General features: G+C 42.1%; 1 protein-coding gene across 1 annotated transcript; it reads left to right on the top strand.

The window, feature by feature from the left end:
- The first annotated feature begins 50,985 nt into the window (after positions 1-50,985).
- Positions 50,986-60,464, top strand: LOC109894521 (thrombospondin-1-like). Its single transcript, XM_020488077.2, has 22 exons — positions 50,986-51,180; positions 51,320-51,409; positions 51,565-52,124; positions 52,392-52,467; positions 52,698-52,790; positions 52,895-53,004; positions 53,336-53,461; positions 54,093-54,189; positions 54,478-54,651; positions 54,757-54,933; positions 55,025-55,198; positions 55,302-55,582; positions 55,704-55,922; positions 56,022-56,129; positions 56,287-56,446; positions 56,541-56,659; positions 57,149-57,383; positions 57,569-57,796; positions 57,917-58,188; positions 58,300-58,397; positions 58,512-58,651; positions 58,764-60,464. Exons 2-22 carry the CDS (start codon positions 51,346-51,348, stop codon positions 58,769-58,771), a joined length of 3,519 nt encoding a protein of 1,172 aa, XP_020343666.1. The 5' UTR covers positions 50,986-51,180; positions 51,320-51,345; the 3' UTR covers positions 58,772-60,464.
- Positions 60,465-72,089: the final 11,625 nt, after the last annotated feature.

Here is a 72,089-nt window from a genome sequence, read left to right as displayed (position 1 = left end):
TATGTTTATATTTTTTGTTTGGTCAGGGTGTGATGTGGGTGGGTATTCTATGTTGTCTGTCTAGGTGTTGTGTTTCTATGTTTAGGCATGGTATGGTTCCCAATCAGAGGCAGCGGGTTATCGTTGTCTCTGATTGAGAACCATACTTAGGCAGCCTGTTTTCTCACTATGGGTGTGGGTAGTTGTTTTCTGTCTTTGTGTGTCTGCACCAGACAGAACTGTTTTGTTTGTGCTTCGTTGTTGATGTTTGTCTTCTAGTACGCCGTTTCTTTATTAAATTTACCATGAACACATACCATGCTGCACCTTGGTCCTCTTCACCTTCTTCAACCCACGACAGCTGTTACAAAACTGCCTTAATTTTGCTGGACCCCAGGAAGAGAAGCTGCTGCTTTGGTAGCAGCTAATGGGGATCCATAACAAATACAAATTCAAATATCTCCATGCCATAAGACTCCTGAACATCTAATCAAATGGCTACCCAGGCTATTTGCATTGCCCCCCCCCCCCCCCCCCCCCCCCTTGACACTGCTGCTAGTCTCTGTTATTATCTATGCATAGTCACTTTAATAACTCCACCTACATGTACATATTCCCTCAATTATCCCGACTAACCGGTGCCCCCGCACATTGACTCTGTTTTGGTACCCCCTGTATATAGCCTCGATATTGTTGTTTTGCTGCTGCTCTTTAATTATTTGTTACTTTTATATCTTTTTATTTTGGGGGGGTATTTTTTAAATTAAATTGTTTAAACTGCATTGTTGGTTAGGGCTTGTAAGTAAGCATTTCACTGTAAGGTCCACACCTGTTGTATTCGGCACATGTATCAAATGATCAGGAATCAAGGTAAGACCCAGATGCAGACACGTCGAATTGACAATGATTTAATATTCCAACAGGGGCAGGCAATAGCCAGGTAAAGGCGGGCAGGGGTCAGTAAACCAGAGGTGGGGCAACAGTAACGGACAGTAGGCTGGCTCAGGGTCAGGGTAGGCAGAGGTCAAACCAGAGGTGGGGTAAAGGTACAGATCGGCTGGCAGGCTCAGCGTCAGGCAGAGTGGTCAGGCAGGCGGGCTCAGAGTCAGAACAGGTAAGGGTCAAAACCAGGAGGGCAAGAAAAAGGGAGACTGGGAAAAGCAGGAGCTGAGAATAAAAATGCTGGTTGACCTGACACAAGATGAACAGGCAACGGGCAAACAGAGTACACAGGTATAAATACACAGGGGATAATGGACAAAACTTGGAGGGGGGTGGAGACAATCATAAGGACAGGTGAAACAGATCAGGGTGTGACACAAATACAATTTGATTTGATTTTTGAAATGCATTTTATGCTCGCTTAGAGGCAAGCAACACTGAAGCGTGCATGAGAGCACCATCTGTTCTGGACGACTGTGTGATAGGGCTCTAAAATCAAATCAAATCCAATTGTATTAGTCACATGTACCGAATACAACAGAATACAACAGACCTTACAGTGAAATGCTTACTTACGAACCCTAACCAACAACGCAATTTGAAAAAAATATGAATAAGAATAAGAAATAAAAGTAACAAGTAATTAAAGAGCTGCAGTAAAAGCAAGACTATATACAGGGGGGTACCGGTACAGAGTAGGCAGAGTTATTAAAGTGACTATGCATAGATGACAACAACAGAGACTAGCAGCAGTGTAAAAGAGTGGGGGAGGGGGTGCAAATAGTCTGGGTAGCCATTTGATTAGATTTGCAGGAGTCTTATGGCTTGGAGGTAGAAGCTTACTCTAAGCCTCTTGGACCTAGACTTGGCGCTCTCTGCCATGCGGAAGCAGAGAGAACAGTCTATGACTAGGGTGGCCTTCCTCTGAAGGCCAACATTCACAAAGCCAATGGGCCAATCGGATTACCAGGACATGTACTCAAAGAATACGCGGACCAACTGGCAAGTGGCTTCACTCACATTTTCAACCTCTCCCTGACCGAATCTGTAATACCACATGTTTCAAGCAGACCACCATAGTCCCTGTGCACAAAGAAGTGAAGGTAACCTCCCTAAATGATTACCACCCATGGCACTCACGTCGGTAGCCATGAAGTGCTTTGAAAGGCTGGTCGTGGCTCACATCAACAGCGTCATCACGGTACCCTATACCCCCTCCAATTCGTATACTGCCCCAACAGATCCACAGATGACGTAATCCCAATTGTACTCCACACTGACCTTTCCCACCTGGACAAAAGGAACATCTACAGCATGTGAGAATGCTGTTCATTGACTACAGTTCAGCGTTCAACACCATAGTGCCCACAAAGCTCATCACTAAGCTAAGGACCCTGGGACTAAACCCCTCCCTCTGCAACTGGATCCTGGACTTCCCGACGGGCCGCCCCCAGGTGGTAAGAGTAGGCAACAACACGTCTGCCATGCTGATCCTCAAAACTGGGTCCCCTCAGGGGTACATGCTTATTCCACTCATGTACTCCCTGTTCACCAATGACTGCATGGCCAAGCACAACTCCAACACCATCACTAAGTTTTCTAACGACACAACAGTAGTAGGTCTGATAACTGACAATGATGAGACAGCCTGTAGGGAGAAGGTCAGAGACCTGGCAGAGTGGTGCCAGGACAACAGCCTCTCCCTCAGTGTGAGCAAGACAAAGGAGCTGATCGTGGACTACAGGAAAAGGCGGGACAAACAGGCCCCCATTAACATCGAAAAAGACTGTAGTGGAAAGGGTTGAGCGTTTCAAGTTCCTTGGTGTCCACATCACCAACAAACGATCATTGTCAAAACACACAAAGACAGTCATGAAGAGGGCACGACAACACATTTTCCCCCTCGGGACACTGAAAAGATTTGGTATTGGTCCCCAGATCCTCAAAAAGTTGTACAGCTTCACCATCGAGAGCATTGCATCACCACTGGTTGCATCACCACCTGGTATGGCAACTGCTCGGCATCTGACCGTGCGGCTACAGAGGGTAGAGGGTACTGGGGCCAAGCTTCCATCCATCCAGGACCTACATACTAGGCGGTGTCAGAGGAAAGCCCAAAAAATTGTCAAAGACTCCAGTCACCCTAGCCATAGACGGTTCTGTCTGCTTACCGCATGGCAAGCGGTACCTAAGTACCAAGTCTAGGACCAAAAGGCTACTTAACAGCTTCTACCCCCAAGCCATAAGTTGCTGAACAATTAATCAAATGGCCACCCGGACTATTTACGTTGACACCCCCCCTCCTTTTGTTTTTATACTGCTGCCACTGGCTGTTTACTATCTATGCATACTCACTTTACCTCTACCTACATGTACAAATCACCTTGACTAACCTGTAGCCCTGCACATTGACTTGGTACTGGTACCACCTGTACAGCATATAGACTCGTTATTGTTTTTTTATTGTGTTACTTTTTAATAATTTTTTACTTTAGTTTATTTGATCAATATTGTCTTAACAGTTTCCTGAACTGCAGTATCAGCGCATGTGACAAATAAAGTTGGATTTGATTTGACAATACAAACATTTAAGTAAACACCAACTGATATGCAATAATACAACAATTTTAAGAAGATAATTCTAGAGTATTATCAATTAATTTGTCATTATTTAAAGGTGTTTTAAAGTGTGCCACAACATTCATTTTTGGAACATACAGTAGGCTTGTCTTTGTGATATGCCAAGTTTATAATAATATTCTACAGTGCCTTCCGAAAGTATTCACACCCCTTGACCTTTTCCACATTTTGTTGTGTTACAGCCTGAACGTAAAATTGAAATGTTGTGTCACTGGCCTACACACAATACCTCCTAATGGCAAAGTGGAAGTAGGTTTTTAGACATTTTTACAAATTAATTCAAAATGAAAAGATGAATTGTCTTGAGTCAATCAGTGTTCAATCCCTTTTTTATGGCAAGCCTAAAGATGTTCACAAATAACATTTGCTTAACAAGTTACATAATGGACTCATACTGTGTGCAATAATAGTGTTTCGCATAATTTTTTTGAACTACTACCTCATCTCTGTACCCCACACATACAATTATCTGCAAGGTCCCTCAGTCAGGCAGTGAATTTCAAACACAGATTCAACCACAAAGACCAGGGAGATTTTCCAATGCCTCGCAAAGAAGGGCACCTATTGGTAGATGGGTAAAAACAGACATTGAATATATCTTTGAGCATGATGAAGTTATTAATTACACTTTGGATAGTGTATCAATACACCCAGTCACTACAAAGATACAGGTGTCCTTTCTAACTTAGATGCCGGAGAGGTAGGAGACCGCTCAGGGATTTCACCATGAGGCCAATGGTGACTTTAAAAGAGTTACTGAGTTGGATGGCTTTCACACAGTGAAAAGAAGGAAGCCTGTGCAGAATACAAGACATTAAAGTAATACTGCAAACAATTTGGCAAAGCAATTCACTTTTTGTCCTGAATACAAAGTGTTATGTTTGGGGCAAATCCAATACAACACATTATTGAGTACCACTCTCCATATTTTCAATCATAGTGGTGGCTGCATCATGTTATGGGGAGTGTTTCAGGTGAAAAAAATAACACATCAGACACTGAATTCACCTTTCAGCAGAACAATAACCTAAAACACAAGGCCAAATCTAAACTGGAGTTGCTTACCAAGAAGACAGTAAATGTTCCTAAGTGGCCGAATTAGAGTTAGGACTTACAGTGCCTTGCAAAAGTATTCATCCCCGGTGGCGTTTTTCCTATTTTGTTGCATAACAACCTGTAATTTAAATATATTTTTATTTGGATTTCATGTAATGGACATGCACAAAATAGTCCAAATTGGTGAAGTGAAATGAATTAAATAACTTCGAAAAAGTGGTGCGTGCATATGTATTCACCATCTTTGCTATGACACCCCTAAATAAGATCTGTTGCAACCAATTACCTTCAGAAGTCACATAATTAGTTAAATAAAGTACACCTGTGTGCAATCTAAGTGTCACATGATGTCAGTATATATACACCTGTTCTGAAAGGCCCCAGAGTCTGCAACACCACTAAGCAACGGGCACCACCAAGCAAGCGGAACCATGAAGACCAAGGAGCTCTCCAAACAGGTCAGGGACAAAGTTGTGGAGAAGTACAGATCAGGGTTGGGTTATAAAAAAATATCAGAAACTTTGAACATCCCACAGAGCACCATTAAATTCATTATTAAAAAATGGAAATAATATGGCACTACAACAAACCTGCCAAGAGAGGGCCGCCCACCAAAACTCATGGACCAGGCAAGGACGACATTGATCAGAGAGGCAACAAAGAGACCAAAGATAACACTGAATGAGCTGCAAAGCTCCACAGCGGAGATTGGAGTATCTGTCCATAAGACCCCTTTAAGCCGCACACTCCACAGAGCTGGGCTTTATGGAAGACTGGCCAGAAAAAGCCATTGTTTAAAGAAAAAGATAAGCAAACATGTTTGGTGTTCGCCAAAAGGCATGTGGGAGACTCCCCAAACGTGTGAAAGAAGGTATTCTGGTTAGATTAGACTAAAATTTTGCTTTTTGGCCATCAAGGAAAACACTAACACGATGCGCAAACCTAACACCTCTCATCACCCCGAGAATACCATCCCCATAGTGAAGCATGGTGGTGGCAGCATCATGCTGTGAGGATGTTTTTCATCGGCAGGGACTGGGAAACTGGTCAGAATTGAAGGAATGATGGATGGCGCTAAATACAGGGAAATTCATGAGGGAAACCTGTTTCAGTCTTCAAGAGATTTGAGACTGGGACAGAGATTCACCTTCCAGCAGGACAATGACCCTAAGCATACTGGTAAAGCAACACTTGAGTGGTTTAAGGGGAAACATTTACATGTCTTGGAATGGCCTAGTCAACGCCCAGACCTAAATCCAATTGAGAATCTGTGGTATGATTTAAAGATTATTGTACACCAGTGGAACCCATCCAATTTGAAAGAGCTGGAGCAGTTTTGCCTTGAAGAATGGGTAAAAGTCCCAGTGGCTAGATGTGCCAAGCTTATAGAGACATACCCCAAGAGACGTGCAGCTGTAATTGCTGCAAAAGGTGGCTCTACAAAGTATTGACTTTTTGGGGGGGGGGGGGGGGGGGGGTGAATGGTTACGCACCCCCAAGTTTACTTTTTTTCTGTTATTTCTTGTTTGTTTCACAATAAAAAAAGTGGTAGGCATGTTGTGTAAATCAAATGATACAAACATCCCAAAAATCTGTTTTAATTCCAGGTTGTAAGGCAACAAAATAGGAGAAATGCCAAGGGGGGTGAATACTTTCGTTAGCCACTGTAAATCTACTTGAAAATCTATGGCAAGCCTGAAAATGGTTGTCTAGCAATGATCAACAACCAATTTCACAGAGCTAAATCCTATTGAAAATAATAATGGGCAAATGTTGCGCAATCCAGGTGTGGAAAACTCTTAGAGACTTACCCTAAAAGATTCACGTCTGTAATCGCTGCCAAATGTGCTTCTTCAAAGTTTTGGCTCAGGGTGGTGAAAAATATGTAAATTAAATATTTCTGTATTTCATTTTCAATACATTTGGAAACATTTCTAAAAACATGTTTTCACTTTTGTCATTATGGGGTATTGTGGGTAGATGGGTAAGAGAGAAAATATATTTACCTCGCCACCATGGCCTTTATTTTTTATTTTTATTTTTAGCCTTTACCTCCCTTATCTCACCTCATTTGCTCACATTGTATATAGACTTATTTTTCTACTGTATTATTGACTGTATGTTTGTTTTTACTCCATGTGTAACTCTGTGTTGTTGTATGTGCCGAACTGCTTAGCTTTATCTTGGCCAGGTCGCAATTGTAAATGAGAATTTGTTCTCAACTTGCCTACCTGGTTAAATAAAGGTGAAATAAAAAAGAAATACAAAATTAACAATGTCTATGTTATTTTAATGAACAAAAAAATGTGCTTTTCTTTCAAAAAGAAGGACATTTCTAAGTGACCTCAAACTTTTGAATGGTAGTGTATATTTAATACATTTTGAATTCAGGCTGTAACACAACAAAATGTGGAATAAGTTAAGGGGTATGAATACATTCTGAAGGCACTGTAAGTCTGCCATTTCCTAAACTGCGACCCACCCATATATTTTCTATTATTTTTAAGAAACCACAAGCAATCAAGGCTTAAAGCATAATCTGAACATGATTACAGAATGTCATAGAGACTTAGAAAAGTTATCATCAAAACAAACCACATTAATTAGTCAATAAACATCTGCTTTTTTCCAGCCTAACCTGAATTTCCATTGCCATTCCATAGTTGGCCCATGTCTTATAATTAAAACATCTCAGCTAAAACAACTTCTGATGTCTCTTATTCACAGAGGTTATGAATAAAGAAAGATGTACTATATTAAGGTAATGGTCTTTGACATTGTAGGATCGTATATCTTCCTAATATTTGTGATTATTTACAACAACGTAAAAAAATCTCTTCAAATTCATCAAAGCCTTCAACATGTTTTAACCTTTTAATGCAGTGGGCTAAATTAGGGTTACACAGAAGGATTACTGGTAGTCTTAAACAAATCAAAAGTTTATATCTCACACACATGGTTATGGGCTTAAAAAAACAAGACATCTGTACCATGTCATACTGTATATACTGTTTTAAGTTTGCATCCCAATAATATACTTTATATACATCACAGAAGATTGAAATATAGATAAAACTTTGACATAGAAACACTGGATTTTCGCAACAAACAAAAACAACTTTATTAATTAGGAAATGAGAAAAAATATTAATAGCATTCCACCCATGAGGCCAAAGAGTGCGCTTTTGGTCACTGACTGCAGGAAAAGGCTACAGATAATCACTTAACCACCTTTAATATTTCCATATCCATTGTGTATTTGATATTCCCCTATTAATTGCCTAGTTGAAGGCATATCAAACAATAAACCATTTCAAATATGGTTAACTTTATCCAGGGTGGGTTTATATAGAAACCACAAGATGGAAAATTGAGAAGCCAGACAGACCTGGCCTGAGCAGGGCTGATTTCCAGAAATAGGATCACCGCCTCAGACGTGACGTGTTGTATAGAGAGCCTTGCAATAGAGAAGACTTCCAATCTCTTTAACGAGCTGCCGTGGCTGACTACAGGGAATTTGATGGAGGATCATGAAGAAATGACATAATGTTATATGGTAATGTCTGTCAGGTCACAGGCTAGGAGCTCACTTTTGTGAGATCAAACCAACTACTGTAGAGTTTGGATAACTTGTGGGGTTGATAGTGGAGCAGTTGTCACACTCACTAAGAGTTTGCTTTTGATACTTATGGCTGAATTGAGTTATTATCGACTCAGTGGCCTTGTGGTTAGGGTGTCCGTCCTGAGATTGGAAGTTTGATCCCCTGCCAAGTCATACCTAAGACTGTCAAAAATTGGACCCGATGGATCTCTGCTTGGCACTCATGGATTGGGGTAATGCCCTGCGGTAGACTAAATCAAATAAAATGTTATTTGTCACATGCACCAAATACAACAGGTGTAGCCCTTACAGTAAAATGCTTACAGTGAAACGTGTCCTGTCCAGTAGGTGTACTTGTACATCAAGCTGCCTCACGCTATAGAAACAGGAGAAAGGCTCCTGCTCCTTTGAGCTTCCGGCTTGCACAAGCCAAGGCTCATGCAAGGCTACTTACTTTTACTTAACATATGGCTGAGGAACTTGTCCAAAGTGTTTGAAATACAAACTGAGTGATCAGGCCAAGGACAAGTCACAGAAGTAGAATGCACAGGGCTTGTGGTTTGCCTCCCTCCTTGTCTTGCCTCTCCAGGGCTAGCTCAACACGAGGGCCCTGAGACTCTCTTTGTACTAAGTGATTTAGCAGAAGGAAGCTGGTTGTCTACAATGCTGGTCGGACAGAGAGGTATGCCACTAAGGTTTTCGATCACATGTTTCAATCAAAGTCTCCACCACTGTCCAACCACCAAGGCCAGAATAAGTAGAATGTATTTGCTGCATCGCCATATGTGATTGCCATTCTGTGGCTTTTCATTGGGGGAAGATGTTCAGATGGACCATGGTAGAGAAGTTGAAGAGTTCAATGGCTCCTATCATAACATCATCTAGAAAGCCCCATGTGTTCTTTTGAAGAGCATTGTTAAAGTTTGCATAACATAGCCTCCCGGGTGGCGCAGTGGTCTAAGGCACTGCATCGCAGTTTTATCTGTGCCACCAGAGACTCTGGGTTCGAGCCCAGGCTCTGTTGCAGCCGACCGTGACCGGGAGGTCCATGGGGCGACGCACATTTGGCCTAGCGTCGTCCAGGTTAGGGAGGGTTTGGCCGGCAGGGATATCCTTGTCTCATCTCGCACTAGCAACTCCTTTGGTGGGCCGGGCGCAGTGCACGCTGACCAGGTCACTAGGTGTACTGTGTTTCCTCCAACACATTGGTGCGGCTGGCTTCCGGGTTGGATGTGCGGCTTGGTTGGGTTGTGTTTTGGGCTCTCGACCCTCGACCTTCCTCTCGTACAGGAGTTGTAGTGATGAGACAAGACAGTAACTACCAACAATTCGATACCATGAAATTGGGGAGAAAAAGGGTGTTAAAAAAAAAAGTTTGCATAACAACACTCAAATCTAAAGTGTCCACTGTTCAGCCCCAGTTGCTTTCCCATGCAGCAATGTGTTTGGTGCTTCCCAAGGAGGACACATGCTCTCCAGTCCTGTCCACACAGTTAGGTTAAGGTATGAACCTGACTCACTGAAGCCAGGAAGACTCCTGGCTGATAGCAGAAAATGGGTGAAGTACAGTACACCTGTGTTGTATATACAGTATGTGTATTTCTAGTCACTTCTATGTTGTGGTTCTGATGATGAAAAACATGACATTCCTGCCAATAGAGAAAGAAGGGGTGTTGTATGTGTAAATCAATTGTGTAAATCAAGATGAATTCGTAGACAAAAAGTTTGTGAACTTTTGAGCAGGCCATGGAAACGAAATGACATGCCTTCATTGTGTTAAGAATGTCATGGAAATCATGTCGTGAAAATCAAAGCAACGGATACTGTGAGAAAACTATACAGCACCTGAGCATTAAGCAAACCTCAGATTACTTTCCAGAGGTGTTACCACCAGTGATGTTGTGTAGATGTGTTGGCCGAAGCAGTTGGATCAAGGTAGAGAGGCATGGGCACCGTCTGGTTTTCCATGTGGATAACATTCCAGGCCACATCTGTTTTTGATATCTCAAGCTGTTTAGACATTTACCACCACCCAATCAGTCTAGAGATACAGTAAATATGAATGGATTAGCCTTCAACATTGCTATATATAGACACGCACCACTGTCTGTGCAAGCAGAGACATTTCTCAAAACCAAACATGGAGTCAAGTGTCAAAATTGTTTCAGTATTATCCAAACCTGTTCAGTCAGCCAAATGTACACCACTTAATACAGTACAAAATACAAGTACATACTATTCAGCACTCTCAGAATATTTGTCCTGAATCAATCAGAATGTTGACATGATGTTGCCAGCATTGTGTATACTGCTCTGGCTTCTATAACCTATAATACTCAGTGATTGAACGAGCCACGATGAATTCCATCTTAACTTCCATCGTGCTGATGAACACCACCATTTTAGAGAAACCTAGATAAGCTCAATTCTACAACATGGTTTCTCTAATCGCTGAAGTGACTAATGTGTTGCATCTGTTCCGTAGTCCACTGTTCTGAGTCTTCTAGTTCCTGACAGAATAACAACCACCTCACTTGCTACTGAAAAAATGTTTGTAGAGAGCCAGAGAAAAAAACATTAATTTAATTGCCATTGTTTATGGCTTGCATGGGAGCGTGACCCTCTTTACAATCAGACTAGCATCAAGATTTGATAATTACTTGCAAAGGAGGCCCGTCCGTGTGTTTGCAGATGTTGGAGACATTTCACCCCACCGCATTCGTCAGTCAGAGAGGAGGGCTCATGAAAAAACAGATGCCATGGAGGTCTCGAGTAGAGAAATCAACACAGAGAAAAGCAATAACCATGTTTTCACTTTCGCTAGTCGTGCTCATATGACAGGCATCACATTTAGACAATGTGTTATTCTGCTTGTGTCTGGGCTGTGCCAAACGTGCTGTGGAGCGATGGGGCCTGGACCTTTCTGCAGGGGGAGATTTACCCCAGCGTGATACCCCCTCCCCACTGATTCCCACATGCAATCGGCATTAAACATTTCCAGCTACTGCCTGGATTCTGTCCCAGGTCAAACTTAATGGAGGTAAGGGAACAAATGGGTCGAATATTGATGTGAGATCTTTTAATCACTTCTCAAGGTAAACACGTGGAGGGATCAGATGACTTCATCCCCTCATCACTCTGCTATCTCCATTTGAGCTCACTCGTTTCACCACATTTCCTTGCTTTTTGGCTCTGTAACTTTGTAACATGCATTTTTACCTTTATCTTTTCAAAGTCTGTGGCTGAACTATTTCCCCCCGCCAACCCCAAATATTCCTTGGCAGTCACCTTAAGTGTTCATTTGGAGATAGGATCTGAACCTGTCTGCCTGCTCTCATCTGGACTATGGAACCGTGTCAAGCTGTCCAGGAGGATGGTAGGCTTGCCTGTCCAACCTCTGTCCTGAGGGGACATTTTCAAGGGTCTACATACAATCATTTCATTAGGTTCCCAATCCATGTTGGTGCGGGGAACTGATTATTTAGTATCCATATTACCATATGACACAGATATTTGTGATCAACTCGTGACTTTATTTTTGTCTGAATAAGATGTCATAGAGTGACATCATGTGGATTTGGCTTCACACCAATCACATCACATCAAAAAACAAACATCATTGACAGAAAAAAATTATCAAATGGCTACCTGACTATTTGATTATTTGAATTTATTCTGCCACTATGTCTTCTTATTGTCTTGGCTTTAGGCCTATATATCATGGTGGCAAGGCATATGAACTAACAGGTTATAGAGCTAACAACACAATTACCACAACGCATAGGTTGTAATATGGCTTCTTTTTTTCAGATTTTACCCACGCACCGCTACTGGTCATGTCATTTTAATCGTCTGTGAACAAACGTGAAGTGAAACGTGATTAAGTGAAACGTGATTAAGTGAAACGTGATTAAGTGAAACGTGATTAAGTGAAACGTGATTAAGTGAAACGTGATTAAGTGAAACGTGATTAATAAGTGAAACGTGATTAAGTGAAACGTGCTCTGCTGATCACGTATAAAACATTTCAACCTCACCACGGTATCCTGAGTGCTGATTTACAGTATCAGTCTCACTCCGCAGGTCAACAGTATATCCAACTGGCTTAAGTCAACAGTCCCTTGATCTGCTTCCAACACGGCTATTAAGCTTAAACTGTTTTACAGCTGGGCAGGAAAACACAGTTTATTTTCTCAGTAGATACTGTATATTTTTCCCCTTGGAGAAGTATCAGCATTTTTTCAATTTAAGTATCAGAATTTTTCAACTTATCCTCCGGTCAAGTTCTTTTGTGTGTTTCAATGTTCCCTTCCAGCCGAATGGGTCAAAGCCCCTATAACCCGTCAGGCCAACAGCGTGATGCAGCTGGATGACCAGTATGCAGATGGTTAGTAGTACAGCCATGGAATTCCCCTTGTCTCACTCAATTGTCTTACTTTACAACATACATAATGCAGGCACATGTAAAACTACTTAGAGCTTGATAATAAAACAACTCTATGGATAAAGCAGCACCGGTTAGGTCGGCATTGCACTAAGAACCAGACAATACGCTGTAAACCTGGCAGAATCCATTCCCAGCAAAACAAATCAGTTGTTAAAATGCCACCAAGTAAAACAACTGCACTGCCAACACTGGAACACTTTCACATTTAGCTGTCTCATCTCTATTTTTGTATTTAAGCCTCAGTTTTGGGTTTGTTCACATTTTTGACAGTGTGCGGGTCTCCATCTTTCTTAGTATTCATGAAGAAGTACAAAATGGATCTAACAATTATAGAGACAGCACAATAATTTAATTGTGGAAGATGGGAAGATTATATTCCCTGCCATGCCTTTATGTTGGGAAAATGTTCTCATCCTATCAAATTAAGACTGTTTGGATCCTGAAGTCCATTTTCAATATCTAACCTTTCAACAGTGAGACCGTTCTGTCTGCTTAGATTTAAAATGGCTTACTGGAATGATTTGTCTCTTGATCCTCGCTGGTCTGAGACTCCCCACTGTGTTCAGGTACTGCTTCACTGCATCTGTAGTCCAGCCAGGTATGTCACAGCCAGTGGTGGAAAAAGTACCCAACTGTCATACTTGAGTAAAAGATAAGTTAAGATACCTTAATGGAAAATGACTCAAGTAAAAGTACCCAGTCACCCAGTAAAAACTACTTGAGTAAAAGTCTAAATGTATTTGGTTTAAAATATACTTAACTATCAAAAGTAAAAGTATAAATAATTTCAAATGCTTTATATTAAGCAAACCAGATTGCACCATTTTCATGTTTTTTTTTAAATTTACGGAAAGCCAGGGCCACACTCCAACACTCAGACATCATTTACAAACAAAGCATGTCGGTTTAGTGAGTCCGCCAGATCAGAGGCAGTAAGGATGACCAGGAATGTTCGGTTGATGAGTGAATTTGACTATTTTCCATTCAAAATGTATGGAAAATACATTCAAAATGTAACGAGTACTTTTGGGTGTCAAGGAAAATGTATGGAGTAAAAAGTACAATATTTTCTTTAGGAATGTAGTGAAGTAAAAGTAGTCAAAAATATAAATAGTAAAATAAAGTACAGATACCCCAAAAAACTACTGAAGTAGTACTTTAAAGTACTTTTTACTTATTAAGTACTCTACACCACTGGTCACAGCCATGGATACCTGACCCAAACCACTCGTATGCAATGAAGCAGGAAGTAGAGAAATATGAAATATATATTTTTCCTGTGGGCAGGGCAATTAATTTCCCTCAGTGTTTAAAAAAATTCAGCAGACTTCTTCACCATGGTGTATTGCTTGACTATAGCCAGATGAAATGATGGAGTTTAGTTCAGTTTACTCTTTGAACCATGACCAAAATGTACACTAAATCACACATATTCAAACATCACATCATTTCAATGAATTTCCCCAAATTGCAATCCAGCGCAGTGACATGCAGAAACATACATATTTAGAGCAGTTAAATTGGCACCATTGGGACTCTCTTATCCCACAGAGATAATTCAATGCTGTTGCATAACCTCAATGTCATGAATATTATGATAAAACAACATTGAGAGAAACACAGGCAGGTAGTTATTTCATTTGGGTCCATAGCATACAGTATCAGGTTTCCCTTCTGCATATGTCAGATAAAAGACTTCTGGTAATGAGAGTTAATGTGATCTTTGACCCACAGCGCTCACACACCCCTGCAGCGTGAGAGGAATGGTGAGGACTGGAGATAGAGGTGGGCACCATGCCACATGGGGTTCATGTCACCTCTGAGACAATACAGACTGGTACACTGATCAATATAGATATCTGGTTACATCTTAGGCTGAATATACTGTAATTAAATCTAGACGTCTCCATGTCTGGATGTGTTTCCAAGAGAATGAATCCATTCTCTGACAACAGTTCTTGTCAGACCCTCGCGTGCAGTGTCGATGTTAGAAAGAGAGGTGGAGGCAAGGGGGTATATATGATCCTGAGTGATTTCACAGGGCAGATGATTTTGTTACAGGTCACTGTTTATTCTCTTCAGTACTTCTTTTGACTCTGTCCCAGTGATTGGCATTTCGACAAGAGCTGGTTGGGCTGTCTTAGCTGTCATCCCAAAGTCTGGAATGTCCAGCATGCAGGAAATTCCAGCTTTGGAAAATTCAGCCCTTATAAGTATCTAAAAGCCCAAACCACAAAAAAATGTGGTTCAACAATGACAGTGGTCAGTGAGAGGATAGCTCAAAATTTTTGAGTATGGCGTAAGTAGGTATTGTGTGAGGGATCATTCTAACAGCTGAGCAGAAGTTGAAGCCATTCAAATAACAGAAGGGCATGCATGATTCTGCTGTGGCTGGTCTGGATGCTACTCCACTACTGGCTATCTGTCTCCCCTGGATAGCTGAGATTCCTGTCTGTCCAACCTGGGATCAGGTCACTCTCAGTCTCTCTTAGGATCAAGTAACTGTCTTTCATCGCTTACTTCACATCTATTTTCTGGACAGCTACTGTAAACTGGTCAAATGAAGGATCTTCTTCCCAGCATGGCCTTACTGTACAAAATGCTCTTTGTGGATTGTCTTAGAGACTTGTATTTGGCAGGAGACTGTGGTTCTGATTTGGAAAACCCTAGAGAATAGAAATAAGCTACTGGAGTACAATCAGAGTGTCACTGTTCAATTCAGAGGGATATTTTTGTGTATGTTTAATAATAATTATAATTCATTATACAGAATCATCTCAAAGCGCATAAAATTACATAACTTTTTTTTACATTAAAATAATTGAGGAGAATGGGCAATTGACACAAAGAACACGGCTGATGCTACCAGGTGTTATCAAATGAAAGTGTATTTGTCACATGCTTCATAAACAGCAGGTGTAGACTAACAGTGAAATTCTTATGCCAAATCTTTTCAGCCTCCGGAGGGGGAAGATACTTTTTTGTGCCCTCTTCACAGCTGTGTCGGTGTGTGTGGACCTTGATAGATCCTTAGTTATGTGGATACTGAGGAACTTGAAGCTCTCGACCCACTCCACAACAGCACCGTCGATGGGAATGAGAGCATGCTCGGCCCTCCGTGTCCTGTAGTCCATCATCAGCTCCTTTATCTTGCTGACGTTGAGGGAGAGGTTGTGGTCCTGGCACCATACTGCCAGGTCTCTGACCTCCTACCTATAGGCTGTCTCATCGTTGTTGGTGGTCAGGCATACCACCGTTGTGTCGTCGGCAAACATAATGATCGTGTTGGAGTCGTGTGCAGCCTCACAGTCATGGGTGAACACGGAGTACAGGAGGGGACTAATCATCCACCCTTGAGGGGCCCCGTGTTGATGTTCAGCATGGTGGAAGTGTTGTTGCCTACCCTCACCACCTGGGGAAGGCCCGCCAGGAAGTCCAGGATCCAGTTGCAATGGGAGGTGTTCAGTCCCAGGGTCCTTAGCTTAGTGGTGAGTGTGGAGGGCACTTTGGTGTTGAATGCTAAGCAGTAGTCAATGAACAACATTCTCACATAGACGTTCCTCTTGTCCAGGTGGGAAAGAACATTGTGGAGTGCAATAGAAACTGTTCCATCATTCCAACCAGGTGTTTTAACCGACGTATGCATAATTCGATTTTGACCTTATGCCGATTAAGATAAGCAGTCTATTGCATAATCTGCCTACTGTCATAATCCGTTTAATATGGAATTATTAGTGTGCATATAAACTCAATGTCTCCGAGAGACAAGAGCCATGGTGTTTACTCATTCTGGTGTGAGCAGTATGAATGTTATGAATTGAAAGTCCCTAATCACACAGTATGATCATCATTTATCAGGGTCTGATGTGCTGGGGTCCAGCTTTTTGCTTCACAATCCTGCCATCACAGTTTCGTTCTAAACAGAGGCTGCTCTGTTAATGTGCTGCAGACAGTCCTACTGTATACCTCCCACCCCCAAAAAAAATATGCAACATGCATGCGTGTACACACACACAAGTTGAAGTGTACAGTAGCAGGAACATAGTGCTGCCAACAATGGTAGCGGCGTTGCCTCGAAATATGATAACCACTCCTCTCCTCCCTAGGGATTTCTCATAAAACCTTCAGCCAGAGAGAGAGGAGAATTAGAAAGGTCTCCTTTGTAGTTAGCAGAGCCGGGCTTTTTTTAATTATTGCACTTTCTACACCAAAAGTATATGGGTAATGAAATGGCCATCTAAAACAACTGCTTTTTATACTTTAAATTAATGCAAAGTTTTGGTTAAAGGTTTGGTTAAATTCCTTTGAATGTAATATCAGAAGGCTGAGGAGCCATGGCTACGCCTTTCCTTGATTACACTTGTTGATACTGGCGTAAAATAGCTGCCTGGAACCAAGGCTATTACACAACACACAAGTTAATACGCAATCATGTACGAACCCTGATAAGCCAAACACATGGGCATGAATTAGTTCATTTATTTTTTTTACATTTTTGGGGATTTGTGTGTATTTCTTGGTATTACTACACTGTTGGAGCTAGAAACATAAGCATTGGAGCTAGAAACATAAGCATTTAGCTGCACCTGCGATAACATCTGCAAAATATGTGTCTGTGACCAATACAATTTGACTTGATTTGGATTTGGTTTGATAGTGTCATTTAATGCGATGATTGGATGAATGGGAAAAGGCAAACCAGTGACATAGTAATCCAGTAAATTGACAATAGGGGAAAAGAGAAGACAAACAGCAACAATAGTGGTATGGAAACACAAAGTGAAGAAGGGCCATTGGAAAGAGGGAAATGGAAAATAACATCACTAGTTTGTGGATTAGACGGTCTGACAATGTAAACTGAGCTCTACTTCAAAATATTTAGCTGACATCTTAAGTGTTGGAAAAACCCAAAACAGAATCCCAAGCTCTCCATCCTGCTTTGGTTGTTCTCATCAACCCAGAGATAAAAAAGGCTGTTTATTTGAGATGTCAGAAGGATTACCAAAGGCTTTGTCTGTAGTCTTAATCAGCCTGGTTTGCATTGTTACTTTAATGATATAAACAAGGGTCTCAACTTAATGGTCCCGGTGTGGTTACTTTTCTGTCGTTGCTAAATGACAATGTCACAGCTCATTATTTTCTTTTCATAGTGACACACACTCACTCCTGTAGAGATGAGTTTATTCATTACAGGTATTATTAATAGATTTATTATTAGAGGCATATTTTAGATTAGTTTGCCTTGATTATAAATGTATGATGTTTTTATTTCATTTTGTATTTTATTATCATGATTTCTATTTTTGCCTTTGTTGAGCTTTGAGACAAGGCCATATCTGTCACAGGCGTCTTAAGAAGTGGACCAAAGTGCAGCGTGGTGAGCGTACATATTCCTTTTATTTATAGAAAATGTAGCCAAGAAAACAAGGAAACGACCATGAAGCTTATCTTCGGCTATAATGCCTCTAACAAAGTCAACTACCCACACTGAAAGGAGGGAAAAAGGGCTACCTAAGTATTATTCCCAATCAGAGACAACGATAGACAGCTGTCCCTGATTGAGAACCATACCCGGCCAAAACACAGAAATAAAGAAACATAGAAAACAAAACATAGAATGCCCACCCCACATCACACCCTGACTTAACCAAATAGAGAAATAAAACGTCTCTCTAAGGTCAGGGCGTGACAATATCTCATATTTAATTTCACTTGCAGAACAGGCACCGAAACAGAGATGAAAGAGTTCAATTGAATGGTAAGTCACGGCGCAAAAAGGTTTGGGAACCAACAAGTGAGCCCAAGCGTGTCATCCCAAAATTACCCAGGTGAATGGATTAAGATTCACCAAATAAGGGAGAATATGGTGTCTGTAATAGAATGTTAATATAGATAACACTTTACTTGACACCCAGTGTCATAACGTGTTATGACATGGTCATAACCATGTCATATGTCATAATAGCTGACATAACCTGTCATAACCTGTTATAATATGGTCATAACACTGTCATGACACATACATTTAAACCTGTTGTGACATATGTTGCGTTATTTAATGACACCTACATAAGAGTGTCAAAACCTACCACACAAGGCAAAACAGTTCATTACACCATAGCCTATGCGTCAACAGTACGTTTATGATACACAGTACCGGTCAAACGATTGGGCACACCTACTCATTCAAAGCTTTTTCTTTATTTGTATTATTTTCTACATTGTAGAATAATAGTGAAGACATCAAAACTATTAAATAACACATATGGGATCATGTAGTAACCAAAAAAGTGTTAAACAAATCAATCAAATCAATAATTTACCTTGATGACAGCTTTACACACTATTGGCATTCTTTCAACCAGCTTCATGGGGAATGCTTTTTCAACAGTCTTGAAGGAGTTCCCACATATGCTGAGCACTTGTTGGCTGCTTTTCCTACACTCTGAGGCCCATCTCATCCCAAACCATCTCAATTGGGTTGAGGTTGGGTGATTGTGGAGGCCAGGTCATCTGATGCAGCACTCCATCACTCTCCTTCTTGGTCAAATAGCCCTTACACAGCCTGGAGGTGTGTTGGGTCATTTTCCTGTTGAAAAACAAATGAGTGCAAACCAGATGGGATACCGTATTGCTGCAGAATGCTGTTGTAGCCATGCTGGTTAAGTGTGCCTTGAATTCAAAATAAATCACAGACAGTGTCACCAGGAAAGAACCCCCCACACCATCACACATCCTCCTCTATGCTTCACGGTGGGAACCACACATGCGGAGATCATCCGTTCACCTACTCTGCGACACGGTGGTTGGAACAAAACATCTCTAATTTCGACTCACCAGACCAAAGGACATATTTCCACTGGTCTAATGTCCATTGCTAGTTTTTCTTTGCCCAAGCAAGTCTCTTCTTCTTTTTGGTGTCATTTAGTAATAGTTTCTTTGCAGCAATTTGACCATGAAGGCCTGATTCACGCAGTCTCCTCTGAACAGTTGATGTTGAAAAGTGTCTGTTACTTGAACTCTTGAAGTCTTTATTTGGGCTGCAATTTCTGAGCTTGGTAACTCTAATGACTTTCTCTCAGCACACATCAAAGCTGCAGGCTAAAGTTAAATCTTGACTTGATTTCCTCTATCGTAACCGTTCTTCTTTCACCTCAGCTGCCAAACTAACCCTGATTCAGATGATCATCCTAATCCTGCTAGATATTTGGAGACGCAATTTATAGAACGGCAGGTAAGGGTGCTCTCAGGCGGCTAGATGTTCTTTACCATTCGGCCATCAGATTTGCCACCAATGCTCCTTATAGGACACATCACTGCACTCTATACTCTTCTGTAAACTGGTCATTTCTATATACCCATCGCAAGACCCACTGGTTGATGCTTATTTATTAAACCCTCTTAGGCCTCGTCTTTTCAGTTTGCTAGCGACTGGAACGAGCTGCAACAAACACTCAAATTGGACAGTTTTATCTCAATCTCTTCATTCAAAGACTCAATGATGGACATTCTCAATGACAGTTGTGGCTGCTTTGCGTTATTTATTGTTGTCTCTACCTTCTTGCCCTTTGTTCTGTTGTCTGTGCCCAACAATGTTTGTACCCTGTTTTGTGATGCTACCATGTTGTGCTGCTGGCATGTTGTGTTGCTACCATGTTGTTGTCATGTTGTGTTGTTACCATGCTGTGTTGTCATGTGTTGCCACCATGCTATGTTGTCATCTTAGGTCTCTCTTTATGTAGTGTTGTCTTTCTTGTCGGGATGTGTGTTTTGTCCTATATTTTTATTTTATTTATTTGTATTTTTAATTTCAGGCCCCATCCTCGCAGGAGGCCTTTTGCCTTTTGGTAGGCCGTCATAGTAAATAAGAATTTGTTCTTAACTGACTTGCCTAGTTAAATAAAGGTTAAATAAATTTAAAAAATCCTCTGCAGCAGAGGTAACTCTGGGTCTTCCTTTCCTGTAGCAGTCCTCATGAGAGCCAGAGGTGGATGGTTTTTGCGACTGCACACACATTTTCCGTATTGACTAACCTTCATGTCTTACAGTAAGGATGGACTGCCATTTCTCTAGGCTTATTTCAGCTGTTCTTGCCATAATATGGACTTGGTATTTTACCAAATAGGGCTATCTTCTGTATACCACCCCTCCCTTGTCACAACACAACTGATTGGCTTAAATGCATAAATTAACTTTTAACAAGACCCAATTGAAATGCATTCCAGGTTACTACCTCATGAAGCTGGTTGAGAGAATGCACCTACCCCAGTGCTCAGTTGCTGATGACTGGGTTGAATGCAGGAGCAGATTTCAGGAGCAGATGACTGATATAAGGTCATGTACGTGATATGCCTATCTGCCTTATATGATTATGATGGTCATAATGCTTCTTGCCAGTGCCATAAAGTGTATTTCCTTAGTCTAAGTGAGTGACACAGGATGGTCATAATGCTTCATGACAGTGCCATAAAGTGTATTTTCTACAAGTTATTTAAAATATGGTGAAAAAAATACTACTGTAAAGAATTCATTACAACAAAAACAAAGAATTTAAGAGAACTTTCAAACGAAAGGAAATTTCTCCGCAGGGAAAAAAATAATTTGAATAAATGTGTGTTCTGGCACTCTTATGTAGGTGTCATAACCAGCCATAAAATAACGCAATAATGTCACAACAGGTGTAAATATATTTGTGTAAATATATTTGGTCATGACAGTGTTATGACACATTACGTCAGCTGCTATGACATATTATGACATGGTTATGACAGCATCATAACATGTTATGACACTGGTTGTCAAGTACAGTGTTAATATAACCTTAATATACTGTACCTAGAAAAGGCATTTTGACCAACAGTTGACAAATAACATGGGTCTCAACCCATTGTAATTACTTCACTACACTTGCATTTGATTTGTATTTCTCATTCTCCAGATTACAGGCCATTTCTTGATAGGAAACAAGACTGGATAACACAGTCCTCATAATCTATTTACTCCTCCGTTTGAAATCTGTAATGGTTCTGCCCGCTAATGTTAGGCTAATGGTAAAATTGGGGAATTTACCACAAACACCAGTAGAATCAACAGTGTTCGAAAAATGAGGACCACATTTCTGTTTTATGGACACCAATTTCAGTCTGTTAGCAATCTTGTTTGGATAAACGGGACATCCTCTGTCTATTCATCTTGTCTGCTTGACATCCAAGGGTAGTAGATTGTAAGCAGACCACCACTTCCATCATTGGAGGCCACTGCGTATGTTTGTATGTCAAATCTGGCTATACAGAGGATACCATACTCTTGAAGAAAAACTTTTGAGACTCATCATGTACAGTAATCGATAACTTGAGTTGAAACATCATCAGTGAACTGTGAAATGACATATTTAAGATAAACCTGAACATCTGGAAATGAGCTTGGAAGTTTCTATAGACATACCGTGCCATCATTTCTAATGAGAGGTCGCTGAGCTAATGAGAGCCCTGTCTGGAAGGTGAAAATGAATGTCATTTGAGCTAATATTTTGTTGCAAGTGCTGTTAGAACACACAAAAAATGATTTAGGAACACATCGCATACTGAAACCAACTTAACATGGATAAAATAACTCATCCATCATTTATATGTCCTTATACACATGCATTTCACAGACTGGAGCTCATCTGTCGGGGATAGACCAGATTCCTTTGAGATTAGTAAAACATAAAAGTGTTCCGCAATGAACAGAATATAAACTATTTCTTAGATGTTTTTATACTTTTCATACCACTTTCATTGAAACAATGTGTGTTGTTGTCGTTAATGTTAACAGTCCCCATACACGTCTCAGTGGTCTGTTCTTATGTCTAATTTCCTGCAGGTCCCCTTAACCCTGTTCACAGGGCTCTGGTAGAACCTGGATAATAGATATCCCAGCTAGGGGTTCCGGTAGATGCTGTTGTTCATTGCTGTGGTTCAGCAGGTTACACACCCCTGTGTTACGCCTCCCAATGGGAACACCACCGGAACGTGTCAGTCATGAGACTCACCCATCAGCAGCAACCTAGAAGACCAAAAACAATCTGTGTCTGTTTCTCCACTTTCATTGATGCAGTACATCTCAGAGGGCACATGCCCGCTGCATGGGACCTCCAGCGTAGATGCAGTACATTCTCTGAGTGTCCATGAAGCAGTAGCTAACCCTGTGGGACAATGAAATTAATGGGTATGTAATTATGTGACTGGGTCTCTCAGTGGAACTGTTGTGCTGTGTCATGTCATATTGAACAGCTCATCCATCAGCAAAGCTGGCGTTCACCACCTCCCCTTTCGGCAGATGTCACAATGGCCTTCCAGGGCCAAGACTTACAGGCCCAGTACAGGTCCAGCTATCTGTAAACAAACCATGGGCACCAGTCACTGTACAACACTGTCAGTTACATTGTCTTTCTGATCACAGGGTTGGTTAAAGCCCCACACTGGAGCCTGTGATGTTGAACCTGAGTAGGAAAATGTCATGTTCGTCCATATGATGATCTGATGATCGCATGAACTAGGTCATGTAACTAAAAGAAACTGGATGGATGTCACTAACAGAAATGTTCTTTAGGTAGTTCTTTCTTCAGCATACGGTTGAAAGACTTTTGTTGAAGGAGCAAGAGGTGTGTATTGTAGCACTATGAGGAAGTTGGCCTAATAAGAGCAAGTTAAGTTGTAGAAACACTATGGTCATTATACCCAACACAAAAACACGAGGCAGATGCAACTGATCTAAAAACCCGAGCAGATGTTTGTGTTTCTCCGCATTGTGACATTTTACTGTGCTTTTGGATGAAAGAAAAGAGACGAGGATCAAATGAATGCATTACCACCCCATGGTCCTGATTAATGTCAAGAAACTTCAAAGCAGATTTGAAGTAAATAAATAAACAAGACCCAAATATCTAATGAGTGATACATGTAGTGTCTGAGTTTGAGTAACATGTCCATATTGTACACAGCTGCCCCAGCTACCAACTGGAAAATATTGCATGAATCTGTCTGGTGACTGTGGCTGTGTGCCAGAGAAGTCACAGACATCGTTTAGACTTATCATTTTGCTCATGGCTCGTTATCCAGCAACACAATGGAGCTTTGCTTCCCATTTGAATGTTTAGCAATATATATATTTTTTTCTTGGATATATTGCTACTCTACTTTTGTAAACATGTACAACTTTAGTACAAACTCACGTGTCTCTGTAAGTACCCTCAAACAGCAGTATGACGATACAGGAAATCTCCCTGAGCAACATATGATGTACTATTGCTAAGGAACTGACTACCCAAAACCTACGTTTACACCATACTTGCAAAGTCTAGGGTCTCTAGGCTTGCCTAGTTGTCCGGTAAACTGACTATGTGTGCGCATTGATGTGAAAGTCTGAATGTGAGGTCGGTGTTGGATGTGGGTGTACCTGGAGACAGCGGGTTCGCTTACCGGGGATTCAGGTAGGCAGCTCCTGCATGACTCCGCAAGCGGGTCATTGATGTTCAGTTGTTGACAAACAATAAATAATAATACGAAAAACTCCAAAAAGATACAAACACAAAAGCCCCGCAGATCGGGAGATCACAATTATCAGCTCGGTAATCCCACCAAGCTGTGCACACCACCAAATTCTTATGCAGACCGAAGCTTCCTTACCTGGCACCCCAGCTGCCACTGGCCCCTAGGGGTAGGATCTGTATCAAGATAATGTGCTGAATAACTGTGGCCTACCGTTTTTACCTACCTACTACATAACACTATGCAAACACTGTGTGTGATAGGGCACTGCAGTAGTACTATGGAGAGACCCCCCCCCCTCCCCCGTTCTCTCCCCCTCGTCTAGGTTAGGGTTAGACCTCCCAGACTGCCTCCCACCACCGCTCTCCCTCCATAACATCTGGAGAAAGACACAGTGAGCCAAAACACTGGGGTGCTCAGATGGTCCCATGAGATCCAGCTGCTACATACTTCAGCTTTACCGTAAATGCGGTGACATGGAAACATGAGTTATACAGTTTCAGATGGAGGGAGCTTCTCTCTGTAGGGACAGACAGGGGCAGGCCTCCGACAGGAACAAGAAAAGGATTGCCAGTAATCAGGGTGACAAAGTCAACAAATATTTCACACAATTTTTGGAGAATGGAGCATTCCTTTGACTCCTGCTTGTTCCAGTAAATCTAATGGGTAGGCTTATGTCTTCGAATGCAGGTTTGAGTTTCATCTGTTATCCTTGGGATCCTCGTTGAGATGCTTTTTACAACATGCTGGAGCCTTCTCTGTTTGTTTCCTTCACAATCTGTGTGCCAAAATCTGCAGAAATGTTTGATGAAAATAGTGGCTGTAAAATATATAATACATCTAACATGTTCAGAACACCTGATGTGTCTTGTTTCTAGCCCTATAGCCTATGAGTCTTCTGACTTTAGTCACTGCTATATACACTGAGTATACAAAACATTAAGAACACCTGATGTGTCTTGTTTCTAGCCCTATAGCCTATGAGTCTTCTGACTTTAGTCACTGCTATATACACTGAGTATACAAAACATTAAGAACACCTGATGTGTCTTGTTTCTAGCCCTATAGCCTATGAGTCTTCTGACTTTAGTCACTGCTATATACACTGAGTATACAAAACATTAAGAACACCTGATGTGTCTTGTTTCTAGCCCTATAGCCTATGAGTCTTCTGACTTTAGTCACTGCTATATACACTGAGTATACAAAACATTAAGAACACCTGATGTGTCTTGTTTCTATCCCTAGCCTATGAGTCTTCTGACTTTAGTCACTGCTATATACACTGAGTATACAAAACATTAAGAACACCTGATGTGTCTTGTTTCTAGCCCTATAGCCTATGAGTCTTCTGACTTTAGTCACTGTTATATACACTGAGTATACAAAACATTAAGAACACCTGATGTGTCTTGTTTCTAGCCCTAGCCTATGAGTCTTCTGACTTTAGTCACTGCTATATACACTGAGTATACAAAACATTAAGAACACCTGATGTGTCTTGTTTCTAGCCCTAGCCTATGAGTCTGAAAAACCCATCAGTGTTGCAGTTCTTGACACAAACCCTTATTTTACCAGGTAAGTTGACTCATTTCCAGCAATGACCTGGGGAATAGTTACAGGGGAGAGGAATGAGCCAACTGGACGTTGGGGATGATTAGGTGGCCATGATGGTTAGATTGGCAATTTAGCTAGGACACCAGGGTTAACAACCCTACTCTACAATATGTGCAATGGGATCTTGGCTTGGGATCTTTAGTGACCACAGAGCACACAGGGCAATGTCCCCAATCACTGCACTGGGATATACAGTATATATTTTTTTTACCAAGGAAAGAGTGCCTCCTACTTGCCTTCCAACACTACTTCCAGAAGCATATGCCATACAACTCTCCTTCTGTGGCCTCCAACTGCTCAAAAATGCAAGTAAAACTAAATGCATGCTCTTCAACCGATCACTGCCCACACCTGCCTGCCCACCCAGCATCACTACTCTGGACGGTTCTGACTTAGAATATGTGGACAACTATAAATACCTAGGTGTCTGGTTAGACTGTAAACTCTCCTTCCAGACTCACATTAAACATCTCCAATCCAAATGAAATCTAGAATCAGCTTCCTATTTCGCAACAAAGCATCCTTCACTCATGCTGCCAAACATACCCTTGTAAAACTGACTATCCTACCGATCCTTGACTTTGGCGATGTCATTTACAAAATAGCCTCCAACACTCTACTCAGCAAATTGGATGCAGTCTATCACAGTGCCAAGCATTTTGCCACCAAAGCCCCATATACTACCCACCATTGTAACCTGTATGCTCTCGTTGGCTGGCCCTCGCTTCATACTCGTCGCCAAACCCACTGGCTCCAGGTCATCTATAAGTCTTTGCTAGGTAAAGCCCCGCCTTATCTCAGCTCACTGGTCACCATAGCAGCACCCAACCGTAGCACGCACTCCAGCAGGTATATTTCACTGGTCACCCTCTTTCGGCCGCCTTTCCTTCCAGTTCTCTGCTGCCAATGACTGGAACGAACTGCAAAAATCACTGAAGCTGGAGACTCATATCTCCCTCACTAGCTTTAAGCACCAGCTGTCAGAGCAACCCATAGATCACTGCACCTGTACATAGCCCACCTGTAATTAGCCCATCCAACTACCTCATCCCCATACTGTTATCTATTTCATTTATTTTGCTCCTTTGCACCCCAGCATCTCTACTTGTACACCCATCTTCTGCACATCTATCACTCCAGTTTTTAATTGCTATATTGTAATTATTTCGCCACTATCGCCTATATATTGCCTTACCTCCATTATCCTACCTCATTTGCACACACTGGGCACTTTTTAAATTCTATTATTGACTGTATGTTTGTTTATTCCATGTGTAACTCTGTGTTGTTGTTTGTGTTGCACTGCTTTGCTTTATCTTGGCCAGGTTGCAGTTGTAAATGAGAACTTGTTCTCAACTAGCCTACCTGGTTAAATAAAGGTGAAATAAAAAATGTAAAAATTTAAATCTGGTCTCCCATCCAGGGACAAACCAGGACCAACCCAAAGGCAAGCCAGCAGTGGTATGCTGCTGGCACCTACTACCATAACCTGTTCAAAGGCACTTAAATATTTTGTCTTCACCCTCTGAATGGCACACATACACAATCCATGTCTCAATTGTCTCAAGGATTAAAAATCCTAATGGAAGAGGATTTAACAATTGACAACACTAAGGGATCATAGCTTTCACCTGGATTCATCAAGTCAATATATGTCATGGAAAGAGCAGGTGTTCATGTTTTGTACACTCAGTGTATGTACAAATACCTAATACCTAGACAGACTATTTACGCAGACCAAATATTTATTTAATAACACAGACTAACAACACATACTGTAATCTAACAGCCAAATTGGGAGAGACAAGGGAGTATTTACAGATATTAAAAACCTCTAGTGACTCCCCATCCCGCATGCGGGAGCGTAATCATCGACTGACACTAATTAGCATAACGCAACGGACATAAATATCCCTAGAAAATATTCCTATTCATGAAAATCACAAGTGAAATATATTGATACACAGCTTAGCCTTTTGTTAATCACCCTGTCATCTCAGATTTTCTAAATATGCTTTAAAGCCAAAGCTGGACAAGCATTTGTGTAAGTTTATCGATAGCCAAGCATAGCTATACCATAGCATTTTGTCCAGCTAGTGTCACGCCTTGGTCTTAGTGTTTTGTGTTTTCGTTATATATTTTGGTCAGGCCAGGGTGTGACATGGGTTTACGTGTTGTGTTTCGCATTGGGGTTTTATAGGATTGGGATTGCTATGATTAGGGGTGTGTCTAGTTAGGTTTGGGCTGCCTGAGGCGGTTCTCGATCAGAGTCAGGTGTTTCTTGTTGTCTCTGATTGGGAACCGTATTTAGGTAGCCTGAGTTTCGCTTTGTATTTCGTGGGTGATTGTTCCTGTCTCTGTGTAGTGTTCACCAGATAGGCTGTATTAGGTTTCACGTTCCGTTTGTTGCTTTTTGTATTTATAGTTATTTCATGTACCGTCATTTTTCCATTAAAATCATGAGTAACCACCACGCTGCATTTCGGTCCGACTCTCTTTCAACAAACGAAGAACGCCGTTACAGCTAGTAGCAGGTAACTTGGTCCCGGGAATCAGAAAAGCAATCAAATTAAATCGTTTACCTTTGATGAGCTTCGGATGTTTTCACTCACGAGACTCCCAGTTAGATAGCCAATGTTCCTTTTTTCCAAAATATAATTTTTGTAGGCGAAATAGCTCCGTTTGTTCTTCACGTTTGGCTGAGAAATTGCCCGGAAATTGCAGTCACGAAAACGCAGAAAATTATTCAATATTAGCTCCATAATATCGACAGAAACATGGCCAACGTTGTTTATAATCACTCCTTAAGGTGTTTTTCAAATATCTATTTAATAATATATCCACCGGGACAATTGGTTTTTCAGTAGGACCGATTGGAATAATGGCTACCTCTGTATTTTACGCGAGAATCACTCTAGAAGCCATCAGGTGACCAGTTGCGCAATGTAGCCGCTTACGGGTATTCTTCAACATAAATGCGTAAAACTACGTCACAATGCTGTAGACACCTTGCGGAATACGGAGAAAAAGTAATCTGGTTGATAGCCCATTCACTGCTCAATAGGGACGCATTGGAACACAGAGCTTTCAAAAGATGAGTCACTTCCGGATTGGATTTTTCTCAGGCTTTCGCCTGCAATATCAGTTCTGTTATACTCACAGACAATATTTTTACAGTTTTGGAAACTTTGGAGTGTTTTCTATCCTAAACTGTCAATTATATGCATATTCTAGCATCTTGTCCCGACAAAATATCCCGTTTACTACGGGAACGTAGTGTCAAAGCAAAAACAGGTTTTTAGACATTTTTGAAAATGTATTAAAAATTAAAGCTGAAATATCACATTGCATAAGTATTTAGACCATTTACTCAGTACTTTGTTGAAGCTCCTTAGGTAGAGATTACAGCCTTGAATCATGTTGGGTATGACACTACAAGCATGTCACGACCTCAGACTAGGGCGAAGGTTCACCTTCCAACAGGACAACAACCCTAAGCACACAGCCAACACAATGCAGGTGTGGTTTCGGGAGTCTCTGAAAGTCTCTGAATGTCCTTGAGTGGTCCGGAAAGAACCTGGACTTGAGCCTGTTTGAACATTTCTGGAGAGACCTAAAAATAGCTGTGCAGCAACGTTCCCCATCCAACCTGACAGAGCTTGAGAGGATCTGCTTAGAAGAATGGGAGAAACTCTCCAAATACAGGTGTGCCAAGCTTATAGCATCATACCCAAGAAGACTTGAGGCTGTAATCGCTACCAAAGGTGCTTCAACAAAGTACTGAGTAAATATTCTGAATCTGGGTTTCTCAATCCAAGATGGCGTAACAGTGCAGATGTGGTTCGTTGTCCTCTCGTTTACTTTTTGTATTTTTCGTCTTTTCTTTGTATATATTCCAAATTATTTTTCAATATCTTTTTCCATTTTTAAATTAAATATACCTTCTGGTAACCAGCCTCACTCAATGCTATTTTTTTTAGACCCTATAGCCAAACTATCATCAGAAGGTAGCCAGCTAATTAGCTAAGTTACTAGCCATTTAGTCACTGTTAGCCACTGCTAGTGTTTTTTTTAGCCTGGATAATACCTGCCAGCTTCTGACTGTTTTTCTCTACTACAACGCCAGATTCCTGCCGACCATTGATCATCACAGCTAGCTATCTTCAACTGAGTGACCCAGCCCCGAAGCTAGTCCTGAGCCAGGCGCATCTCCCTGCTAGCAAACAAAATTCCCACAACTACAATACCTCTTTCGCCATCTGGCCCGGTCCCTTCGTCGACACGGTGCCCCGCCGTACCACCACGACTGGTCCGCAGACATAATTCCATCAGCTGTGCCTTCAACCGAACTTTGCTGACGACGGAGCAGACACTTCTATTTACCCCGGACTGCTAACTTCAAACGCTGTGTCTACTACAGTAAAACAGTGAAGCAGGGTAACGACTACCTAGCTGCTTCACTGTTTCATCTATTGCTGTACATTGGTCCCTATGATCACTTGGCTACATAGCTGATGCCTGCTGGACTGTTGATTTACCAGGGTACTCCACTTTGTTTACCTTTGTTTATCTGTCGGGCCTAGCCCCGAACTCAGGCCCTGTGTGTAGTTAACCGACCCTCTCTGCCCCTTCATCGCCATTTTACCTGTTGTTGTTGACTTAGCTGATTAGCTGTTGTTGTCTTACCCATTGTTGAGTTAGCTAGCTCTCCCAATTAACACCTGTGATTGCTTTATGCCTCGCTTTATGTCTCTCTCAAATGTCAATATGCCTTGTATACTGTTGTTTAGGAGAGTTATCATTGTTTTAGTTTACTGCGGAGCCCCTAGTCCCACTGTACATGCTTTAGATACCTCCTTTGTCCCACCTCCCACACATGCGGTACCTCACCCAGTATAACCAGCATGTCCAGAGATGCAACCTCTCTTATCATCACTCAGTGTCTGGGCTTATTTCCACTGTACCCACACTCCACCATACCCCTGTCTGCACATTATGCACTGAATCTATTCTACCACGCCCAGAAATCTGCTCCTTTTATTCTCTGTCCCCAGCGCACGAGACGACCAGTTTTGATAGCCTTTAGCCGTACCCTCATCCTACTCCTCCTCTGTTCCTCGGGTGATGTGAAGGCTAACCCAGGCCCTGCGTGTCCCCAGGCACTCTCATTGGTTGACTTCTGTAATCGAAAAAGCCTTGGTTTCATACATGTTAACATCAGAAGCCTCCTCCCTAAGTTTGTTTTACTCACTGCTTTACCACACTCCGCCAACCCCGATGTCCTTGCCATGTCTGAATCCTGGCTTAGGAAGGCCACCAAAAATTCTGACATTTCCATACCCAACAACATTTTCCATCAAGATAGAACTGCCAAAGGGGGAGGAGTTGCAATCTACTGCAGAGGAAGCTTGCAAAATTCTGTCATACTTTCCAGGTCTATGCCCAAACAGTTCGAGCTTCTAATTTTAAAAAATTATCTCTCCAGAAATACAGTAAGTCTCTCACTGTTGCCACCTGTTATAGACCCCCCTCAGCTCCCAGCTGTGCCCTGGACACCATATGTGAATTGATTTCCCCCCATCTATCTTCAGAGTTCGTTCTGTTAGGTGACCTAAACTGGGATATGCTCAACACCCCAGCAGTCCTACAATCTAAGCTAGATGCCCTCAATCTCACACAAATTATCAAGGAAACCAACAGGTACAACCCTAAATCTTTAAACATGGGCACCCTCATAGATATTATCCTGACAAAATTGCCCTCCAAATACACCTCTGCTGTTTTCAATCAGGATCTCAGCAATCACTGCCTCATTGCCTGCATCCGCTATGGGTGCGCGATCAAACAACCACCCATCACCAATGTCAAACACTCCCTAAAACACTTCTGCGAGCAGGCCTTTCTAATAGACCTGGCCCAGGTATCATGGAAGGATATTGACCTCATCCCGTCAGTCGAGGATGCCTGGTCGTTCTTTAAAAGTAATTTCCTCACCATCTTAAATAAGTTTGTCCCTTTCAAAGACTGTAGAACTAAGAACAGATATAGCCCTTGGTTCACTCCAGACCTGATTGCCCTTGATCAGCACAAGAACATCCTGTGGCGGGCTGCAAAAGCATTGAATAGTCCCCGCGCTATGCAATTGACATGCTTTCCTCCTGGCTACGCCAACCCCGGCCAACACCTCCACACCCCTCGCAGCTACTTGCCCGAGCCTCCGCCTGCTTCTCCTTCACCCAAATCCAGATCGCAGATGTTCTGAAAGAGCTGCAAAACCTGGACCCATACAAATCAGCTGGGCTAGGACCCTCTCTTTCTAAATTTTCCGCCGCCAACCCCTATTACCAGTCTATTCAACCTCTCTTTCATTTCGTCTGAGATCCCTAAAGATTGGAAAGCTGCCGCAGTCATTCCCCTCTTCAAAGGGGGTGACACTCTAGACCTAAACTGTTACAGATCTATATCCACCCTGCCCTGCCTTTCTAAAGTCTTTGAAAGCCAAGTTAATAAACAGATCACTGACCATTTCGAATCCCACCGTATCTTCTCCGCTGTTTCCCGAGCTGGTCACGGGTGCACCTCAGCCATGCTCAAGGTACTTAACGATATCATAACTGCCATCGATAAAAGACAGTACTGTGCAGCCGTCTTCATCGACCTGGCCAAGGCTTTCGACTCTGTCAATCACCAAATTCCTATTGGCAGACTCAATAGCATTGGTATCTCAAATGACTGCCTCACCTGGTTCACCAACTACTTCGCAGATAGAGTTCAATGTGTAAAATTGGAGGTTCTGTTGTCCGGATCTCTGGCAGTCTCTATGGGGGTACCACAGGGTTTAATTCTGCGACCGACTCTTTTCTCTGTATATATCAACGATGTCGTGCTTGCTGCGGGTGATTCCCTGATCCACCTCTACGCAGACGACACCATTCTGTATACATCTGGCCCTTACTATCCTACCGATCCTCGACTTCGGTGATGTCATCTATAAAATAGCTTCCAACACTCTACTCATCAAATTGGATGCAGTCTATCACAGTGCCGTTTTGTTAACAAAGCGCCTTATACCACCCACCACTGCGACCTGTATGCTCTAGTCGGCTGGCCTTCGCTACATATTCGTCGCCAGACCCACTGTCTCCAGGTGATCTACAAGTCTATGCTAGGTAAAGCTCCGCCTTATCTCAGCTCACTGGTCACGATAACAACACCCACCCGTAGCACGCGCTCCAGCAGGTATATCTCACTGTTCATCCCCAAAACCAACACCTCCTTTGGCCTCCTTTCCTTCCAGTTCTCTGCTGCCAGTGACTGGAACGAATTGCAAGAATTGCTGAAGCTGGAGTCTTACATTTCCCTCACTAACTTTAAACATCAGCTATCTGAGCAGCTAACCTATCACTGCAGCTGTACATAGTCCATCTGTAAATAGCCCACCCAATCTGCCTTCCTCATCCCCATATTGTTTTTATTTACTTTGCTGCTCTTTTGCTACACCAGTATCACTACTTACACACCATCATCTGCTCATCATCATCTGCTCATCTATCACTCCAGTGTTAATCTGCTAAATTGTAATTACTTTGCTACTATGGCCTATGTATTGCCATACCTCCTCATGCCATTTGCACACACTGTATATAGACTTTCTTTTTTTCTATTGTGTTATTGACTGTACGCTTGTTTTTTCCATGTTCCGTGTTGTTGTTTCTGTCGCCCTGCTTTGCTTTATCTTGGCCAGGTCGCAGTCGTAAATGAGAACTTGTTCTCAACTACTTTACCTGGTTAAATAAAGGTGAAATAAATATGTATTTTTTTTAAATACTTGTGTAAATATGATATTTCATTGTTTTTAATTGCAAACATTACTAGACCTGTTTTTGCTTCATCATTGTCACGCCCTGACTATAGAGAGCTTTTATTCTCTATGTTGGTTAGGTCGGGGTGTGATTTAAGGGTGGGTTATCTAGGTGAATTATTCTTTCTATGTTGGCCTAGTATGGATCATATTTAGGTAGCCATTTTCCCATTTGTGCTTTGTGGGATCTTGTCTATGTATAGTTGCCTGTGAGCATTATTTTAGCTTCATGTTGTGTTTGTTAGTTTTGTTCTTTTGTTCTTTAAAGTTTTCTATTCCAAAATAAAGGATGGAAACATACCACGCTGCATCTTGGTCCACTCCTTATAATGATTGTGGCAGTCATTATGGGGTATTGTGTGTAGATTGATGAGTGAAAACAATTTAATAGATTTTAGAATAAGGCTGTAACGTAACAAAATGTGGAAAAAGTCAAGGGGTTTGAATACTTTCCGAATGCATGTACGTACAAAAATAGAGTTAAACATCTCACACAATGTATACCGTTAACCTATTACAATTGGAGAAGGCTAACCCTAATGGAGGTCTGCTGGGTGTGCAGGGTTCTGTTTCAGCCCAGCAATAACACACCTGGTTCAACTTATGAAATCTAAGTCTTTGATGTCTGCTCACCCAGTAGATCAGGGATCAGCGGAGCAAGGCTGGCCACTGCTGGCATAGAGTTTTTTTCTTGCTTTCGTAATAATAGCCTACTTGTTACTTCTCAATGATCTATTGTTGTTTAAACTAAGCTGTCTAATATTTGCTTACGAGTTAGCTTATTTGTACATTTTGAAGTGATGATGTGTTTATTCTTCGAAGTGAAGTGTTTAAATTTTTTGTAAATGTTAAACTATTATTCAAAGTGAACTAGTGTCAATGTTGATTTATCACATAACACAATCCTGCAATAAAGAGGTGTTCTGCCTGTAATGTCTCTGTTTCTGTGTTGCATTCTCAAATGAACATTTCCTGTTTGTCTAGTTGTACAATCTATTTTATTTGATTGCCACTCTCTCTCGGTAGATCAGCTATGTGAATCCATTTTGCAGCTTATCATATGGCATGCATCGCCAATGCATCCATAGGCCAACAGTATGATGGCATTACTGACCTAATGTGCATATGTCATCTGAAGCAGAGAATAGCTAAACTCACACATTGTATACATGTTGAGCTATACGTTCTCATTTTAAAATGATAGACAATGTGTATTAGTAGACAATGTGTATTAGGCAAACTATGTACCCAATTCTGTACATGCCTTTTAAGTGCTGACATATAAAATTGTTTAGTGCAAATCCAACCCTTGTAATGTAGGTACAGTATGAAAGTAAGGAAATGACAATTAGGCTACAGGAAATGAACATTACAGGTAACATTTTATGAGGTGTATTTTTTTATGTAATTCATTTTAGCAATGTTGCTTGCAAAATTATTGAAGTTGTTCCCAAAGATAGGCAGTACATGATTGCTCTATGTATCACTGACCCTGGATAAGCTAGCGACTGGGCTAACGCATCTATCCTTTTATGTGAATAATAAGCAGTTTTTATTAACATTTAGTTTATAATCGTGAGATATATTTTATATTTAACTAGCCAGTAGCTAGCTAGTTAGTTATACCTAAGTACAAGAAAAAAAAGGTGCTATCTAGAATCTAAAAGGGTTCTTTGGCTGTCCCAACAGGAGATCCCCTTTTTGGTTCTACGTAAAAAACATTTCCACAGAGGGTTCTACCTGGAACCCAGAAGGGTTGTACCTGGAACTAAAAAGGGTTATTGTATGGGGACAGCCGAAGAATCTTTTGGATCCCTTTTTTCTAAGAGTGTAGCTTACAAGGTTAGTTGACTTTTCTCAAAACTAACCTAATGGTGGCTAGCTACTTCTTGTCCCTCATGCTAGCCTTTACAGACAAATATCACTTCAGAAACGTAAAAATAATACAATATTGATATGGCCAGCATTGTAGACCATTTCTCCCTTCTTGCTGCAGCTTTAACTCATCTCAAAATAACATAGAAATGCTGTGAAAACCAGCACGCTGCAAACGCTAAAATATTTTGTCACCAGTGCTTTTTTTTTTTTTTACATTAGTCCTAACCCACTGTTGCTCCTACAACACTAATCTGATGAGCACCTTCGGAGCTCCGCCTAAGCAAAGCATTTGATTGGTTTGATGTGTTGCAAGGCATCCCTGATTTACACCGGGCTCCGAACCCTCTTTAGCTGCCATAGAACTTCCCAAAGCTTCCAGTTTTAGGAAGCCTGGTTCGCGACGAGGCTAAGACCCATCCAGTGGACATCTGCTTCTACTTGGCGTTTCCCTGTAACAAATGACTGGAAATGATGCACAGTCAGTCTGGGAGAGTTCCATGCCGACCTCTCTGAGCTTTGGCATTAATCACTGTGTAGAGGCTGCATGTTCTCCAGTCTGATGACAGGTCTCACTGAACTGTTAACTGGTGCATATTGGATGACTATGTTTCACACTAGTAATGGGCTTATTCTAGAACTTATGGTAGAATCCATCTATGTCAAGGTATGCCTGACCAGGACATTATTGTAGGTGAATTAACAACATGCTGTTGGTTATAGATAACAACACCTGTCGTTGGTCCTCTCAAGTCTGGAGAAAACAAGAAGCTAAAAATACATTTTGACAGCCTCATTGTAGAAATTAAACAAGAATAGGAAATACATACATGATCCAACATCAGAATGCAATCTATCTGGTTCTGAGGAAATCCAGCCAAGCAAATGCATTCACCACTTCTTTGCTGTGCAGGGTTTCAATGACAGCAACTGCGGCTGTGGTGCTAACATCTGGTCAAATAAAAGTTATAATTCAGTTGTATAATTTCTTAAGAAAACAATGCATTATTTCATGCTTGGTAGTGTGTTATTCTTAATGTGAGTGCTTGAGGACAGGTATTTCTTCATTGATCATGAGTTTAAGGTACATTCACTGTGAGGAGACCAAAAGGAAAATAATTCAAAGCTGAGCCTGTCTTCACTGTCCTCTTGGGTAACCATGTCAATAAGAGATGGACCCAAGTGTGTGCCCCAGACTGAAACAAAACACAAGCCCTATTTGGACGGGTGGTTACTTGCTGTTGAAGACACCCAGTCAACTCAATCGTGAATCAAGGATAATCAACCCTTTTTCCAACATGTCAAGCCTTATCCAAACAGGCCATAGTATCATAGTACCTCATGGAATTCCATGACGTATTTCCCAGAAAAAGTTAAAAGAATGTATGATTATCAACAACCATTTTCATGCAAGACTGTAACTGGTACCCCAACTGCCAATCAAAACTATAGTACCAACTTTGCTTGTTTTCACAAGGCAATGTAATGGCAGACTATTTTTACTGTGCTTCCATTTTCACTGATATTTCCATCCCTACAGATCCAGTATGTTTATTGAAGGATGGTTCAGCTTCACTTAAATTTCCGCATTTCCTTCACCACCCCCTGCAGCTTTAACAGAGGAGAAGAAAAATAGAGAGCTAAGGCAAAAGCTCTAATAGATTTTCAAGATGGTAGAGCCATAAACAGTAGTCAGCACTTCCATTTAAGTACTCTCCAAGCTGTTTGAGAGGGCCTCACAGACCAACTGGTAAAGGACTCTATTGGAGTCAAAGGGGTCAGGACCATGTTTGTGTTTGGGTACACTCTTAGGCAAAGTTCACAGGCACCAACAATGGCTTCCATGAGTCCTCACTAGGGCATCAATGGCTTCCATGATTTCTCACTAGTACTTTGTTACAGCCATAGAACTAGAAACAGGGCAGAGAGAGAGAGAGCTAGCTATAGTACACTCTTAGAAAAAAGGCTTCCAAACGGGTTATTCGGCTGTTCCCATGGGAACATGTAGTGGATAACCTCTGTGGAAAGGGTTCTACATAGAACTCAAAAGGGTTCTTCAAAGGGTTATCCTATAGGGACAGCCAAAGAAAATTTTTAGGTTCTAGATAGCACCTTTTCTTCCAAGCGTGTAGATGGGAAGAAAGTGATAGTGGAAATAACTGTTTTCTGCATTAACAACAATCCCTACCAAGGATGCCTTTATATTTCCTATCATGAGTATGTTCCATCTATTCCCATTTGGGTTTTGCTGGTATGGTATTTGGCAAAGTAACTCATTTTGACGGTCCAACTGTCTTTAATGATAAGCCTACAAAGCTTGGCAAACCTCTATTGATTGCCTGGAAGAATAACGATTGCCGCAGTAAATAAAGAGGCCTGTCTGCTTCATAATTATCTCATTAACTATGACCCTGACAATATCTGTATATTGGTTTCCCAGAGGAGAGGAATGGTTGTACATGGCACTCTCCCCAGAGCCAAAACGGCCACTATTCTAGATGTGCCAGCTCCTTTGGAGAGATGATTCATTTTACTTCCTTAGAGGAAGAATCTAAATGGAGAGGGAATTTTAAAATTGAAGGCAAGCCTTTGTGTGCAGAACATGAATGCAAAACACGGCTGGTGCAAAACAAGTTAGGATAAATATGCACCATAAAATTCTGCTTGAAAGTGGGTTTTAAAAGGCCATATCTCAAAATCTGGCTAAACTTTGGAATACATATTATTACTCTAATCATGTCGAAGAGGTGGAAATACAATCGCCAAAGTAAGTGTTTGGAAGTTTAACATAACCTCAGAACAGGGGAACCAGATCTCAAATGCTTGCTGGCCAGCATCATAAAACAATTCTAATCAGTGACTTCTCTATACAAACAATATTATCTGACATGTGACACACAGAACAAGGGGGTAGTTTTCTACTATAGTCTTTTAAAAGTTGGTCAATTATGTTCCACAAATCATGGTAATAACGCATGTACATCAGATCTAACTTCCCAGAACACCAATGCTCCACAAGGAGGGGTAACTCCTAAAGCCCCACGGTGGGGAATCCCCTCTGATCCTCTGACCTATATCACAAAGAAAGTATGTTTCCTGTACCATTATATTGTTCTGCTGTTGATTAGTGCACGAGTAAGTATTGAAACGTGGCAGAAAAGGGAATTCCTGAGCCCATCAATGTCCAATTCACCTTTGTTTTTCACAGTTGTCTCTAATCAGGGGTAGCATACCCTACTAAACTATCTGTGACTTCTATATGTGTATGGATGATGCATGGCAACAGAGAATACCTTGGCTACGTGATATTTTCTTTTAATATATTTTTTTTAATGATTAGGGACGGCAAGTAGCCTAGTGGTTAGAGCGTTGGACTTGTAACCGAAATGTTGCAAGATCGAATCCCCAAGCTGACAAGGTAAAGATCTGTCGTTCTGCCCCTGAACAAGGCAGTTAACCCACTGTTCCTAGGCTGTCATTGAAAATAATAATATGTTCTTAACTGACTTGCCTAGTAAAATAAAGGGACAACTCAAAATCTACTGGGGGGAGGGGGCTGGTCCAACTCAAGGCATCCCCCTCCCCAATGTTACAAATATTCTCACATGACCCTCTTCTTAAATTGCACACCCTCCCCCTTCATTGAAATCACTCAAAATAATGTTTATAACCACAAATGTGAATTTTTTATATGTTTTTATTTAACCTTTATTTAACTAGGCAAGTCAGTTAAGAACAAATTCTTATTTCCAATGACGGCCTACCCAATATTGACTTTGCCACTCCAGCATGCTTTTCTGTCCCAGTCAATGCCATGTAGTAGGGCTACAGGCCAGAAGGTTGGGTTTGCAGACCACAATGGACAGTTCACTCTCCCAGCCTGTTTCATTTCATTATGATCAGAGGCGGGAGCAGACAATGATCAGCTAGGCGGAAAACAGACTTTCAACATTTTAATACCATATTTATAATTACATAAAATATATACAACAACATTTCCACCAACAGATTTTTTTTTGCCAATGCAGCACACAACCAATAAACAAAGCATACCGACTTCAGTTCAGCTAAACCTAGAGTATGGCAAAGTACGATATTTTTAGGAGTGTAGGAGTGTGTATTTATAAAAAATAAATAATAAATAAATAACAATTCACCACGCTGTCTGTGTGCGTGGACCATTTCAGTATGTCAGTGATGATTACTCTGAGGAACTTGAAGCTTTTCACCTTCTCCACTGCGGTCCAGTCGATGTGGATAGGGAGGTGCACCCTCTGCTGTCTCCTGAAGTCCACGATCAGCTCCTTCATTTTGTTGACGTTGAAGGAGAGGTTATTTTCCTGGCACCACTCAGCTCGGGCCCTCAGCTCCTCCCTGTAGGCTGTCTCGTCATTGTTGGTAGTCAGGCCTACTACTGTTGTGTCATCTGTAAACTTGATGATTGAGTTGAAGGTATGCATGGCCACGCAGTCATAGGTGAACAGGGAGTACAGGATTGTGCTGAGCATGCACCATTGTACAGTAGAGCCCCTGTGTTGAGGATCAGCGTAGTGGGTTGCCCGCCAGGAAGTCCATGACCAAGTTGTACAGGGTGGGGTTCAGACCAAGGGCCCCGACCTTGATGATAAGCTTGGATGGTACTATGGTGTTGAAGGCTGGGCTATAGTCAATGAACACCCTTGATATTTATTGGAAAGGAGCATCTAGTTCATCCCGTGCACTTTCACCACCCTGTGAAGTTCATCATAACTTATATAATCTGTAGCCTAATAAACTATATGGTTTCCCGAGTGGTAGTGGGAGGACCACACACCATATCATAGCGTGGCTCCAAGTTTACTTCGACATGATGGGTATTATATCAATATTTGTGCATAAAGGCATTTCCACCGCTATTTCTCGCGTAATTAATTTTACAGACAAAAAATCCCACCATGTCTAACAAACAAATAATCTGTCAGCATTTATACAATTGTAACTAAACTTTCCTTTAAAAGTTTAATAATAAATATTTAGGCTATATATTGAGGAGTTAGGTTCTAGTTGCGCGAGGAATAGACACTCGAATTGGAGAGGAGGTAGAGCAAGTATTAAGCTTTCCTGAATAACTGGGCCTGCCAGGAGCGTATGTGGCCACATTACTATAACACCACTTGGGAGAATGATGATATGTAACAGACAGAGCATCTCAGTATCAGAAGTAAAAAATACAGCCAGACTGGCCTGCTACTGTGCCTTTTTAGACCTTAGAAACTGTCAAGAGTACACCCACAACTGATCCAAATGGAATGAAACATTTAAACAGTAGTGGAAAAAGTACTAAAGTAAAAGTAAAAGTCACCTAGTAAAACACTACTTGAGAAAAAGTCTATAAGTAGTTGGTTTTAATTATACTTATGTATCAAAAGTAAAATTCAAAATATGAATAATTTCAAATTCCTTACCTAAAGCCAACCAGACTGCACAATTATCTTTCTTTTTTATCCAGGGGCACACTCCAACACTCAGACATCATTTACAAATGAAGCATGTGTGTTTAGTGAGTCCACCAGATCAGGCAGTAGGGATGACCAGGGATGTTCTCTGTTTAGTGAGTCCACCAGATCAGGCAGTAGGGATGACCAGAGATGTTCTCTGTTTAGTGAGTCCACCAGATCAGGCAGTAGGGATGACCAGAGATGTTCTCTTGATACATGTAAGTGCGCGAATTGGACCATTTTCCTGTCCTGCTAAGCAATCAAAATTTAACAAGTATGTTTGGATGTCAGGGAAAATGTATAGAGTAAAAAGTACATTATTTTATTTTGGAATGTAGTAAAGTAAAATCAGTGGTGTTAAGTACTTAAGTAAAAATACTTGAAAGTACTACTTAAGTAGTTTTTGGGGGTATTTGTACTTTACTATTTATATTTTTGACAACTTTCACGTTTACAACATTCCAAACGAAAAGTATGTACTTTTTACTCCATACATTTTCCCTGACACCCAAAAGTACTTAGAGTAGAATTTTGTGCTTACTTGAAGACAAGAATGCAATTATTCATTGCATTGTGGTGTTGTAGGATAGTCTATGTAGGATAATTGTATTGTCCCTAAACAAGATCAATAGAGAGCTGCATGTCTCATGTCTTCACTGTTCTTTCATGCGCAATGATGCACTTGTCCTCTCCACTGCCTATCAGCTATTCCTATTTATTCTTGTGGATTCATATGGAACATTTATGCAGCTTTGAATGTGTTTATGTGTGGTATGATTGCTAGTTAGCCTATTGTGGATATGGACAAACAATCCACCAACCACTATTATCACTATGAATGGTGGATAGAGGGCAGGATAGACAGTGAGACTAGTAGACTATATTGACCTGTGGTATAGTAAAAGTTAGCAGAGGAAAAGTGTAGTGCATAAGGGAAGTACCAAAATAACTTCTTATAGGGGAGGTGCATGCAAGCAGATGAGGAAATGTGGCTAGGATGGAATAAATTATATAGTAAAACCTGCAAAAGGGTGAATGTAAACCAGGCAAAACCACACTACCCTCCCCTGTGCATGATTTTTTTTTAAACACAAACCTCCCCAAAGCAAAAAACCTCTCCCTCCCCCAAGTAAATGTAGATACTGCATATCACTTAATATTTCCACCACATTACATTTATTTGACACTTTTGCTACTATGATGTGCCAGAGCACAGCGTGATATGATAAAGTGGTTTGCAACAAGAGCCGATGATCCAAGAATCGAAGGCCGATGATTTTACGGCCAGTTGTGATGCAGCCTGGAATCAAACCAGGGTCTGTACTGACGCCTCTAGTACTGAGATGCAGTGCCTTAGACTGCTGCGCCCCTCAGGAGGCCATTCATTACTAATCAATGAACATCCAATTCTCGTCCTTACATTATAATGTTTTATTTATCCAAAGCCTAGTTCATTGGGTTTGTGTTGGGTGAAACAAGTGCAAAGACTCTTTGTTGTATAGTATCATTGATGTCTTATCTAGCCCACTAGCCCAATGCCTAAAGCAGATAAAAGGTCACCCTGTGAGCTGTTTGCACACTGCATTTCCCTCAGAGCACTCTGGCCCTGTAAAGGGGACAATAAAAAACACTGGAAGTGTTTAAACTCATACTGTAGGAGCATTGAGAGCCAGAACTCCCTGAGCACTCATGTCTATGTCCGTTAAGTGGCTTTGACAGAATTAGAACCTCTACATCAGAAGATTGCTATGATGTCATGGGAATGATGTATGCTGATGCGCTGTGGAGAGCTGTGGCCGACTGGCTGTTAATGGGTGCTCAGTGTCTGGGGGGTGGCACAAGAGAGGTTTGGCTTCAATTTGTCACCATTATTCAAAGCAGTTTAGATGCATGGTCTAAACAGAATCCAGTGCCAGAGCAGTTGAAATTGCACACCCATACTTTCAGAATCGACTTGTAAGGGGAGAAAGCCAACAAAAGCAGAGTAGCCACAGCAAATATAACAGGAAGTGTATGTGGAAAGATAACATGCCATTGTTGACCTTCGATCTGTTCCGCAAACCCCAGTGCACAAATCAGTATTGTCTGCTCCTTGTTGTGGGATAGTGCAAGCAGGTGCACAGAACCCATTAGGGTCGCAAAAAAGACAATACAAACTCAAACTTGAATTAATGTTTGACAAATCAGACTCAAGACGCACGTGGCAAGGACTACAGGCTATCACGGACTACAAAGGCAAATCCAGCTGTGCGCTGCCCACCGAAGCCTCCCTCCCAGTCAAGCTTAATACATTCTATGCTCACTCCGAGCCAGACAATACTGAGCCATCCAGGAAGGCCCTCACTGCTTCGGACGACTAGGCGCTTCCGCTCTCCAAGGCTGACTTGAGGAAAACTCTCGAAAGAGTGAATACTCACTAAGCCACTGGCCCAGATGGCATCCCTGGCCGAGTCCTCAGAGTGTGTGTTGAACAGCTGGTGGGCCTCTTCCTCTGACATCTTAAACATGTCCCAGGTTATAGTCCACACTTGCTTCAACCAGACCACCATCGGCCCAGTGCTCAACAAAACCAAAGTGACATATCGCCCTGTCGCACTCACCACTGTCATCTTAAAGTGATTTGAGAGGCTGGTCAAGGCCTACATCAAGACCAAAATTCCAGGCATACTGGACCCACTCCAATTTATCTACCAAACAGATCCACTGAAGATGCCATTTCCATCGCTATTCTGAAGGCCCTAACACATCTGTACAAGAGGAACACCTATGTGAGAATTCTGTTCATTGACTACAGTTCAGCGTTCAACACTATTGTTCCCTCCAAGCACGTCACCAAGCTCAGAGCCTTGGGTCTGGACACTACCCTCTGCAACTGGATCCTGGACTTCCTGACGGGCAAACCACAGGCTGTGAGGACTGGCAACAACACCCCCTCCACACTGACTCTTAACACAGGGCTCCCCCAGTGGTGTGTCCTCAGCCCTCTGCTGTATTCCCTGTTCACCTATAACTGTCTGACTTTGCACGACACCAACTCCATCATCAAGTTTGCTAATGACACCACAGTTGTAGGCCTGCCACCCTGGGTCCTCTCCAAATACTACCACTGCACCATCGAGAGCATCCAGATCGGTTGCATCATGGCCTGGTATGGAAATTGCGCTGTACATGACAGCAAGGCCTTTCAGCGAGTGGTGATGACGACCCAGTACATCACTGGGACTATGTCCCCACCCATTCAGGACATCTACTTGAAAAGGTGCCTGGGGAAGGCCCACAGCATCATCAAGGACCCCACACCCCCTAGCCACGAGCTGATCCCGCCCTTACCGTCGGGTAGACGGTATAGGAGCATGAGGTCTGATATCAACAGGTTCAGAGACAGTTTCTAACTACAAGCCATCAGACTGCTGAACACTTGAATTGAACTGACCACCTGACTCTAACACACACACACACCCACGCAGACATCCACACATTCACAAACACACACAGACACACACACATTCATGCTACATACACATCACAACTGCTGCTACACTTGCCCCAATCCCTCCATCCCTGATACATGTGACCATATTGTACTGTAAATTGTGCCTTCCTGTATTATACTTGTATTATACTTATACTAACACACTGTATTTATTCTATTCTACTGAGCCATTTACTTTATGTAAAAAGGGACCTGCAAGTAAACATTTCATTGGACGGTGTATACCATGTGTGTCCTGTACATGCGACTAATAAAACTGTAATATTGTGGGAGAGGCAGGCTGGTGTTCTGTACAGTGAAAAGACTCCCCTTGTGTGCGAGCGTGAGCATGTTTGCCCAATGTGTTCACCACTCTACTAATGCACTCTTATGATCCACTCGATTAACACCTATGAACATTCAGATTACATTCATGCCATAGATGACAGTTTGCCAATATTTATAGGGGCTGTGCCCTTTCAATTAGAGAGGTGTTTACATACCGAAAAAGACGAAAAAGCCAACAAACAGAAGAAGATCATCCCTACAGCTGCTTAGTTTAGAACTGAAAAACGTTTGTACAATGTCCACTGGAAACTCCAGCAATGGAACAGGAAACATTCCCCCCAAAACATGATGTATGATTATAGTGAAAAGAATCTTGGTGACTGCTTCGTACAAGTAATGTTCACATATTTGTCTGCTTTGTGTTTTTTGGGACATTCATTTTCCATTTGAGGTCAACTTAATACCATAACAAGGATCATGGTACGTTCTTGAGTTTTTGCTATTGTCCAAAAATGTACTTTTCATTAAGACTGAAAGAACATCACTGAACAATATAATTAGTCATACATATGAGTTCCCTTTCCAATAAATCTTCTTCTGAACCTCATCAGTGTCAGTACGGGAAGCCTCAGAATCATTCCGTTCCATTGGTGCCTTTCAGTCAACAGTAGCTTTTCAACCACTGGCGACAGTCTGAAGTGCAGTTTGAATGTCCATGGCACTCAGACAATGTCATCATTATCCACGGTGTGTAGTCGCCAGGAGGACCACTAATGTGATGATACTCCTTGTTGCTCTGCATAACGTAATGCTTCACGATGCATTTACAAAAGACGGGGTTACATTCTAAATGCTTTTTTACATTCGTGGATTCAGTGGCCTCTCTGGCTAGGAGTTTAGTGGCATGTGGTCTGTCAGCTCATTATTCATCCATACAGTTAACTTAGTACAGTGCATGGACCAGGCAAAGCACAGTGGCAAATACCTTTACCTTGGAAGGCAGCTGGTCATCCATTATCACCAGCTCTGAACCAATTAGCTAGAATGTTTTGGGCTTGCATGTTTGGCACGCAAGAAGCACTGTGGATGACTTGGTGTCCGTCTTTAAACAATGAGTGAAGAAAAGACCTTTGAAAGAAGTGCATCCAACCTAATCACACTATGACCTCACTTCCAGGAATCGAGCAGAGTCACATGAGTGAAGACAAAACCTTTGAAAGAAGTGCATCCAACCTATTCACACTATGACCTCACTTCCAGGAATCGAGCTGCCACCAATTCATCATCTTCTTCCAATCATGGCTCCAAGAGGACTCCAATGTTAGCTAACTCGCTGCACTGGAAATACTTTAGCTAAGTTACCTTAAAATATGTTGCCTTAGAGATCAAATCAAATCAAATGTTTTTGGTCACAACGTCAACCTACCGGGTGAGCTAAACACCTTTTTCTCAAGATTCGAGCACAATGACCCTGAGCTGCCGAAGAGAGCCCCCCATGACAACTTGGGCTACATATTTACAGTCTCCACTGAGGACGTATGTAAGTCATTCAAACGTGTTAACCCTTGCAGGGCTGCCGGCGCAGATGGCATCCCTAGCCAAGCCCTCAGAACCTATGCAACTGGGTCTTGGACTTCCTGACGGGCCGCCCCAAGTGGTGAAGGTAGGCAACATGAACTCCTCGACACTGATTTTCAACACAGTGGGCCCACAAGGGTGCGTCCTCAGTCCCCTCATATTTTCCCTGTATACCCACGACTACTTGGCCTCACACAGTTCCAACTCCATCATCAAGTTTGCTGAGGACAGTTGTAGGCCTGATTACAGGGAGAAAGTAGGCACTCTGACAGCGTGGTGCAAGGTAAGCAACCTCTCCCTCAACATTAGCAACACTCCAGGTGGAACCAGGCTGGACATGCCCTCATCCTCATTAACGGGGCCGCCGTGGAGACAGTCAATAACTCCACGGCATGCACATTTCAGAAAGCTGAAATTGTCTAACCACACGGACACCACAGTGAAGAATGCACGACAGCGACTCTTCAACCTCAGGATGCTGAAGAAATTCAGCCTGTCCCGAGGGCCCTCACAGTGTTCTACAGGAGCACCATCGAGAGCATACTGTCAGGCTGCAACATAGCCTGGTACAGCAACTCCACCACTGCAAACCACAAGGCTCTTCAGAGGGTGATGCGTGCAGCCGAACTCAGCATGGGGTGCCCTCTGCCTGCCCTACAGGACACCTACAACACCATGGTTCGCAGGAAGGCCAAGATGATCATCAGGGACCCCAGCCACCCAAGCCTTGCCCTGTTGTCCCCTCTTCAATCATTCAGACATGGGCAGTACAAGAGCATCATGGCAAAAACTGAAAAGACTGGCCAATAGTTTCTACCCTCAGACAATAATGTTGCTGAATACCCACCACTAGTCAGCTACCTAATTCACATAGTCCTGCATGTTGGAGCTCGAAGCCTGAGATTTTCACTGAACCCTGCAATCACACCTACAACCCTGTACATATGACTATTAAACAATCAGAATCACTAAATACTACATAATTTAGATCAAATCGTGCCAGACAGTTCTAAGGCCATGGTAAAAGCCATACTTCCCTTGTAAGCCTTTAGGGATGAAGCGTGGATTATCATCAGTGATTTACCACGGCCAGCAGTTCAAATTCATTTCAGGACTTTGGCATGTTCCAGAGAACAAAAAGCCTTTGGCCAAGCCTGGCAACAAATTATTTGATATTCTCTGGCTTGGTTCTCATGTTCTCTGGCTTGGTTCTCATGTTTAGATGGTTTGGTTCTCATGTTTAGATGGTTTGATTCTCAAACTTCCATGGAAGAATCTGTCTGTTTGATGGAAAAGGGGCTAAAGACTGTTTAATAAGGGGAAGATATTTTTTGCATATAACCTTCATGTCATCTCCCCAACTAGAGCCCTGCCATGTGTTCCCCTGCAAGTCTTCACTGTGCTCAAGGAACTGGCCAGCAATGATTCAACTTCTATCATCTGGTGATGGTCACCTGACATTCAAGGCTCCTTGATCCTCCTGAACATGATCCACTTGTGCTCTCACAAATATAAGGCCCTGGCACTGGTGTCTTATATTTGCATTTTTGGAGATGATTTATTGAAGCAGTCACTCCTGAGCACTCATGTGACAAATGTGCCTCAAGCTAAAACGTTAGCCAAAATACAGTTGCAAATACACCCCCTCCTTCACGCCACACCTCTTTCCGTAAGGACTTCTCATGGTTGCTGCAGTAAAATGCATGGCTGCAGGGCATGGAGTGGGAAATCGTGCAGGCTGGTGGAGGTGAGTGCTGATGTGCGTTGACTGACTCACCATGAGTGGTTGTAGATTCCAGGCCTTAGGGCACATGGATGAGGTTCCTCATCTGAAAGTATGCTAACGCTAGCCTGCTGGATCACGCACAGTCTAATAAAACCCATAAACTGCCATTGATCGGTCACAGGGATAGGAGCCCTGGAGCTGCAGGACCAGGAAACTCTCATCACTCATCTGCATGGGGTCAGCATATGGATGGTTAAGAGTGAAACACAAATCCATGTGATCCACTAACATGCACTGTCATGTTTAGAATCTCTGATACATCTGATAGACATTGACTTTCAAACTGATGTATGATAATGATAGATAATAGTGAACCATTCCTCCCACAACTCATCAAAATGATTTTGCTCACACAATTGTATTTCTAAAAGTTAAAGAAAGTTAAAACCATACAGCAATTGTCTTCAGAACCATGTCAGTCAGAAAACGTTATGGACATGTATCTACTGTGGCCACAGCAGACCCCAGTTATGGCATCTTACTGAAACGATCATTCTCTATTTACCTCCACTCCAGAGATGCACATCTTCATTTTGGCCTCTGCATTTCCTTCAGGCAATTCATGAAGCAGCCTTGTCCAGCTCCTCTGAACCATGATGTTTCAAGGTAAAAATCAATCAGCCTGCAGTCTGGTCAGTACCTAGAGATACTGTCATCGTTGCTAAGCCAGCAAAGTATTCAACGGATATAGTTGTAGACAGAGCATAGATCTACTATGTTTAAGTACACAACGTATGTTTATTGCTATATCTAACAGAGTTACTGGTAAGACATTACCGGTCCTGGATGGGAAGGTATTCACAGCAATAGACAGGATTAATGAATGATGTCATTGGTCATTGCTTCCTTTGTTTAGATACTTGGGAATAAGACATATGGTCAAGGGTGAGACACTGTGTAGAAATTCTTAAGAAAGACTAAACACACAAACTCTCTACCTCCTACCCTGAAAATCATACGTCTCTACTTTGTGTGTGTGTGTGTGTGTGTGTGTGTGTGTGTGTGTGTGTGTGTGTGTGTGTGTGTGTGTGTGTGTGTGTGTGTGTGTGTGTGTGTGTGTGTGTGTGTGTGTGTGTGTGTGTGAGAGAGAGAGAGAGAGAGAGAGAGAGAGAGAGAGAGAGAGAGATAGAAAGAGAGAGAGTAAACACTGCTATCTATGGTCTGTTTCCGCTGCAGTCTGAACTTGGCTTGCAGGGTGGTTGGATGAGTATTCATCAGGACCTGGCATGTTCCTACACCAGCCCCTCCTCACACACATACACATAACGCCAACCCCGCCTCCCATTCTGTGAGGTCACAAACATACCCCATCTGACACGCTTGGTCACACCTGCGTATGTTCTCTTTGTGCTCCCAACTTGTCTCCGAAATATGAGACTCTATTCCAATCCATCCACCCCACCCCCAATGACATTTTCCATTAGAGCATACATTTATTTTACCCTTGAGCACTATTGCATTATCATTTACTGATTCCCCAAACTACTGAAACACTGATTTGAATAGCCTACTACAGCTGTCGTAAGTATTCCCAGTCATAAGTCATTCACATTCCAATGGTATGTATATGCTGCTGGCGCTGGTTCAGGTGTCCAGGTGTTGCCTGCACACAATCACACTCAGGGTTCTGTCTATCTCATGTATTTATAGGACCCCCTCTATTTTAGGGAGTAAGTCATGATACATCGGCGGTAAGGTGCTGTGAGTCTTCTGCTGTTTGTCCAGAGTGTTTCCATCACTGTCATTGTCTCTTCCTCATTTCTGCTCCTATCCACATCTGGAGGGAAGTTACTTTTCCAATAATTAGCTAACATTGATTTTGGGTAAAATGCTTCATCTGAAAAAGTGAAATGTGGAACAATTCTCAATCAGGAAGGGGGAATCTGTCATTACATAATAGGGGGCAACCAAAAGGAGGTTTAAGAGGGTTTAAGAATGACTCATAGGCTATGCATGGCTCTACCTTTCACATGATTGGTGATGTCATGTTAGGCAAAGAACCCAAGGAAGTGATGGAAATGATCAGATACATATGAGGACGATTATTTCCCTTTTATGTTTCATTTATAATACAAAATGAATACATGATCAATAAACATGAACGGTTTCAGTATCAGCTGAAGTGTAATAACGGAATAAAATCTTAAATACCCAAATAAAATCCTAAATATAGTCTACTAGTCTGGCCCAAAATCCCTAGTGGCAATAACGTTTTCTGGAGTTATACTTTCTTCACTTTTCTCATCTTCATGTGAGGATGGAAAGTCTGACCAACTCAAATCTAAACTCACACATCGCCTCCCAGTGGATCAACTGTGAATGAAAGAGGAATAGATCAGCAATAGGCCTATGCATCCTCTCAAAAAGCCAAAATATTCACATTAATTTATATATACATTTGCCATTAGCTTATATCATATTAAAGTATTATTTTTCCATTTATATATGACTATCTCAAAAACATATTGGCTAACAATCCACATGTTTTTATTTTAAGGGGATCTACTACATGGTTAATTCTGTAAATCATGACAATTTTTTGTAAATTTTATTAAAAAGAGACAAAGAAAATAAAGAGGGAAGCATATTTGACAAAGAATGTACTTTTTACAGGAAACGACTGGTTGGCCCCTGTCCTCTATAAAATATTTATATGGAAATTCGGCTCTGGAATGCATTTTTTTCCTATGTGTAGCCTTCGCCTTGGATATTACTCTCAGCGTCATGAGGTAAGAAGATAAGGTCGTCCCTTTTTCTTTCTGCGATCTGATTGGAGGAGATGTTGTCTCAGGAATGTCATGAAACTATTGAAATAGCACTTATGCCCGCAGTGTTAGTAGAATAGTTTGAGCATCAGAATAAAGTAAGAACAAACTTGAAAAATAGTTTTCAGCGAACATAAGATTACTAAAACTATTCAACGAAGGGAATAAACTTGGAGAATTTAAGAAGAAATAACGGAACAACGAAACTGTGAAAATCCAGGGCTTTCCTCAACTGATCCATCTGTGATTTATTTATTTTATTCAGGTTGGTAAATTCTAATAATAATATTTTCTTTAAATAACATGTAGCTTTTTAAAAGATACTTATTACGTTTTCATAATGGGCCTGTAATCTTGAGAAGTGTGTAAATGACTACCTATTTAACTGGTTTTCTACTTTCTAGTTGAAACAGATTTCTGAGGTTTCAAGATGAAGTTGATAGGAGTATTTCTCCTTTTGGTGCTTTGGACTTGTGAGGGCAGCCGGGTAGCAGGTGAGTTTTTGGAAACTTGGGTAAACATTATAACATTTTTGACAATATGCTTTTTAAAATCAACAATGGAATTATTCTGTTAAAAGTTCCTGCAATGTTTTGTCTGTGAACGTGAAGTTTCCAAGAGAGACTCATTACAGTTTCTCCCTTCACAGAGAGTGGAGATGATAACGGTGTATACGACCTATTCGAGCTTGTGAAAGTGAACAAGAGGCACCAAGGAGTTACCTTGGTAAAAGGCGCAGATCCCTACAGCCCAGCCTATAAGGTCTTGAACGCAGACCTGATCCCCCCGGTTCCCGAGATCTCCTTCAGGGACCTCATTGATTCAGTACAAGCTGAAAGAGGATTCCTTCTCCTCGTCAACTTCAAGCAGTTCAAGAAAACCAGGGGTAGTATTTTGACTGTGGAGAAGAATGACGGATCAGGACCGATATTCGAAATTATTTCTAATGGCAAGGCGCAAACTCTGGATGTGGTATACTCCACCGGGAACAAGCAACAGGTAGTGTCCATAGAAGATGCAGATCTAGCGACAGGACATTGGAAGAATATCACGCTGTTCATTCAGGAAGATCGTGCCCAGCTGTTCGTAGGATGTGAAGAGATCAATATATCCGAAATAGACGTGCCCATCCAAAAGGTCCTGACGCATGAGGTTGCTGACATTGCCCGTCTGAGAATTGGAAAAGGAGCTGTGAAAGACAGATTTATGGTAAATATGACTTGATTCATGTGTTCATAAATACATTGCAAATAATGTTGTAATTATGTTTAAAAATAAATGTTACACTTCTGAAGTTTATAGCCTATTCTGAGTAGCCCCAACCTCGTGGATCGCGCACTGCGCAACGTTTGGCGTCCAGAGATGTGATATTATTTGACATAAACAGTTAGATATTATGATCCCTAAGGAAATGTATTGAAAAGTTGTAGACGTGTGAATATGGAATAGCTCTAACTGGAATGTGTATGTGTGCAGGGAGTGCTTCAGAACGTGCGCTTCGTTTTTGGAACCACGTTGGAGGCAATCATGCGCAATAAGGGATGCCAAAGCTGTAAGTGTGATTTACAAAAATTTATGTTATAAAAAATATATTTTTGCATTTAAATGTTGTAATTACTGTATAAGTTGATGTTATTCATTGCTTTTTAGTTGTAAAAATCTAAATGCCTTTCATTACCAAATATAATTACTAGTACCGGAATTCTATATGGCCATTGATAAAGTCTCTTCAGGTGGATGCTATTATGATGTTCATGGAAATTACTGTCTGTCCTCCTCCAGCTGAAACATTGGCTGATGTCATGACCCTGGACAACCCAGTCAATGGGTCTAGCCCAGCAATAAGGACTGATTACACTGGCCACAAAAGCAAAGGTGAGACCATACTTCACTCTGCAGGGACAAGACCATTTGCTCCTACTGGTCTGTGCTCATGTGAAGGAGGGAGGTGACAAACTGATTGCTTTTCTCCTCTTTAGAAATTCAGCAGGTCTGTGGCTTTTCCTGTGAGGATATCACCAGCATGTTCAAGGAGCTCAAGGGACTTGGCGTGGTTGTTAAGCAGCTGTCAAACGAGCTCAACAGAGTGGTAAGCACAGAAAGCAGCTGGGTCTGTGCACTGTCATCCTTCCTCCCTCCCTCTCAAGTCTATCTGTTCCCAGTTAAAACCTCTCCACTGCACAGCCACTTGCCCTTGGAATGGCAGACCCTGACAGATCATAATGGCTGCCATGTGAATACACAAATATGTTTGGCTGCCATTGAATTTGTATTTGCTTTAGTTAAATCAAGCTATGTCTTAATCACCATGTTGATTGGTAATTAATTATACTGGAACCGTGGCCATGTAAAAGTTTCCATCCTATTGTCTAGACACATGTCCCTCTCTCACCCCCCCCCCCCCCCTCTTCTGTGTTCAGAATAAGGAGAGCACTCTGCTCATGAACCAGATGAGAATCCACCGTGGGGTCTGTCTTCACAACGGCATTGTGCACAAGGACAAAGATGAGTGGACCGTGGACGGCTGCACAGAGTGTACCTGCCAGGTAGGTGTCATCACACTTGGTGGAATGCAGTTATTAAGTAACCCAGCCAGTAGTAAACTGTGTGAAAACCAGGCAGTAGCTCCTCAACCCCTTCTGTAGTGAGGTGTTAATGGGCTCTTGTGTTTAGGCTCTTGTGACTAGGCAGTGTCTGTCTGCTAGCCATCACCTCACCTCTAATGAGATGTTTGAGAGAATAGCAATAACGCAGTAGGGGGATTCTGCCCTGTCAAACTCCTCTCTCTCTCACTTTCTCTCTCACTAAGGGTGTTATTGTAGTTATCTAGTTGGCTAAGTATCAAGAATGTGTATTTAATTAGTACATCTGCAGAGACCCTCTGTTCTGCCTTTCCCACTGTCACCGTCCTTCCCTCCAGACCCCCAGCACAGTGCTTGTCCTGAACCCTAGAGCAGGTGCACAGATCTAGGACGGTAGCACAGCGGGGATCCCCCTGCCCCAGCCAAACATCATCCCAATGTTCCCAAACATAGCAATTAGTCCTGGCAAAGCAGCAACCACTTTTGCACAATGCAAAGTTAATGGTCCAGATTATTTTCCCGTCTGTCCTTGTTGTAGCCGGACAGCCTGCTCTGGAGACAAACTATTTACTAATTTCAGCAATCCTCTCTATAGAACTCTGCCACTGTGTGTCGCAAAATCTCTTGTCCCCTGATGCCCTGTGCCAACGCCACCGTGCCCGATGGAGAGTGCTGCCCACGTTGTGGAACCCGTAAGTACTCTTCTACTGTTGAAAACAAGCCTGTAACAGTATTGTAGTACTTTTTTGTGAGGTGGACATGAACTTTTTTTGACAACCTGCCTATCAGGTGTATTTTAATTTGGAGAAGTCTTCCTTTATCATTTGTCAGTCATTCACATTCCCTGAGTACCCCTTGGAATGCCAGGTCTCAAATCTCCAGGGCTAAATTTATTCAAATAGACTGTTCTTTGAAAATCCTTTGCCCCCCTGGCTGAGCTCTGCAGTGTTAATCGCTCTCCCATTGTCTCTCCCCCCCAGCGAGTGACTATGCTGAGGATGGCTGGTCCCCCTGGTCTGAATGGACTCATTGTTCTGTGTCTTGTGGACGGGGAATCCAGCAGCGAGGTCGATCATGCGACCGCATCAACAGCAATTGCGAGGGCACCTCTGTGCAGACCCGCGACTGCTACCCTCAGGAATGTGACAAGCGCTGTGAGTAAACCTACCATTTCTACTCAACAGTATCTCTCAGTACCATACATCTCATGTGTACTGTAGTAGCACATTAACTAATAATTATGTGTCTGTCTTTTACAGTCAAGCAGGATGGTGGTTGGAGCCACTGGTCTCCCTGGTCCTCCTGCTCTGTGACCTGTGGTGAAGGAGTCATCACCCGCATTCGCCTTTGCAACTCCCCAACTCCCCAGATGGGAGGCAGAGACTGCCAAGGACAGGGCAGAGAGACCGAGGTCTGCCAGAAATCACCATGTCCAAGTAAGTAGAAGAGCAGCATCTAAACACATGTGCCTATCTATCTGTCTGGAGATAAAGCTGTAACTCATCTCTCTCTCTCACTGTACTTTAGTTGACGGAGTCTGGGGACCCTGGTCTTTATGGGACACCTGCTCTGTCACCTGTGGAGGTGGATTCCAGACTCGCCAGCGTCTTTGTAACAACCCCACCCCCAAATACAGAGGAAAGGAATGTCAGGGCGATGGCAAAACATCCCAACTGTGTGGAAAAGAGGACTGCCCTATTGGTACGAATTGTGTTAATAGATTATGGCATTTGTTATTTTGACCTAAAAGTGTACAAATCCCTTTTTGTTCAGTATTTTAAAATCAATATGCTTCTTTATATAGATGGCTGTCTGTCCAACCCCTGCTTTGCTGGTGCTAAGTGTACCAGCTTTGATGATGGTTCCTGGAAGTGTGGCGCATGCCCAGTGGGCTACACCGGAGACGGCATCAACTGCAAGGACATCGATGAGTGCAAGGAGGTCCGTGACGCATGCTTCACACTCAACGGAGTCCACCGCTGTGAAAACACTGAGCCTGGTTACAACTGCCTTGCCTGCCCCCCTCGCTACTCAGGACAACAGCCCTTCGGGAGAGGAGTGGAGCAGGCCACAGCCAAGAAACAGGTGAGACAAACTCTGGCTACTGCAACAAAATACACAAATGTGAGGATTTCTATTTATTCTAATGCTAGGAGGTCAGCAGCACATCTTAACCCTTTAGTATGCATCTCTCCCTTCCCCCTAGGTGTGCACACCCCGTAACCCCTGCCAAGACGGCAGCCATGATTGCAACAAGAATGCCAACTGTATCTACCTGGGTCAGTTCAGCGACACTATGTTCCGCTGTGAGTGCAAACCAGGTTACGCTGGCAATGGTCACATCTGTGGAGATGACACTGACCTGGATGGATGGCCCAACAAAGACCTCCTATGTGTGGAGAATGCCACCTACCACTGCAAGAAGGTAGGAAGGATCACTCCCCCAGCACTGCGCATAGTCTATCCCTAGCTTCTCCACTGTGTTATTGTGGTTATGACTCTCTAACCAACCCTTTTTTTTCAGGACAACTGTCCAAACCTTCCCAACTCTGGACAGGAGGATCACGACAAAGATGGGCTTGGTGACGCTTGCGATCACGATGATGACAATGATGGGATCCCTGATGATAGGGTGAGAGATCAAAACAGGACTTGGTTATCCACAAAGAAACCAAACAAAGCAATCAGTAGTCCTTTCTCTTATGGGTTAGATAAATTGGAGGAGTCAGGGGGAAAGCTAGTAGCATATGAACAATGTAGTAATGGTGTACATTTTTTCAAATTATTAGGACAACTGCCCAATGGTCTACAACCCCGCTCAGTATGATGTGGACAGAGATGACGTTGGTGATCGATGTGATAACTGTGTGCATGAGAGCAACCCCGACCAAGTCGACACAGACAACAACGGAGAGGGGGATGCCTGTGCTATTGACATTGACGGTGATGGTAAGAGATCATCACTCCTCCAACATCAGACAATGAAATCTCTCAGTCCTTAAAAGTTGTCATAGACTGATATAAATGTGTGTTCACTTCGCAGGCATTCTAAATGAGAGGGACAACTGCCCATACGTCTACAATGTGGACCAGAGAGACACTGACGGGGATGGAGTGGGAGACCACTGCGACAATTGCCCTCTTGAAAACAACCCAGACCAGGTAACTGCAGCTTTCATCTTCTACTACATAAGAACCCAATCTTATCAAGTATCTTGGAGGGAAGTAGAACTATCATAGAGCCCCGTCTCTTAGGACAGTAGCCATAGATTGCACCTGTGCTCAGCTTTAATGAAAGACAGGAATGTGCAAATGTGAAAGCTGGGAGAAGAATGAGTGCAATTCTCCCTCTCTCCTTATTCATTCCCCCCTTCTGAATAGATATGAATGTGTATGTGTGTGTGTAGTCTTGCCAAGGTGCAAGGAAACAGTATTCTTGTTTGAAGGGAAATTACTAGCATACCTGAAGACAAGGGGGCACAAGGATGAGGGATAGAATAGCACCTCTCATATTGAGGGAGATTACTTAAGTTGAGAGTGGTGAAATACATTCATTATGTCTGAGTGCATTGAATTAGAGCCACGTTTATCTCATACAAGTGTGAAATAATGTGTTTTTGTGAAGACTAAATTAATTGTGTTGTTCTACAGATTGACTCTGACTCAGACCGTGTGGGAGACAAGTGCGACAACAACCAGGACATTGATGAGGACGGTCATCAGAACAACTTGGACAACTGTCCCTATATCCCCAATGCCAACCAGGCCGACCACGACAAAGATGGCAAGGGTGATGCCTGTGACCACGATGATGACAACGACGGTATCCCTGACGACAAGGACAACTGTAGGCTGGCCTTTAACCCTGACCAGCTGGACTCTGATGGTGAGTCACTCTCTTCGGTAGCTCTATCAAACATTGGCGCCATTCAACTGACCTATTGAATGATTCATCTAGAAAGACAAAGTACTCTCTACAGAAATGCAGTCACAGAGATTACTATAGGGTTGGTTAGCTTGTTGTCTCCATGAAGAAATGTCTAAGTGCATTTCTCTGCCTCCTCCTCTCAGGTGATGGTCGTGGAGATGTTTGCAAAGATGACTTTGACCAAGACAACATTCTTGATATCTACGATGTGTGCCCTGAGAACTTTGCCATCAGTGAGACGGACTTCCGCAGGTTCCAGATGGTACCACTAGACCCCAAGGGAACCTCCCAGATCGACCCCAACTGGGTGGTCCGTCACCAGGGCAAAGAACTGGTGCAGACCGTCAACTGTGACCCTGGCATCGCTGTTGGTACGTACTTGTAACATATATATAACAACTTAGGAACTAAAGAGAACAACTACAAAACTACCATTCGTAGATTATGGGTCCATTGAGAAAAGTCCTAACCAACTTCTTCGTTGTCTATAGGGTTCGATGAGTTCAACGCAGTGGACTTCAGTGGAACATTCTTTATCAACACAGACAGGGACGATGACTATGCTGGATTTGTGTTTGGGTACCAGTCCAGCTCCAGGTTCTACGTGGTAATGTGGAAGCAGATCACACAGACCTACTGGTCCCACACGCCGACCAGAGCTCAGGGCTACTCCGGAGTGTCCATCAAAGTGGTCAACTCCACCACAGGACCTGGGGAGCATCTGAGGAACGCCCTCTGGCACACCGGTGACACTGCTGGACAGGTACGGTCAGCTTCAGTCCACATTACAAGCCCAAAGCACATAAGAGCAGTGAGAGAGAAAACCACTGGGTAGGAAACATTTCTCATGTCTTTTTGTTATTCCTCCTCTTAGGTGCGTACTCTGTGGCACGACCCCAAGAACATCGGCTGGAAAGACTACACTGCCTACAGATGGCACCTGATCCACAGGCCCAAGTCTGGACTCATCAGGTGAGCTCAGATTAGCTTTAGCTCTGAACTCTTTAGCTCCTCTGCCTTTACTGAAGCCACATAAACTCCTGCTTTCATGTGCTGATGATCTCATGTCATCTTCCTTCCTTTCAGAGTTGTGATGTATGAAGGCAAGAGAATCATGGCCGATTCCGGAAATATCTACGACAATACCTATGCTGGTGGAAGACTAGGCATGTATGTCTTCTCTCAGGAGATGACATACTTCTCAGACCTCAAATATGAATGCAAAGGTAAGATGCTTTCAGGAATGTTTTGTCAAACAAAAAAATGACTTGCTCATGCCCTTTTAGTCAATATATGTACAGGGTTTTAACTGATTCTTTCTTTCTCTTTTTCCTGCAGATTCTTAATCGGACTAGAGAGAGGCTCGTAAGAAGAATGTATTTACCTGCTCAAATATAAATATAACATATGATCTGGGACCATATCTTTATTACTCTTTACTTTGCGACAAGCACATTGGTGGAATGGAGAGCAAGTGTGTGGGATTGAGGCAGAATGGACATAGGCTAACTGCCTGCCCTATGATGACTAGACCCCTGCACTAACAGCAGGTTGAGCATAACTTTGCTCAGTGAAGAAATCAGATATATTTCTCTGCACTTCTGAATTAGTTGCTATCCCACTCTGGATGGAGGTCTAAAGGGAAGAGTATTTTCATTATTTCCGAGCATTACTTCAGCTCTGCAGTGGACTCAAAAGGACTTGACTTGTTTCCAATTGAAGAAAGCAGTAGGATATTTACTACAGATGGGCCAGAGATGCCCCTTAAAGGAACTATTGAGGGACCGTGGACGGTATGGATTGGCTGTTACTATCAATGAGAGTGAATGTTTGTCTGCGTGTATGCTACCCATGAAGAGCTTTGTGATAAAGACACTTAAGCCAATTGTAGTCAAGACATTAGCCATTTCAAATTCGGTAACTAAGTGGCTTCTAGTAGACCCTTGCAGTTCAGCTCAGTATGAAGTATGTCTTCAGGGTTTGACCAGGCTTGCTAAGTGGTTTCTCAGGAAAGAACTCTAGATGATATATGGAATGAGCACAGAAGCAGGACTAGCACCCAAAGCCAATATAGACTACTAGCGAACAACACAACTGCTATTTCGCCAGGATTCCAGGATGTCTTTTTTTTCCATCTTAGCTCAGACATTAGTGGAGAGGGACAGAAACACATGGGCCAGTCTAACCTGCCTTGAGAGGACTATTGTTACCAAGGTTGTACATAAGTTATTATTTATTTTATTTGCTACCAGTTGAGAGTATTGACACATGATGCTAGAGTTAGGATATCTCTCATCTTTATTCATCTCTGTCTTATTGTCATTAAAACCCGTTCTAAATAACTGGAATCTTGAAACAGGGTATAAATCCCTCTAAAAAAGTCCTCTCATAGCAGGGTGCAGTATTAACTCTCACGCCAACCTTCCAAAATAGACAAATTAGGTGTCATTTAAATCCCATTGTTCTTCTGCACAGTATGTCTGACTTGTGTGCTTGAGAATGTGTGTATATTTCTGATGGGGAAAACAAAGGAAAACCTTTATGTACAAATATTACCTCATTCTTTTTTGATTGAAACCAACAAAACATGAGAGTACCCTTTTAGCACCAGAGTATACATAGGTTGGCTTCTTTTTTTGTGTGTCACTGTAGTACAATCATTTTTTTAATGATGTATATAAAATGTTTTTTTTGTAGCAGAAAATTCCCCTAAAGTTTTAAAAACGTTTTCTGAAATATGTTGTGCTTTATGTATGTCCTGTGCATTTGTAATGGATAAATTATTGTTATGTTTGTCTGTTCTATGTTAAGAGGTTATTTAACGTGTAGATATATGCTATTTAAATAATTTATCAAGAAACGTGATCCGTGTTCCTGATTGGATAAACTTGTTTGCACACTGACATGAGGATGTCTTTGGATATTGTTTTGTTCAGTATTTTTTACTTTACTATAAGTGATGCTTGTCTATAAACATTTTTACCATAGTTTTACATTTTGTAATGTCAATCGAACAATAAATACATCAGGAAAAATATATCATCATTGTTTTTGTCCTTTCCTTGCTTATGGATGTATTCTCAGCTTTGATATGCACAGTACTATGATCATTTTGATTTGATTTGAGTACTATGAAGCATTAAACAGAGATAGGTCATGTTCTGTAAACTCTGATGGAATCTATCACTTTAGTCTGGGGAGTCCTCGAAGAAAGGGAGTATCCTTGAGAAGTGAACAGCATGGAAATTTAGGATGAACTAAAGTCCACATTCAATAGGACTTTCACACTACAATATCCCCTTGAAAACACGATCCCACACCTAAGGAGACAAGGAATTTAGCAACAAAGCCTTCAAAATTATTAGTTTATGGAAAAAACTCAAGTTGCGTCAATGTCTACCACCTTATACTATTACAAATATAGAGCTATTACACAATGTAACCCACACCAATGTGTCTAGTTTTCTTGGAATTTCCCAGTGAATAAAACCTAAAATAGCTTACAGAGTCACACCTATCTGAGGCATTCCACAGACCTACAGCCTTTGCTCTTTGGCTTTTGTAGAGGTGCTAAGAGACAGTGAGCTTGTACACTGAGTTGACAAAACATTAGGAACAACTTCCCTTTTGCCCCCAGAACAGCGTCAATTCGTCAGGGCATGGACTCTACAAAAAGTGCTGCAAGCATTCCACAGGGTTGCTGGCCCACTCCAAAGGCAGGATGTCCTTTGAGTGGTGGACCATTCTTGATACACACGGGAAACTGTTGAGCATGAAAAATCCAGCAGCGTTGCAGGTCTTGACACAAACCTGTGTGCCTGGCACCTACAACCGTACCCTGTTCAAATGCACTTACATCTTTTGTCTTGCCCATTCACTTTCTGAATGGCACACACACACAATCCATGTCTCACAGCTTATTATTATTTAGTTTTTACCTGTCTCTTCCCCTTCATCTACACTGATTGAAGTGGATTTAACAGGTGATATCAATAAGGGGTCATAGCTTTCACCTGGTCAGTCTGTGTGATCCTAATGTGTTGTACACTCATTGTATATTGTGTACAAATATAATTAAAGAGGGTTGATTCAGGCATTTTACATGGCACATCTCTTGACAGTCAAAGGCAACACTGCAAATACATGCCAAATCCAAGTCCAGACAGCCCCTGCTTGCTACTGCTCTCTTTACCTCAGAGTTTACCTCATTGTTATGGAATGAAAGTTAGCAGATCATACCTAGAGGATGGCATTGGCTACTCAAATCACTCTGATTAAACCATACTATTCTGTCAATACCTGCAATAATGATTTGATAGATTGCGACATCGGTTTCCCTTCAGAGACATCTACTGACTAAGTGAATTGGTGTTAAACTGCTTTTGTGAAATAATAATCATTAGATGGGTGCTTACATTTGTCCAATTTCACACATGTAGAATGTGTATTATATTTGTGTGAATTGGAAATTTGCGATTTGAATATCCCACTCCCACTGAGACACCCCCCGAGAGTGGGGTCACGACCAGGGATCAGCCATTATTGGCGGCGACACTGGAGTAATTAGCGTTAGATGCCTTGCTCAAGGTCACAGACAGATTTTTTGCTCGAGGACACAAACCAGCATCCTTTCGGTTACTGGCCCAAAGCTCTAAACCCCGCTACCTGCCGTTCAAATAATAGGGCAGTTTCGTTCCTGGGAGTACTGCAGGCTTCACCGATACCAGGGCGTAGCTTTGGGTTGACTTTGGAAGTTCACCTGGTGAATATGTTTTCTGTTGACTGGAATGTGAGATAATTCCTGAAGCTTAGCATTAAGTCTGGGATCAAGGTGTCTAAGGCAGAGAGTGAACAGTGCAGGCCTCTGGGTGTCCAGGGGAGAGGAAAAAGAGGACCTTTGCTCGAGGGTCAGACAGTTGCAGGATACTCCTGTTGCTGTGTGAACCTGAACATATACCTGTAAGAAACATGTCAACAGCTAATTCACCCCCAAAACTTACTTTCAAAGCCGACAGCCAGGTATTTTCTAAGGAGAATGACAGATAAATCTGTAATTAGAGTAGAACTAGGGAGACACAAGTTGGTGGATGGAACAATGGCCTTCTTCCCTTGAGTAACTCAACTGAGCTCTGCTTAGGACTCACCTATAGAAGCAGGAATGTATGGAATGGCCTCCCTATTAGGAGTGGAACTTGTAATGGGTTCCCATTGTCCCCTTCAGCAGCAACAATGTCTGTCTGTTCACTCATTAGTACACTCCCACTCCCACTGCTCACAGCTAAATGATTATGCATTTATTACATTTTGCAGTCAAAGAAACAAGTTGTTAAGTTTAATGTGACCATGAACGGTCTGTGCTCTTCCAAATTATCATTGGTTAATACAATGGGATCTCCGACTGTTCTGACTCCTCATATGGAGGTACCGGAAAGTAAAAATTAAATACTCAAGTGGAATATACAGACCCAGGGGAGCGCTCATTGTACAAAGGCACAATTGAGCGATAGACACAAGTAAAAATCCGTTACAGGTTTCATTCATTTAGATTTTTCAATCTGTCTCACGTTATTTAAGAAAGCTTGTACAAAGACATTTTATAAATCCTAGACAAACATCAAAGACTTGTATAATATGGTTGTTTCACTAGATTCTTATGATTATACACTACACAGTTTTACAAAACACAGTGATTCATACAGTCATTGTGTGTTTGTTGGTGTGGAAATCCATATTGCTGCACTTCTCGTGACATGACTGCAGGCCTGGCCTGGTTGAATCATGTAGTAACCAAAAAAGTGTTATATATATATATTTTAGATTCTTCAAAGTAGCCACCCTTTGCCTTGATAACAGCTTTGCACACTCTTGGCATTCTCTCAACCAGCTTCATTAGGTAGTCACCCGGAATGCATTTCAATTAACAGGTGTTCCTTGTTAAAAGTAAACCTGAGGAATTTATTTCCTTCTTAATGCGGTTGAGCAAATCAGTTGTGTTGTGACAAGGTAGAGGTGGTATACAGAAGATGGCATTTTACCAAATAGGGCTAAGTCCATATTATGGCAAGAACAGCTCAAGTAAGTAAAGATAAATTACTGTTTCAGAGCTACCTGTGCTGCAGAGGATAAGTTCATTAGAGTTACCAGCCTCAGAAATTGCAGCCCAAATAAATGCTTCACAGAGTTCAAGTAACAGACACATCAACATCAACTGTTCAGAGGAGACTGCATGAATCAGGCCTTCGTGGTCAAATTGCTGCAAAGAAAACACTACTAAAGGACACCAATAAGAAGAGACTTGCTTGTGCCAAGAAACTCGAGCAATGGACATTAGACCGGTGGAAATCTGTCCTTTGGTCTGGTGAGTCCTAATTTGAGACTTTTGGTTCCAACCAGTGTGTTTTTGTGAGACACTGAGTAGGTGAATGGACGATCTCTGCATGTGTGGTTCCCACTGTGAAGAATGGAGGAGAAGGTGCGATGGTGTGTAGGTGTCTTGCTGGTGACACTGTCTATGATTTATTTAGAATTCAAATAACCAGCATGGCTACCACAGCATTCTGCACCGATACGCCATCCCATCTGGTTTGTACTTAGTGGGACTATCATTTGTTTTTCAACAGGACAATGACCCAACACACCTCCAGGCTGTATAAGGGCTATTTGACCAAGAAGGACAGTGATGGAGTGCTGCATCAGATAACCTGGCCTCCACAATGACCCGACCTCAACCCAACTGAGATGGTTTGGGATGAGATGGACTGCAAAGTGAAGGAAAAGGAGCCAAAAAGTTCTCAGCATATGTGGGAACTCCTTCAAGACTGTTGGAAAAGCATTCCAGGTGAAGTGGGTTGAAAGAATGCCAACAGTGTGCAAAGCTGTCATCAAGGCAAAGGGTGGCTACTTTGAAGTATCTCAAATATAAAATATATTTTTTGGTTACTACATGATTCCATATGTGTTATTTCATGGTTTTGATATCTTCACTACTGTTCTACAATGTAGAAAATAGTAAAAATAAAGAAAAACCCTTGAATGAGTAGGTGTGTCCAAACTTTTGACCGGTACTATAAATTGACCGGTGCTGTCACACACTAACAAATGTGTAAATACTCTATGATGAACACATAGTGGTCGCTTTGTCCGGCTGGCTAAAGCTGGTGGTGTATGCATCTCCAAGCAGCTGTGACAGAGACGGGGGGTGCTGTCCGGCAGGATCTCTATATCAGAGGTGTCCCTGGACAATGTGTCTCCTGTCCTCAGACCCAGACTGTGTCCCCAGCTCTGAGATATCTCGCACTCCTCCATCAAAGTCCTCAGCTGCTCCTTCAGTAGTATTGGTGTGTCACACTGTAAAGAGAGGGTGAGAGACAGAGACAGTGACAAAGACAGAGTGACAAACTACTGTAAAGGAAACAAGAAACACTGAGGATGTCTACCAACACTTCCCAGCAGTATTCCTACGGCACCTATTTTTCAGGAGGGCTCATGACATGGTTCTGATAAGCTCTGATGAAAATGCTCTACCAGTGAAGCAGTGGTATTTCAAGATGATAAATGAACCTGCCATAGATTTCCCCTGTGCTTGGTTGGACTGCATCCCACAAAATGGTTGGACAATTCAGCTAAAAACATTTCCAGTTGGCTAAAACTCTTCCAGTTGGACGGGAGGTTGTTTTTCTACAGATAAGTCAGACTTCTCAGAGCCTTTTGGGAACACAGGGAGTTCAAGGAAATCCAATCCTCAGAAATAGGACTGGGTTATATGGACGACAGAATTCAAAACGTCAATATTTGTTACTGTGAATGATATTGCAGACCAAATTATTTGGCAACTTCTGTAGTATAGATGTGGTATAGAGGTCAATGGAGCGCAGACCGTGGGGGATAGAAGAAGGACACCAGTTTGGCACACATTCAACAAATCTGATTTAACAAAGTTGATAATTGTCAAATTTGTTATGATCAATGTATTGTAACAGGCCCACAATGTGGTTACTAAAGTCCGATTAGGATATATTTGGCTGTTTTCGCTGCATAACATTTAGAAGTTGTTCCTTTCCAGGTTAAGAAGTGAATGCTAAACGCTAACTCACGTTCATATAAACTGTTAGAAGAGCTAGCATACAAACATCGGTGGTGGTAGTACTGGGGTTGACATCCATAAAAGCATTATACTCTGATTTGTACCTTTGTATGTGAAATACACATACAAACAATAGCCTAAATGTTACTTGTTTCAGGAAACTAGGCGTATGTCGCGCGTCACTACTTCACAGGAGAGGCATTTGAACTTACTTTAAAAAAAATTAAACACATTCTGGAACATGTGAACTGTCATGTGCAACAAACTTGTATGCCATCTGTAAATACGAATAAAATTGTTAAATTACAAGCCTAGTTTAGCCAAGGAAAAAGGAGGCAACCTTCCCGCTATCCATGATTGGCTGAGATAATGGATGAGCTGGACATGCCGAGAGATGAGTTCAGATTTGTCTGCCATATAGCACACTTCTGTCTATAACATGAGCTGGTCAGTATGTGTATGTAATTATTTCTAACAAAGCTTTTTTGAAAGATATCACATAGCAGAATTGCAAAAGTGTTTCTCTCCACTTTCTGGAGGGCCAAGTTTTGAAATCAAAATTAGAGTATGATAGCTAAGGAGATGGAGAAATTTCTGGAATTTGATTGCAAATATGCAGAGGGAGTAGAAAAGAGAACATGCAGAAGGCAGATGTATTAAAAACCTGCCTCTGGATTACATCTTCAAACTAAGGGCAACCAAGGCATCCATGACAGAGGGAAAAGCATCCATCCATGTAAGATAATCTAGCTAGCAACATTTTCAGATATTATACATTTCAAATTTTGTCAGAAAGTTGTTTTCATTTTAAGTTAATGCGTACGGTTAACTTGCTAGCTTAATGTTAGCTGGCTGGCTTGCCAGCTAACGTTACATGTATGATCTGTGTAGTAATATTATTGATATCTCAGAGTCATTTGCATTGCTAGCTATAGCCTAATGTTAGCTAGCTAGCTAACCTTGAACCTGGTTGGTTAGCTACCTGCAGATTCATGTAGGGTAGTAACATTATGAGTTGGGATTATGGTGAATTGTTTAGCTAGCTAGCTACATGAATAAACAAAAGACTCCACTATGCAAGTAACCATTTCACTTCACCTTCTGTATCCTGTGCATGTGACAAATAAACGTTGATTTTATTTGATATAGTATGTGTTTACCAGAGACGGTAATGTAAAGAACAACCTGCACCCAATTCTAATTAGGATATAGATAGATAGATGGATAGATAGATGAATAGATAGATCTATATATCTATATATATATACACAGATAGAGAGAGAGAGAGAGAGAGAGAGAGAGAGAGAGATCTATATATATATATATATATATATATATATACCGCTTGCCAAGCGGTAACAGAGAGAACAGTCTATGACTAGGGTGGCTGGAATCTTTGACAATTTTTAGGGCCTTCCTCTGACACCGCCTGGTATAGAGGTCCTGGATGGCAGGAAGCTTTTCCCCAGTAATGTACTGGGCCGTTCGCACTACCCTCTGTAGTGCCTTGCAATCGGAGGCCAAGCAGTTGCCATACCAGGCAGTGATGCAACCCGTTAGGATGCTCTTGATGATGCACCTGTAGAACCTTTTGAGGATCTGAGGAACCATGACAAATCTTTTCATTCTCCTGAGGGGGAATAGGCTTTGTCGTGCCCTCTTCATGACTGTCTTGGTGTGCTTGGACCATGTTAGTTTGTTGGTGATGTGGACACCAAGGAACTTGAAGCTTTCAACCTGCTCCACTGCAGCCCCGTCGATGAGAATATTCTCACATAGGTGTTCCTATATCCTTCCTGTTTGGCCCTGTCCGGGGGTGTCCTCGGATGGGGCCACAGTGTCTCCTGACCCCTCCTGTCTCAGCCTCCAGTATTTATGCTGCAGTAGTTTATGTGTCGGGGGCTGGGGTCAGTTTGTTATATCTGGAGTACTTCTCCTGTCCTATTCGGTGTCCTGTGTGAATCTAAGTGTGCGTTCTCTAATTCTCTCCTTCTCTCTTTCTTTCTCTCTCTCGGAGGACCTGAGCCCTAGGACCATGCCCCAGGACTACCTGACATGATGACTCCTTGCTGTCCCCAGTCCACCTGGCCATGCTGCTGTTCCAGTTTCAACTGACCTGAGCCCTAGGACCATGCCCCAGGACTACCTGACATGATGACTACTTGCTGTCCCCAGTCCACCTGGCCATGCTGCTGCTCCAGTTTCAACTTCCACCTGACTGTGCTGCTGCTCCAGTTTCAACTGTTCTGCCTTATTATTATTCGACCATGCTGGTCATTTATGAACATCTGAACATCTTGGCCATGTTCTGTTATAATCTCCACCCGGCACAGCCAGAAGAGGACTGGCCACCCCACATAGCCTGGTTCCTCTCTAGGTTTCTTCCTAGGTTTTGGCCTTTCTAGGGAGTTTTTCCTAGCCACCGTGCTTCTACACCTGCATTGCTTGCTGTTTGGGGTTTTAGGCTGGGTTTCTGTACAGCACTTTGAGATATCAGCTGATGTACGAAGGGCTATATAAATAAATTTGATTTGATTTGATTCCTTTTGACCAGGTGGGAAAGGGCAGTCTGGAGTGCAATAGAGATTGCATCAATTGTGGATCTGTTGGGGCTGTATGCAAATTGGAGTGGGTCTAGGGTTTCTGGGATAATGGTGTTGATGTGAGCAATGACCAGCCTTTCAAAGCACTTCATGGCTATAGACGTGAGTGCTACGGGTCGGTAGTCATTTAGGCAGGTTACCTTAGTGCTCTTGGGCACAGGCACTATGGTCGTTTGCTTCAAACATTTTGGGATTACAGACTCAGACAGGGAGAGGTTGAACATGTCAGTGAACACACTTGCCAGTTGGTCAGCGCATGCTCGCAGTACACGTCCTGGTAATCCGCCTGGCCCTGGGGCATTGAATGTTGACCGGTTTATAGGTCTTACTCACATTGGCTGCGGAGAGCGTGATCACACAGGCTTCTGGAAAAGCTGGTGCTCTCACGAATGTTTCAGTGTTATTTGCCTCGAAGCGAGCATAGAAGTAGTTTAGCTTGTCTGGTAGGCTTGTGTCACTGGGCAGCTCTTGGCTGTTCTTTCCTTTGTAGTCTGTAATGGTTTGAAACCTCTACCACATCCGACGAGCATTAGAGCCAGTGTAGTACTATTTGATCTTAGTCCTGTATTGATGCTTCCCTGTTTGATGGTTCGTCGGAGGGCATAGAGGGATTTCTATTAAGCTTCCGGGTTGGAGTTGCACTCCTTGAAAGCGGCAGCTCTAGCCTTTAGTTCAGTGCGGATGTTGCCTACAATCCATGGCTTCTGGGTGGGGTATGTACGGTCACTGTGGGGATGATGTCATCGATGCACTTATTGATGAAGCCAGTGACTGATGTGGTGTACTCCTCAAAGCCATCGGAGAAATCCAGGAACATATTCCAGTCTGTGCTAGCAAAACAGTCCTATAGCTTAGCATCTGCTTCATCTGACCACTTTTTTATTGATCTAGCTTTAATTTTTGTCTTTGTTTTTGTCTTTTTCTCTTGAATCATCATCTACTAGAAACTCATGAACTATATATATATATATACACAGGTGAAGTCGGAAGTTTACATACACCTTAGCCAAATACATTTAAACTCAGTTTTTCACAATTCCTGACATTTAATCCTAGTAAAAAACCCTGTCTTAGGTCAGTTAGGATCACCACTTTATTTTAAGAATGTGAAATGTCAGAATAATAGTAGAGAGAATTGTTTTTTTCAGCTTTTATTACTTTCATCACATTCCCAGTGGGTCAGAAGTTTACATACACTCAATCAGTATTTGATAGCATTGTCTTTAAATTGTTTAACTTGTGTCAAATGTTTCGGGTAGCCTTCCACAAGCTTCCAACAATAAGTTGGGTGAATTTTGGACCATTCCTCCTGACAGAGCTCGTATAACTGAGTCAGGTTTGTAGGCCTCCTTGCTCGCACATGCTTTTTCAGTGCTGCTCACACATTTTTTATAGGATTGAGGTCAGGGCTCTGTGATTGCCACTCCAATACCTTGACTTTGTTGTCCTTAAACCATTTTGCCACAACTTTGAAAGTATGCTTGGGGTCATTGTCCATTTGGACATTTATGACAAAGCTTTAACTTCCTGAATGATGTCTTGAGATGTTGCTTCAATATATCCACATCATTTTCCTGCAATGCAAAGCAAAGCATTTTTTGAAAAATTACTCCTAACTGACTTGCCAAAACTATAGTGTGTTAACAAGAAATTTGTGGAGCGGTTGAAAAATGATTTTTAATGACTCCAACCTGACTGTATGTAAACTTCTGACTTCAACTGTATATATATACACACTATTAATTACTATAGTTTTGGTAAGTCAGTTAGGAGTAATTTTTCCAAAAATTGTTTACAGACTGATTATTTCACTTATAATTCACTGTATCACAATTCCAGTGGGTCAGAAGTTTACATACACTAAGTTGACTGTGCCTTTAACCAGCTTGGAAAATTCCAGAAAATGATGTCATGGATTTAGAAGCTCTGATAGGCTAATGATGGCTGCGTGTTCCCATGGTATTTATACTTGCTTACTACTGTTTGTACAGATGAACGTTGTGCCTTCAGGCGTTTGGAAATTGCTCCCGAGGAAGAACCAGACTTGTAGAGGTCTACAATCTTTTTTCTGAGGTCTTGGCTGATTTCTTTTGATTTCCCATGATGTCAAGCGAAGAGGCACTGAGTTTGAAGGTAGGCCTTGAAATACATCCACAGGTACATCTCTAATTGACTCAAATTATGTAAATTAGCCTATCAGAGCTTCTAAATCCATGACATCATTTTCTGGACTTTTCCAAGCTGGTTAAAGGCACAGTCAACTTAGTGTATGTAAACTTATGACTCACTGGAATTGTGATACAGTGAATTATAAGTGAAATAATCTGTCTGTAAACCATTTTTTGAAAAATTACTCCTAACTGACTTGCCAAAACTATAGTGTGTTAACAAGTAATTTGTGGAGCGGTTGAAAAATGATTTTTAATGACTCCAACCTGACTGTATGTAAACTTCCGACTTCAACTGTACATATATACACACTATTAATTTATTTTAAGGTATTTAAGTATACATTTCCAAAGTTACAATAGATTGCCATACATTTTCTGTTAATTACCAAAATTACTGAAAATTACAGTAACTTTGATAAATTACCAGTAGCTTTGCAACCGTAGCTGTGTTCATCAACCCCTACTCCCAGCAGGGTGACTGAAGAAGAATCTGCATTCCTCTGTCTCATTTAACTCCCAAAACCTAATCGCTCATCAATATCCCTTCTCTCACCAACCCCTCACTACATACCCAGTTGCTGCTAGATGTCACTCCCCCGGCTTACCCTTCCATGTTCAAAGTCCTCTAAAATGTAATGAATCCCTTTATACCATTACAGGATGGGAAGTGTTACTCATTTATGAACCCTGCAATACCCACACAGCATATTGTCTTTTCTCTGCTGACAGGCCAGAGGTGTAGTCTCCACAGACACATTCCTTCCCTACCTCATGCATTCAGCACCCCATGCTTCTCTCATCTGTCATGGAGGGCCCTGCTCTGCTCCTTGCCTGTGGACTTGACCTTCACCCCTCCATGGCCAAGGGGCCTTAAATAAACCCCTGCCTTGAGGGAAGAGGATGCATGAGGCATGGCCCTTGGCTTAGGGCCTCTTGGTGGTGTACTGACTATATACTGATAACACTAACCACTGAGATAAAATTAGACACACTTAACCTTTCTCTCAACCTGTCTGCAATATAATTAATTGACTGGTGTGTTTTGGTCACACAATAAAAGATAAGGGACATGAGGGAACGATGGTGACTAGAAATACATATGCAGGACTGTAAATGGGCCATTACTGCAACTTCAAACTTCTGTCATTAAAACACAATCCGTCAATTACAGGCATGTCAGCGTTTGAGTGCTCATGGATGAAGCAATAAATCATCATCCCATGGTCCGCCTGTAGTAACGGGTATCTCTGGCTCTAGGCTAACCAAAACCATTCGTGTTGGACATGGGAAGCACACATCAGCTTGCCCTATGGAGAGAGAGTAACTTTAATGGCTAAGTGCTCTGATCCCACAGAGCAACTGACCCTAAATGCCCCCTTGCTGGAGAGGACTGGGGTGTTGCTGGGTGACTGATGTATATTCCCTTGTCTGTCTCTGCCCAGTCTGTCTCTGCCCAGTCTGTCTCTGCCCAGTCTGTCTCTGCCCAGTCTGTCTCTGCCCAGTCTGCTTTTCACAGCGCCCACTCGTTAAGACCTGCACTGCAGCCGGGGCTTCTGGGATGCCGTCCAGTAGCCCAGATACCACATTCCAGCAACCAGAGAAAGCGCTGCATTGACAGGGAAGTAAAGAAAACCTATCCAAATGAAAATAAAAGTGACTTGTTTTAATGAGGTGGCATGTTTTAGGACTGTACTCTCCCACAGGGTTATCAGAGAGCCAGGAATGAGGATGTCTGGCCTGGTTCCATATGGGAAAAGGACAGCCTAGGAAACACGTCTTTATGAGAAACATGTCCGTTTACGGCCAG

This window comes from Oncorhynchus kisutch, linkage group LG7 (assembly GCF_002021735.2).
Source record: "Oncorhynchus kisutch isolate 150728-3 linkage group LG7, Okis_V2, whole genome shotgun sequence".
Taxonomy (NCBI): domain Eukaryota; kingdom Metazoa; phylum Chordata; class Actinopteri; order Salmoniformes; family Salmonidae; genus Oncorhynchus; species Oncorhynchus kisutch.
This window is presented reverse-complemented; position numbering and strand designations above follow the sequence as displayed.

Bases quoted from the DNA above. Each gene is read 5' to 3' on its own strand.
- LOC109894521 (XM_020488077.2), top strand. From the start codon at position 51,346: ATGAAGTTGATAGGAGTATTTCTCCTTTTGGTGCTTTGGACTTGTGAG. The intron at 58,189-58,299 runs GTACGGTCAGCT...TCCTCCTCTTAG, and splicing joins CCGGTGACACTGCTGGACAG to GTGCGTACTCTGTGGCACGA. The intron at 58,398-58,511 runs GTGAGCTCAGAT...CCTTCCTTTCAG, and splicing joins CCCAAGTCTGGACTCATCAG to AGTTGTGATGTATGAAGGCA.